Source organism: Myotis myotis, unplaced genomic scaffold, assembly GCF_014108235.1.
Source record: "Myotis myotis isolate mMyoMyo1 unplaced genomic scaffold, mMyoMyo1.p scaffold_m19_p_11, whole genome shotgun sequence".
NCBI lineage: Eukaryota > Metazoa > Chordata > Mammalia > Chiroptera > Vespertilionidae > Myotis > Myotis myotis.
In genome coordinates this window covers 36,450,928-36,523,016 of record NW_023416315.1, presented here as the reverse complement: position 1 = coordinate 36,523,016, position 72,089 = coordinate 36,450,928, and the positions used below count along the sequence as shown (strand labels likewise).

Below are 72,089 nucleotides of genomic sequence, written 5' to 3'. Positions count from 1 at the left end.
GATTTGCAGCTGGCCCCAAGAGCACTGCTGCAGGGTAACACAGGTCTCTGCATAAAACTCCACTCCGGTCCTCCTGGAAATTTCTATTTCCCTTTCCACATAGTGCATATAACTTAGGCATGCGAGAGTTAAGTCAAGATTTGCCAAAAACACTTCTCAAGTAGAGAAAATCAAACTGCCTCGTACAAGGAGGCCAATCTGATAAATCCTCTATTTCCTCTCTCGATGCTCCAGCTGTTTGGCACTAGAATAAAGGGTGGCTCACCAGTGAGTTTCCATGGAATTGGTTGCTCCTGAGGCCTTTTCTGACATGAAGGGTAGTGAGCTGATTTTCTCCACCAGGGCAGTAATGATACCAGTGAGAAGAAACTATGAAGAGGGGAGGGGATTTTAAGAGGGGAGGAAAGCCAACTTCTCAAAGAAGACAAAAGGGAATTTTGCACCTCTATCATTCAGAGGAGCCTGAACACTCATCTTCAAGGAGGTCCGTGGGGCTGCGCTGAATGAATAATGACGGCTAACATCTTCTAGCATTGACTCTGCTCCAGACGCCCTTGTAAGGGCTTTACACATGTCAACCTAGTTAATCCTCACAACAGGCCAATGAGGTAGGCATCATCATTATTATTATCTCTACTTTGAAGGTTAAGGACCCCAGGCACCGAGAGGGTAAGCAGTGAAGTCAGGAAAGCAGCTGCAGGCTGCAGGAGCTCCAGGTTCATCCAGGACAATAGCAGGTGGTGAAGAGTCCCCGGTGGGGCCTGGCTGCGTGTGCAGCTGCAGAGGCTGCGTCCTGCTCCTCCTCACAATAAACCCCCATTAAGGAGGGAAGCGCGATTGGCCGCCCTCGCTCTTGCACCCTGAAAGAGCCTATAGAATACAGATCCCATTGTGAATGCTTTGTCATTTGGAGATTCCTTTTTTTATATTTCTAAATGGAATAATCAGCCCCTTAATGTATCCGAGGGGAATTCAGGATAGGGACGAAGAAGCGGCTCCTGCGTTTGAGGCATTTGCAATCTTTGTCGGATGGACAGAGCCAACAGATGGAGAACAATAGTGAGGGACTCAAGGGCTGGTGTGCGCAAATGCCAAATGCCCCCTGTGGTCTCTGGCCATGAATGATCTGTGAAAGGAGAGAAGGGAAGGCTGTTTACTCACTGGCTAGCCAGTTAGGTGTGATGAGGGCTGGAAAGGAGAGACTGGGTGGCTTTGGGCATATTTTTTTTAATCTTTAGACTCCACTTTCTTCCACTGTAAAATAAAGTCACCAGTAATCTCAAAAACTCTGTCCAGATTTAATATTCAATAAATTCTGACCTTTTTTGGTAAGGCTGGATTTTCATGTATGCTATCTGCTAAAAGTTGAGGCACAGTGTGACTGATATGGCCCAGACTGAAGACCATAGGGTCAGGTTGATACAGTTTCCTGACCTCACATTAGCTTCCAAGAGCATTCATGTTGTGAACTTTAGCACTTTAGCTTTTCTTGGTTATTCAATTTATTGATTGCTCCAGCCATATACCAGGGTGGGCAAAAGTAGGTTTACAGTTGTTCATATGGAAAAATATATAATACAAGAATAAATAATAATCCAAGAATAAACTCTTCATGTACTCACTGTAAACCTGCTTTTGCCCCACCCTGTATCTGTCTTAGCCTTTGTATTTTTTTTTTGCTAAAATATAAAAATAGGATATAAGTAGACTATAGCACTTAATAGCTTCATGTTTTGATATTTTTAAAGAAATAAAATTTACCAAGTGACATATTCATGCAACTTGGTCATTATCGTTTAAAAATTTTTCCTTGTGTTTTTGTATATTTCTTTCAGCATTCTAAGTAATTTTAACCCCCAATAACTGATTATAATTGCTTAACAAACAGTTTCAAATCAACGAGTTCTATGGCAAAGATGAAACACATTTTAAAATTCAGTTTATATCATTATGCACAACATATTTTCAACAGTAAAATGGGTCTTATCCCAAACTGGCATGTGATTAAGATAACTAAATTATCTGATATTTTTTATCATTGAAATATAGAAACAATAATGAAGGAAGAGAGACTCAGGAGGTATTTCTGCAGTACAAGCCTTAGGATGAGGCGACTTTCTCTAACCTGGCAAATATTCTATAGAGCCCATAAAGCAGTTGTTCTTAAGTGTGGTTCCCAGAACACAGCATTGGCATTAAGCCAATTCTCAGGTTTCACCCAAACTTCAAGGGGCCCAGCAGTCTGTGCTCTAACAAGTATTCCTGAAGATTCCAAGTTTGAGAGCCACTATCGTAATCAAGGCTGCTCATGGAATAGAATAGACCATAAATTATGTTTAATGACTCTCTCCTTACACTAAAAGGTGTGAGTGCTTCCGTCTACAATGCCCCAGCCTCTCAACCTCCTGTGTTTTGTGTTTTTCTCACACTATATTCTATTCTGACTTGTGTAGTCAGTAATGTCTAATTTCTTGGATTAGACTATAAAATTCCTGAGATCGGGGCTGCATCCTACTCATCTTTCTTCCTGAGTATATCAGTGTCAGACACATAATAACAACTCAATAATTGTAGAATTGTGGGAGGGCTGCCAGCCAAGCCCAGAGAGTCATCAGATAGCTTTTGGACAAGGCTATTAGCTGTAAAAGTTAGGTATACATTGCATGCCTGTCCCAAAGTATTCCCTTGCCGATGACTGACATTCATTCTTTTGAGATTTATAGAAAGCTTACAACGCATATTTAAATACCAAATCCACCGAAGAGGGATCAAGAAATAGAAGAAAGAGCTGGAGGATGAGCCGAGCTCTTTTACCCCCTGGCGCTATCAAGAGGCAGCATATAGACACTGGAAAGGAACAGAGCTGGGAAACAGGGACAAATCTTTGATTTCACAGTCTTGCCGGGGGCCTTGACTGACAGTAGCTGCTGTTTTAACCTCCATCTGTGGCTTCACGCCTTTTTAGAAGAGACTCAGGAAATCTCACTCTGGTCTTATAGGGAGTATTTTCAGCCTTAGAGAAAAATTGTGAGCATGAGAAGCAAGCTCGTCTTGCTTTCCCACACCCAACGACAGAGACTCATCAAACAATAACAATCTGAAAAGAAGAATCTGAAGACACACGGTACAAAACATACTTAGTTTATTATTTTAGGTGCTCTTCTTCTTAACATCATTGTGTGAAAGCAAACAGGAAACAGACAATTCCCCCCCCCCCCCCCATATAATAATGATTATTTTTACGTAGGTGTTTGACACACTGGTGTCTTGAAATTCATTCTATATCATAAAACCATGGCAAATGCTGAACAGAGAAATCCATTGTAGGAAAATAGGATCAGAAAAGATACGGTGTATGTGGATAAAAAAAACCCCAATTTTTCACCCATATTTGTGATTTCATCTCAATCACGTCTTATCTGCATTGGCTCAGATTTGTTTTTCTGGGATACTGCAGCTGGTTTTACGGTTCATTTGCCGAGGAACACTGCCATCAAGTGGCCTGCGCGCTAAAGGCAGGTCATAAACGACGGCTGGCCACATGGCTTTCATTTTGATTCTCTCTCCAGAAAAACGCTTGTGGCTTTAAAATGTGCTTTGTTGTTTGCAGCTGCATTTGTTGATTTATTTTTAAAACAGCATCCTTCAAAGTATTTGCCAAAAGATGAACTCCGTGTCCGCTTTTGAATCCCCCGAGTATACAGTGACCACATCAAAAATATCACATATGTAAAGTAATCATCGATCCCTGTTTATTTTATAAATGTGTGAAGTTCACATGAATGCATCCACTTTAAAGAGGGTAGGATAGCTTTCTCATACACCCCAGTGCGGCTGCCTATCTTTTCCTCACACTGATAAGTCAGTTTAAGGAGAGGAGATAGAGAACCAGACCTGTGCGGAAGAAGGATCATGTGGTTCAAAAGCTAAAGTATGAAGCTTGGCACCAGGTTGGAGTCTTCCCTTTGCCACTCATCAACTATGTTGTCTTGAGCAAGTCTCATAAACTATCTGGCCTCAGCATTTTCTTTCTGGATTAAGTACACAAGTCAAAACTGTTTTCCAGTTTATAATTCTGTGATCCTACTTGACAAGTAAACACATTTTTGTAAAAGCAGGAATGTTTGAGTTTTTTTAGGTGGATTATTTCCCTATGGTTGTCCTGTAAATATGCTCCTTTTCCTCCCCCAGCCTTAACTGCAGCTTTGCCAGCATGACTCATCATGCAAAATTCTCTCTGCAGAAACCCAGCGAAGCTCCAGCACAAAGGGCTTTCATGCATTTTGTGGGCATTCAGTTTAGGTATCTCGATGTATAGAAAATCAAGCTGACCAATCTCTGCAATTGGTAAACAGCTTGCTGGTGTCTGAGAACTGTCGGTCTTAAAGAATGTTCCAGAATATTAGAAAAAGATCACTCAAAACAGCTTGATGTCTGTAACACCTGAAAGGGATGGGCAATTTTCTTCTCTAACGACACCTTCTCCTTTGTACATTTGTCTGACATGAAAAGAGGATGCAAATGCTGCCTGGAGTACAGTCGTGAGGTTAATGTTCTGCGGAGACAAAATTATGGTAAATTATTCCCTCGAGTTGATTTTGTGATGGGTGAGGGATGGCAATACAAGCTGGTGTTGATGCTTAACTGCGCTGGAAGGACATGTAAATGCAAGTCAGTTGCTAGGAGACCCAGAGCACAGAGCTAATGGCCACCCAGTGTGCGCAGGGATGTTTTTATCTCAAGCAACCTTGTCTTTCACAGTCAACGATGACATTAAATGAACAGTCTGTCAAAATTCAGGTGGACCAGTGCTTATTTATTGCTCGCGTCAATCCGACCATTCTGTCATCCGCCACCCATTAAGGGGATCATTGAAAGAGAACAATGTCACATGGTGCCAGTGACCAAGATGCTCCAAGAAAGCTCAGAGTGATTCACTGCAGATTCACTTTAAATACTCTCTCGTGAGAGACAGCTCGTTTGTTCGCTGATACTAGCTCCAAGAAGGATGCAGTAGTGGCTAATGAATCGCTCCATCGTGCCAAAGAGAGGATGTCAAGCCCCCAGGGGCGCTCTCCACGAAGATGTGCTTCATAGGACGTTGAAAAGCAAGCATTTCAGCCATTTGTGGCATTGGGGGGGAAAAACACACACCGGTTTTATGCTAAACACATGCTTTCTGTTTGTAATTATCATCAAGAATGTAGATATGCAGAACTTTAGATCGGGAAGGGCGTTGAGAGTTCTTCTGGCGCCCCCAGCTGGTGGGAGACGAGGCCGAGCCTGCAAGGGCGATGGGGAGCCTGTTCAGAAAATCCTGGCGAGGACATCTGTCTTGGTAAACGCTGTCAAGCTTTGCCAATTTCCAGGAGACACTATATGCAATGGGAGAGAAGAGAACAAAAGCAGACCGGAAGGCTGAGGAATGAGTACAGTAGGTCTCATTTTACTTAAAAGAAACGGAGCCGCTGAGAGGTGTTTGAATGATTAGAAACACACAGCTGATTATCTATCACCAGAGTGGGAGCACGATCCAGGGCCCCCGTCCAATGCCCTTGCGCAGGAGCACCATCTAATCATTCTCAGGAGAGTTATTTATGATGTGGTGCTAGCACACTACTATCAACGGCAGCAATAGTAATCCTGGAATGCTTCTGGAATGCGTTACAATGTACAAAACATGTTTGTGCACATTGGAGTCTTACAAACATGGGAAATACTCTTACCAAATAGCATACTTAGCACAGAGAATGGATCTGCACTGTTACAAAAGTATAGATCTAATTGCACTAGTTTTCTAGATCCCTATTATAACCCTATTGCCATGCCCCAATACCCAGGGTGATTAACACCCTAATATGGTTTGGAAAATTTTTGTGTTTGCTCCATTTCAATATTGTTGTTCAAGATGCTGTTCTAGGTTTAACTTTGGGGGAACTGGACTTGGGTTCAAGGAGTAGAAGAAATGGAATAAGTAAAACCTCTCAGTTCCATTCCCAAGCTTTATTGAGCTTCAAAATATTTGAAAAGAGGTGGAGGCGTTCTAAGGAGGATGGCCTCCTCAGGTTGCCTTTTCCTTGTCTCAGAACCGTCTCCCCCCCCACCCCCCCTCCGGCCACACAGTGGCATTACCTTGTCAGAAAGCTCCTCATTTTGTCCAAGAGCAGAGGACACTCTCCTGGCATGTTGTGAAACACTAATAAAAAACTCATTTTTAGCATGGGAAATTTTCATTTTTAAGAACTGGAAGATACAGGAATTTCTGTTGGGCCTGAATAGACGGTGTGAAATGTGTCCACTGTGTAATTTGGCCTTCTGAGATGGTGATTGGAAGACATGGTCTGAATAATGTAGGCAGGTCTCAAATCTGTTTCATTAACATTGGTCACTTTCCTTCCTATATGTTAGAATGACTTTGATGGGCAATTTAATTAAGCTCCTATGTGTTTTGTAAGCACAAATAATAATCTCTTAGTTTTATCCTCTGCTGCTCAGGTAAATTGGTCAGTAATTGATTTTTTTTTAGCACAATACAGATGACTTTCTTAATCTTATACATTTCTTCATGACAGTTGGCTTTGTTTTCTCTAATTATTCCACAAAGCTTAGATTTATTTATTTTTACAGCTCTGAGATGGAATTGAAATAGCTTCTCTGAGAAAAATTAAAGTTCTCTGTTTAGGTTAAAATGGTAGTGTTTCCAAAAGTTAAAGCAATGCTATTTTATTTCTTTTTAAAATTTTGCTCCTTGAAGCCTTCAGGGCCAAGTCTGAGGTTTGTTAACTAACCCAAGGACGGAAAGTATGGGAGCACCATAGGACAAACTGGCCATTGATCAGGTTGAAGTGTCAATGCTGAGTTAGAAACAAAATAGTTATGAAAATCAGACATTAAGAAATGGGGATTTTTCTAAATCATGTTATCTTCTTTATATCAGGGATCATGCCAGAAGGATTCAGATGATGGGGTTTCTTCCACAATGCAAAAGGGCAACTCTTCCACCTAGGCGGGGAGGTCAGTAAGGAAAGGACAAAGGGAAGAGTCCAGCACTGGACCCTTCTGGCCAGGAATACAGGAGGTCTTGAGACATTATGATAGGGGTATAGGTTGATCGAAGGGTTAGATGCTATGCTCTCATCTTTGTACACCCATTTCTTCCAGGATTGCACTTTAGTGGAGCAGTGAAGAGGAGAAGGGACTTAAAGGGAACCTGAGGAGGTCTGAAGACACTGAGATTAGTGGTCCAGCATCAGGGAGAATATGGACTCTTTGGAGAAGTCCAGCCTAATTAGGTGCATGCCCATTCTAGCCCTAAAAGGATGGCAAAAAGGCAGCTACAGAAAGCTGAGGATTCTTCATGGTCTTTGTATGAAGTGTGGGGGAGGACACAAAGTTTCTGAGTATACATTGGACTGACATAGTCAAGAGGCTACAGTGTTTACAGATATCAAAATAGGAGGCCAATGACCAGGATCACGTGCTCCAGTGGTGGAATCCAGAAATCTGAATATAGCCAGATAAAAGTATCACTCTGCCACAGAGATCAGCGAGGGCCCAGAGGACAATGAGTCCAACTGAGGACCCCTCTCCCTTCATGAGGTCATATAAGCTGTCCTTCTACCCTTGACTGATATTTACCTGGTATACACTAGTCTGGCCACACTGGTTATTTATGGCCAGTCTCTTCATTGACACTGGTTGTTAAATATTACTATTTTCAATATTGCTTCTATCCATATCCCATATTTCCAGAGACCATCGTAGAAGGAAAGTCATAACTTTAAAAGGTAAGGAATTCTATCCAAAGAGACTGAGCATTTACTTAAAGAGACTGTTAAATATTTGGATCAGACTCAACATATCAGGTTGGAATAAGATTAAGTTGCCCTTCCTTTGTTACTAAGGTGGAGAACCCATAAGGGGGATCAAATCCATTAATTGGATATAAACAAACTGTATTATTTCTGTATGCAATTCAATGAATTGCAACTTTGTGTCAAATTCTAGTGTACAGAATACTGGAACGATCTGAGAACTTCCATTAGCACTTAAATTCATTAGCATACAAAGGTCTACAAAAGCAGGGATTTCTGTCTATTTGGTTCGCCGCTGTATGTCCAGTACTCAGAATTAAGTGTCTGGCACATGGTCTGTGCTCAATAGGTATTTACTGAAGAGATTACAACTATTACATAAGGCAGACTTGCAAAGTGCCCTTAAGAATCCCAATACAATTTCAAAAAAACCCCACAGTGAATCCCTTGTGTCATCCATCTTAATCCATAGTTGTCAGCTCCCTCTAGGAATATTATATGCTCCATTTTAGGCACCAAGATTTAAGAGGAGCATTCATGAATAAACTAGAGAGGACCCATAAGGGATTGGGCAAGACAAAAAGAATTCTGAAAACCACCCCAAATAAGGAAAAGTTGACACTACTTCAGGAAAACATTATTATGAGAGATATGATGCTACTTCCAAATGTTAGGAAGGCTTTCATCCAGGATGAGTCTGAAATAAATGTATGATTGTATGTTCATAATTAGACCCAATGGGAAGAAGTGAATGGGCAAATTTTGGCCCAATGTAACAAAGAAACTTCTGAAACGAATTTTCAAATAATGGAATGGATGGCTTTGTGAACCAGGAAGTGATAGTTAATTATATATTGATTGTCTGTTGTCAAACTAATAAAAAAAAAGGATCATATTTACAAAAGTATTCACGAGAGCTTCATCAGTTTTGCCAGGGCCTCTCTTGATCCTTTGATATTTCAATGATTAGTTATTATATTAGTAATAACATAAAGCAATATCCTTTCTCTTTTGAATGACTCTTATTATGAAATTGGATCAGAAGAACTATCTTCCTCAGAAAATAGTAAACATTTCATTTCATGAGTCTATGAATTATACAATTGCTGTCAACTTCAATGTTATTAAATATGAAGTGAAAAAAATGTTCTCCATAATTTTGCTTTTATTTTTGAAGATGAATTTTAAAAGACCCCCCCATTTTGTGAAATTTGATCTTCATTTTAAGTAGAGTCAATTACAGTGGCCTTTGCACTAATTATCCTCACATAATGCAAACTTTTTGGATATTTCTGTCTCCTATACTGGAAATGCTTTTTTTCCTCTAGTTTTGTTAAAAATGGACAAAACATATTAATAAATGCTATATGTCTGCCTGAGTGACCCAGAGGACTTCAAAGGAAGAGTATCTTATTTGCCCCCAAGCATGTGCTCAGGACATTATAAATAATTAATGATTAATTCTTTATACATTCACTCTTTATTTATTCATTTGGGCAAGGTAGACACTGAGGACATGAGAATGATTCACTTCTCTCCCTCATGGAATCTGTAATTCTGTAGTTATTCTGAGTCAACATGTTATCCTTATTAATATGTTCAGCATGGAAATACCTTTTTATTACAAATGTAATATTTGCTCATTGTAGATGAATTCACAAAATAAGAAAGAGATAAAGAAGAAATCTAATATAATCTTACCACTGGGAAATAAAAGTCGATGATATTTGGTAATAGATGCTTACAGACTTTTCCTTCCTATGTGTCACATATAGTACATATATTTATGCATTTGGTACATTATATAAATATATATGATTTATATACATATATGCAGATATATATTCCTAAGTTATATAAGTATAGACATTTTTAAAAGATGTTTATTCTATACATATTATTTTATAAATTGCTTATCTCACAGATATTTTTAAATAAATATAGATCTATCTAGTTATAATGACTGAAGGGTATTCCATTATTTGTATATGTCATAATTTGTTTATCAAATTTTCTATGTTGATCTTTAGATCGCTTCTATTTTTTTTATAATTATTAACAATGTAATCATCCACACATACATTTTTATTTATTTATCCTTTTTTGCAGGCAAATATTTTATACTATGTTAAACTTGAAATTCTATCTTCTTGAAAACTTAAAAATTAATAATATTAACAAAATAGCCTAAACATGGAAAAAACAAGCAATGCTAATCTATATTGTTAGATGTTGGGATAATGGTTGTCTCTGGAGTCAGGTGTACATTTTGATTGGAAGGGGTTTTAAGTATATTTGAACTACAGTAGCCCTCCCTTATCTGAAGTTTCGCTTTCCGTGGTCTCAGTTACCCACTGTCAGCAGTGGTCTAAAAACATTAAACGTAAAATTCCAGAAATAAACCATTCATAAGTTTTAAGTTGCTTGCCATTCTGAGTGGCAAGCTGAAATCTCCCACCACCCAGCTCCATCCTGCCCAGTGCATGACTCATCCGTTTGTCCCGAGTATTCACACTGGAGATGATCCCCACCTATTAATCACTTAGCAGCCCTCTCAGTTATCAGATGTATTGGGGGCGAGAGCACATTCACATAACTTTTACTACAGTATATTGTTACAATTATTCTATTTTATTATTAGTTGTGTTTGTCTGACTGTACCTAATTTACAAATTAAAGTTCATCAAAGGTATGTATGTATAGGAAAAAACATCGTTTAGTTAGGTTTGGTTCTACCCCAGTTTCAGGCAACCACTAAGGGTCTTGGGATGTATCCCCTGAAGAGAAGGGGACAGAATTCCATGGGGGTTGATTACACAGTTGTCTTCTATGTAAAAATTTAACAAACTGTAGGCTTCACTTGCCCCTTCTACTTTCTTGTATTTATGTTACCCGTCAGTGAAAAAAGTTAAAAATTGTGTTACAATTTGCATCCATGTTTTAAGTCCTTTGGTAAATTCTAAGAATTAAATGCTATTATCATTTTAAGTTTTGACTCTCACCAACAATATATAAAATGTGATTTTTTTGCACTCAAATGAATGCTTATTATGATCATTTTCTAATTTTCCATGATTTACACATTTAAAAAATTGAGTATTTTCCTCTTTAACTTTTTATTTGAAAACATTTCAAACCTAGAGAAAAAGCTAAGAGAATAATATAGTGGACACCAACTTTACACTTTTTTGCTAAATTTGCTTTCTCTTTCTGCCTCTATTTACACACACACAAATATGCACATACACTTATATATGTATATGTGTGTGTATGTATATTTATTTTTATATTTCTGAACTTTTTGTAAAGAAGTTTTAGACATCACAACAATTTACCCCTAGAGTATCAGTTAAGAATAAGAATATTCTTTTAAATAGCCATATACGTTTGCCACACCTTTTAAAATGAACAATAATTTCATAGTATCAAGCAATATCTAGTCCATATTCATATTTCCACAATTATTACAATGTGCTCTTTTCTAACTGACTAAAAAAAAAATCCATGATTAAATAAATCCATTCACGCCCTGCATGTAGCTGTTTTGTCTCTTTAGTCTCTCTTTATCTGAAACAGTCCTCGCCACCAGCATTCCACCCCACTTTCTTTTATGACATTGAACGTTTTCAAGTCTAGGCCACTTGAAACCCCTCTGCTTGTTTTCGAATGTGTGTGACCATGCTTGATTTTGCAGGCTTATATTACAAAAATATTATAGCTTTTCAGAAGCACACATATCAGCAACTGGGACAAATTTATTTTTGGGGACTATTGGTTAGACAGAGCAAGACACTGGATCTCCAGTTGGGCACCAGATGTTTTTACTGAGGGAAAGAGAAGCAGTAAGAGCTTTTAAGTCTCACAGGATTACTTTGATCAGAGTGACATCTCATCCTCTGAAATGTATCATGAAGGTTTTCCTTCATATTGGCACGGTGTATGATTCAAGAATCAGTCAGTATAGAACCAGTTTTAAAGACTTGAAAATGCAGTGACAGCCAAGAAGGATATTTTGAAGTTTGAAATGATCCCTATATAAATAGAACGGATCAGCATAACTTTGGGATAAAATTAGCCGACACTTTGTGGTCTCTCCAGCATGTGCCTGTTTGCTTGGTGCCGCTCTCCTGATAAATCACAACCAAGCTTCCCGAGGAAGAGGAAGGATGGACAGCACTGCTCTCCCTGTCAGTACACCCGCAGCTGCCAAGCTAGTTAAGAGAAATTTCCTGGAGGCTCTAAAGTCAAATGACTTCGGAAAATTGAAGGCCATTTTAATCCAAAGGCAAATAGATGTGGACACAGTTTTTGAAGTTGAAGATCAGAATATGGTTTTGGCATCTTATAAACAAGGTAAAAATTATAGGTGTAATTGGTAATTGGTAAAAGTTTTAGGTGTAATTGGTGAAATCGATAGAAGATGGAGTTTTTAAATGCACAGCGTCAGTCGCCCACTCTCAATCAATGACTATTGTTTCTTTAAGTATATATTTTGAAAATATTCCTAATTTAATCTTTTCTTTCTCTTTAAACTAGATTGCGGCATGAATATATATATATATATATATATATACATATATATATATATATATATGTATATATATATATATTTCTTTAAAAAAATTGTGGTCTCTCTTTTTTCTTTCTCTATCCTTATATTTGGAATTTGAAATCCTAGGCAATCATATTGAGTAAAGCATTTTCCTTCTATTTCTAACTTTTATTTTGCCTATAATGACATAGAATAAAGAAAACATCTCTAGATTATGGCTAAAGAGACTGCTCAGTTGGTATGAGTGGCTTGGGGACAGGCAGATAAGTCTCTTTTAACACAGGCACTTAAAGATATGTCATCTCTATGTCCCTCTCTACCAATAAGAGGATTTTGCTCCCATTTGGAGAGTTAATGAATGCATAAGGTTGTGCCTTGATGCATCTTGATAGTTCTCATCATTTTAATGAGTTTTCAGTTTAGTCAGGAAAGCTGAACCAGAAAAAAAAAGTTAACTTTTTTCCTTGAATAATAGATCAAAATTGTAGATATACTTAATACAGATTATCTGTTCTGAAGAACTAAGGACAACAAAAAATCAGAACTGATTGTTTTTTAATCAAGGGACTTTCTGGAACTCATGGTTAATGAATCAGAAATAAATTAGAAGAGTACAGCTTCTGATTTCCCAAATCAGCTAGTTATGGGGGAACTTGAGTAGCGAGGCCATCTGGTGAGCGGACTGCAAACAAACACCATGTTCAACATCACTTCTGTTTAATAAAATAGATAAGGTCTTGTATGTGGCATTTAGAGAGAGACACCCATTCTTTGTTCATGTTTAAAATACGTTCCATGCATATATAAATCATTAGCACCACCAATTTTCAGCAACTAATGCTAAGGGTGTATAGTTCTACATTAATTTACTATACTCTGATTATGAGTTCTGAAGGGTAGAATAGCTGAGGCCAGTTTATAATTTATACTTGAAGGCTTTATAATCAATTAACATTGCTATTTGATTGTAAGATAAAAATGAGGTCTGTTTTTAAAAAAGTCGTTGATGGGGGGGTTCTGTTAAACAGAAAGAGAGGATACTATAAAATGAGGTTACTTTCCTCACATGGATTTGTTCCGTGAAAAGACGATCTGAATGCTCAATACATGTTTAAGAGTTTGTTTGTTTGTTTTTAAATTACAATAGGGCCCAATGTAAAATAACTTGGGTCTAAGTCAGTGGGCAATTTGTCTGGCCCTGAGTTGTGAAGACTGCCTTTTCTCATCTCCTGAGCATGCGGAGGTTCTGAGGTTGAGAAAGGAAGTTTTAGGGGCAGGCTCCAGGGAAGAAAGGTGCTGTTTCTCTTGCTTTCAAAGGTGTCATCCCCCCTAAATGAGAAGAATTTTAAATTCTTTCTGTCAGTGTGAGCCGACTCCTGTGGTCCTCACAGAGCAAACATTTTCATTCATGCTAATGGGTATTTTCATAGTGTTAGGACTATGTGATGTGGCTTTCAATTAGGGAGATAGCAAATTACACCCTCTGGGAAAGGAAAGGAACAGTTCTGTTCTTATGCATGCCAGATGGATGTATGCACAGAAATAATAGGATTTATGGTCATATCTTCAGGGTTGATGCAGGAAATTGTATGTGTCTGTGTGCGTATAGAAAGCAATATACTCACTCTCTGTTGGATATGAATGTGGGTATAAGAATATGCAATCTGAAACCTGAGTTAAAGCCTCCTTTTTTTCATAGTTTCCTCAAACTTTTTCACACCTCTTCCAGCCTAATTATCAAATCTTTTAATATTTTAGTCATGGTGAAGTGATAAATAGAATCCCAGTTGCTAGCCAAGCAAAATAGACCTAAGTGGCTGTATCAATTTCTTAAAGCCACAGAGGCATTCCTAGGGAACAGCTGAGCAGGCTACACGGGTCAGTTAGTTAGTTAGCTAGTTCCTTTCTGAATAATTCTAATGAGACCTTTTTCTGTGCTAGATTCAAGTTTGTGAGGCTTTATTAAATCACAGGAGACTTCTGGACGTGGAATTGTTTTTGACTTTTTTAAAGCACTTTGGAAAGCTCTATGCTGAAAGTATACAAATCAGAAGAGTGCAACCAATTTTCACAAAATAAACAATCCTATGTAACCAGCATCCAGGTGAAGAAGCTGAACATGACTTGTTTACTTTTAAAGTGTGAGAATCTTCCTTCAGGCTTGTTATTTCTGTCTTAGTAAGCAAGACAATGTGTAAAACCTATAACAGATATCATGCTACCTCTAAATTTGCTTGTGTCATGAATAATGTAATCTATCTTCACCATTCGATTGTCCTGTGGAAAATCAACAGTGGCACAATTAATCCCAAACCATGTTTATTTTTTTTAGGACATATCATAGCACTTTTCACAGGATTTCTAAGCGTGACCACGTTTCTCCCCTAAAGATAGTATGTCTAAAGCCAGAATGAAGATGAGGTTATAATTTTTGGAAAAGCAGCTCAGAATTCTATTGGCAAAGAAATCAACTTGGGATGTGAACATTGCTCCCCCAAATCTGCAATCTAATTGGTACACCAGCAATCAAAAGTTGACTTCCTGAGCAAATATAGAAAATTCACTTCTGCTTCCCCATCTCATTGAGGAGCTTCTATTTCCCCTGTGATAGAGAACAGACTTAGAAGCCAGCGTCCAGAGCTCAGGCTCACACTGTGGGACATGCCTAACCCCAGCACCTACTCATGATTCTTAAAGTTAGATCTCATTTTATTGGGTCAAGTTATTTTTAAACCTCATAATTCAATCTTCAGATGAAGTCATGTTTTATTAATTTAAAAAACTTCTCTCACACTTTGTAAAGCAAACATTGAAAAACATTTTGGTTGGCATTTGAGATAAGTCCTCGAGAAGGGCAGAGATATGGGTCTTGAAAGCAAACACCAGTAAGCAAAATGACATCTCCCAGACGATCGCTTTAAAATGGGAAGAAAAGTTAAACACGCGAACAACTTTTTTTAACTTCTAAATGCAATAAATAGCTGAATAGCCCAGGCATGTCAATGATATAAAGTTTATTATATGCCAAGAACACAGTATACAGTGTAAAAGCTGGTTCTCTAAGAAAACTCAAAGCTGTTCAGATTGCTTCTCAGAATAGTGGAAACATGAACATCCATAGCACTGTTCCCAAAGGTTTTCCCAACTCCACATCTCAGTTCTCCCTCAGATGTTTGAGTCCTGGCTTATATACGATCCAGACAGAATATCATCCGTATCTGTTTGGATGAAATTCCCTGGTTAGCAAGGTTAACCAGAGTCCTTTTATTAATCAGTATAATGCAGTCAAGTCCTCTGTTTATGGCCTTAGCCACAGGTTCTTTGGTTGGTAGTGATATTTTTAATTAAAATAACCAATGAATGATTTCACCGGAAAATTTTCTGGCGGGTACTCTGTCTACTTTACTAAGCAGCACCTGCCCTCCAAATATCTTCAACACTCTTATTTTCACTCTCTTCATGAATAATCTCTTTTCCACCTAATTTTCCTGTTTGCCAGAAATTCCCTCTCCAGCTCTCCTATGACCCTTGTGGGGTTCTTTTCCATTCCTTGGTGTTCAAATTCTTCTCTTTTCAATTTTACATGTCAAGCTTACTTTTTTCCCTTCTCTCTCTCCTGGGAAAACTCTGAAATTTATCCCGAAAATATTAGCTATTAACAAATAGCCAAGACTTGTGCTGCGGTCTCTAATCCTTCAGGACTGTGTAAATACATGGACACAGTTGGAGCAAATGTCTGCTAATCCAGCCACGAGCAAGGCATGTAATCTTTGGCTGTAACAGCGGTGGCTTCTCCGGTGTGGGCTCTTTGGACTCAGATAACATCAGAGCTGGTAACTGTTGCAGGGCTCAGGCTTAGCCGAAGGTTTAGCCGAGGTGTGTGCATCCCCCAACCCTGCAGCAGGATCAAGTCTTCTCCCCGAGGATGGCTCAACCCCTCTGCTCCTTGCCAGGTTTCCTGAGCCCGGGGCCTACTCAGCTACGCCCTCACCTCTCTTTGGTTTCTGATTTAAACTAAACACACACGGGATTAGTCTGCACATTTTTGTTGGGGTCAAACTTCTAACATTCCTTCAGAACTGTCACCTAAAGTGACGTTGGTTTTGAAGTGAACTGAATGTTGCCTTCAGATAAGCGAAGGCTAGTTAAAATTTGGGGAAACCAGAATGTGAGTTGGCCTCTGTTTGTTAGTTACTCAAACATGCGGACTTTATGCTACTTAATCCGTACAAGATATTATCCTAGCCCTGGCCTGTTTTGCTCAGTGGTTCGAGTGTTGGCCTGCGTACTGAAGGGTCTCGGGTTCGATTCCCGGTTAAGGACATGTACCTGGGTTGCAGGTTAGATCCCCAGCCCCAGTCGAGATGCTTGTGGGAGGCAACCAATCCCTGTGTCTCTCTCACATTGATGCTTCTCTCTCTCCCCTTCCTTCCCTCCCTTCCACTCTATCTAAAAAGGAAGAAAAAAAGAAAATCCTCAGATGAGGAATAATAAAAAGAGAAGGGAAAAAAAATATATTATCCTATTTGTAAAGTGGAGGCTCTGTCAAGACCCTCTCTAAATCCTGTGCTTGCTGATAATCTCTGAGATTAAGAAGGGGAATTTCAGACACGGATAACATGTCATGGTCTGGGGAAAGGTAAAAGGAACTAGACACTTTAAATTCACATGGCCGTGGCCTGGATTTGAAGTTCCCTGTGGGGTTTTTGCAGAGGAGAAGGAAACTGTGCCCTAGTATCCTCAGTTAAGCTCCTTACAAAAGCAGAGGTCTTCTGCCAGGAGCAGCCACTGATGGCAGACCTGGGGCCCGCGCGCATGTGTGGTTGACATTTGGGGGAGGCAGAAGCTTCTTCACTGCCCCCAGCAGCTTTGTTCCCAGGTTCTGTTCCACCCTGTCCTTCCTGCCGTCTGAGCACATAATCAAACGGCAGCCTGGCACCTGCAGAGGTGAGCAGAGGGGCCCTTTCCAAGACAAACACTAAAAATAAATCACATTCTAGGTTCTCAAGTCCTGGGACCATCCTGCTGTGGAAACAAGGGAGGGAGTGAAAAATGAATCTGCCTGGTTCACCATATTTCTCTCAGGCTGTGCCTGTGGGTGATTGTATTTTGGAGGACAAATTCAGATCTCTTGACATAGCAACATGGACACCAGTACGTTCATAGGCGCTGCATGACTGTGCGTTTTTGAAGATGGCTTTGCCCAGGTTTGATCCTCCGTGCGGGCAGGTGTGGTGGAAAGGACACGGTTGTAAACAGAGACCTGTGGCCTCAGCCTATTTTAAGGTGGTGATTGTATTTGGGTGGCCTCTTGGCTATGGGCTGCCTCTGTCTGCAGCAGGCTTTTCTGCTGTGCTCAGAGTTGAATTATCCAGAACACCCTCCCCTCACACCACCACCAAAGTTCTGCAACCCAGCTCCAAGATGCACTCCAGGAGACCTTGATCGTCTCCCCCAGTCTGTCCTCTTCCTATTTCTTCCACCAGGGGCACCACCCAGCTACACACATCCCCATCTAGGGGAGGTGCACAATTCCATGCAGGGAGTCAGCTGAATTCCAGGACCTAAGGCTGTCCCAGCCCAATGTACTGGTTAATTATTATAGGAGGCGAAGATGCCACTGACGGAGAGGCCACGGATGATGGATGCATGTAATAAACGGGCAGGATAGAGTCTCTAGGTGCTATTGGGAATTTAAGAGGGAGAAAGAAATCAACAAGCAAAGGCATTTCCAAACCAGAGATGTGACATGTTATAGATGAATCTGGGATCTTCTTTCCCTCCTCGTGATTTGTGAAGCAGGCTTGGCGCTGAACCTATTCTGCTTCCACAAAGACAAAGACAGATGGAAACCCTGCACTGCAGATATCCTGAGTCCATTAGCTTGGACTGAGGCAGGAGACTTATGGCTCCGGCAGTCTGCGAAAGTGGCAGTTTTCTCATCTGGAAAATGAAAGACTTGGACTGGATAATCTTCCCTCCAGCGCTAACATTCTGTGTGTCTTTGATTTTACATCAAAATGGTGTTTTCTTAATCAGCTCTCTGCTGCTTCCTTTCAGGGATCATTTTTCTTCCCATTGCAGAGGCAGGCATGAATTTCCAATCAGCCGCTGCATAGGGCTGTTTAATCTTTGCTGCTAATCGGCAGGCAAAACACACCCCAGGTCTCAGATCTGGAACCAGCTTCTCTCCAAGACAGTTAGAAAAGACTGCCTTTGCAAATTGCTTGTTGAGGAAGTTTGAGTATGAAAATGACTGATGGAGTATTAATGTCAAATGTGATTCATTAATTATCAAAAGTAGGTTGCATACCATATAGTTTAACAACTCTGTTTGGAACACAGATGCAATGTACACAGTTACATAAAGATGTATAAATGGATATATACACATAGATTATGTGTGCATATTTATTTACACACACACACGCACGCATGCATGCACACACACAGACACACACACATGCATGCGCATGCACACACGCACGCACACACACATTACAGGCACAGGACTGGCACTCCCCAGCTATCTGATACTATTTGTCTCTGCCAGGGAAAGTCCGTATCACCAAATACTTTCCCTTCTCAGCATCAATAATCTCAAATTAGTATCTTAGAACTTAATTCTATTTGTCGAATACAGATTTCTACCCAAATTCAGATAATCCTAAGAGGGTCACACTTCAAATCATCCTCAGTTCATTATACCTTAGTGTGAATTAACTTTGTATTTCTTTTTAAAGAGCGGATTAAAATAATGGAAGATTTGGGAAGAAGAGAAAGTAAAATGGCCCCAAAATTCTGATGGGATGAAAAAGGGATTAAAGTGTGTATGTGTGTGTGTGTGTTTGTGTGTGTGTGTGTGCATTAGAAGGTGGGCTGCAGAAAAATAAACTTTGGTTTGGGCTCCTTCATTACTTCAGAATTAATGAGCATTATGCAAATGGCCTCTTTAAACTAAATTATTTCCCCCCTTTGGATAGGGGGACAATAGTTTATTTATTTTTATAAGTAAGAATACATCCACAAGGCACTAAATTTAAAAGTTCGAAGAGGGCATTCAAGGACAAGGAAATCAATGGCCTAGTTCCCTGACCCCAGTTCTTAGAGACCACCACTGTAACCAGTCTCTTGTTCTAGGTGTTTATAAATATATACACATATGATAGCATATTATACACACTGTTCAGGTTCCTGCCTCTCTCTCTCTCTCAATACTATATCTTGAGATTCTTCCATATCAGTACACACAGAAGTGCCCCCTTCTTTGCAATGGCTCTGTAGTATTAGATTGTATGGATGTACCATAATTTACATACACTGAGGTTGTTTGTAATCCTTAGCCATCAATAACAATGCTGTAGTGTAGTGCATGTGATAGTGTATGTTTTTGTCCATAGGCCAGGCGGCCAGGATTCATAACTCCTGGAACTTCATACCCTTCAGAAAAAGTTTCACATTTCACACTTGAGTGATTATACTTGTAGGATAAATACCCAGAAGGAGCACATACGTAGTGTTTTTCACTGAAATGAGAGAATTTAATACTTGATCCCCTGGTCTTCATCCTCTGAGTGCCCCCAGATGCTCAGAAATATCACAATATTCTAGATTTATTCTGACCTCATTCTAATCAGGGAAGAATACAACTTTACTTCACTTGTTCTGGGCCCTGCACTTTCATTTATGAAACTTATGATTGTATTAACTTTTTTGGCAGCTCCATCCCCCTGTTGGCTCATTTTGAGATTACTGTCAACTCAAATCCACAGGCCTTTCCTCAAATAAATTACTATTAAATCATATTCTGCTTACCTAGTATGTATATAGTGGAATTTTTGTAACCTGAAAGCAAACTTCAGATTTATCCATGTTAAGCTGTATTTTGAGCCATGGCTGGGTAACTAGTAGGTTAGAGCATCATCCCAATATGCAGGTTCAATCCCTGGTCTAGGCACATACAAGAATCAACCAATGTATGCATAAATAAATGGAACAAATCAATGTTCTTCTCTCTCTCCCTGTTTCTCTCTCTCTCTCTCTCTCTCTCTCTCTCTCTCTCTCATCAATAAAAAAAAAAATTTAAAAATATATTTTGTTGCTTCAGCCCTAGACTCTCCTCTCTGCTGTTGAGCTGTCTCTGAATCCTCATCTCACCATCTATATTTCATCTTTCTGTACCTATTTTCAGTCCCCACTCATAGTGAGCTTAATGCCATGGCTCTAAGTATTGAAATTGAAAGAAGGTTCATGAAGTTATTGTTATAGCTTGTCAAATATGGCAATGTTGGAGCCTTAGATAAAAAGAACTAGCCCAGTGTTCAGAAGTCAGAGGTCAGAGGGGAAAAGGAGAGAGAAAAAGAGAGAGAGAGAGAGAGAGAGAGAGAGAGAGAGAGAGAGAGAGAGAGAGAAAACATCCCAACTAATGGGAAAAATTTATCTAAGATCTCACTTCTAGGAACAACTGTGCTCCTCCTGACCAGTTAATTTGTGTATAGTTTGTGGGCATAATTAACTGCATAGCATAGGTTTTCCTGTTTATTTCCTTCCAGGAAGTTCAAAGGCAAACTTGCAATGCAGTTCTAGTGTGTAGATATGGTGTGAATTTTGTGTACCTATCTTACCCTTGACCTCTTTTTATGTTCTTACCTTATTTTTTTGCACTTATTTTCTAGGTTATTAAAAATTTTAGTGTAAAATTTGTGAGTTGCCTTAAATTCTTCTTTGGAAAAAGGTATTGTGTAAACTGACAAACAGGAAAATAAAATCTCAGTGTGACAAATTTTGTAAAAACATCAAATACTTTCACACCTTAGATTGACAACAATAGCCACCACTATTTGGAAAAGAGCTGTGATGGAATAAAGCTTTTAAGCTTGTAATTAAATCTTTGACATCATTCAAATGATTGGGATCTTAAAAATTCTTAAATACTAGGGGCCCAGTGCATGAATTCATGCACCTTGCAAGGAACTGTGGGCCATGAGGCTGCAGTGGGCACAGGGGTGGGTCTCGGCCCATCCTTCTTGCCCTGCCACTGCCCGGGTCTCCTGTTTGCCAACAGACTGCTCCTGCTGCTGCCACTCCCATGCGCTGACAGTGCCAGCCCCACTCATACCCGCTAATGGCATAGAGTGATTGGGGCTGATGCTAGCAGTGGATGCGAGCGTGGCCGACGCCATCAGTGGGTGCAAGCTGTGGCTGGGCCCTGATCGCCCCTCAGGAGCAGGGGGAGGTGGAAAAGCCCTGAGGGGCGATCAGGGGCCAGCAGCCACTGTTCACACCCACTGATGGTGCCAAGCGATTGGGGCTGGCGCTAGGCGCCAGCAGCAGGTGCGAACGGTGGCTCCAGTGCCAGCAGCAGGTGTGAGAGGAGCCAGCGCTGGCAGCAGGTGCAAGCGCCCGGCGGCACCATGGTGCACAGGAGCAAAGAATTTTCAGTAACCACCAGAGGCTCGCCCCAATGACAGTGACCTGCGCCCCACCTTGGTCTGGCACTCCCACTCACCTGTTGACCATCCTGCCGCAGCCGATGCCCGCCATGTTCCACGCTCTGCAGCCTGCTGCCAACACCCACAATGTTCACATGTACCTCCTGTGGTCAGAGCACATCATAGCGACTGGTTGTTCAGTTGTTCCACCGTTCGGTCTATTTGCATATTAGGGCTTTTTATATTATATATAGATGAGTCTTGTGTAATTTACCATCCTATATAATAAAAGGCTAAATCCTATATGATAAAAGGCTAATATGCATATAGACTGAGCAGCAGAACAACCGAACAACCAAACAACTGGTCGCTATGATGTGCACTGACCACCAGGAGGCGTACACAGAACTTGACAGGTGTTGGCAGCAGGCAGCAGAGCGCGGAACATAGTGGGCATCGGCTGCAGCAGGATGTTAGAGCAGGTGAGTGGGGGCGCCAGACCAAGGCGGGGTGCTGGTCGCCATCATCGGAGCCAGCCTCTGGTGGTTACTGAAAATTCTTTGCTCCTGTGTGCCACAGTCCCACCCAGTGCTCGCACCTGCTGCAGGCACCAAGCCCACTCACACCTCACACCCGCTGCCAGCACCCGGCGCCGGCCCCGATCACTCAGCGCCATCAGTGGATGCGAGCCTCAGCTACCAGCCCTGATTACCCCTGAGGGCTTCTCCACCTCCCCATGCTCCTGAGGGGTGATTGGAGCTGGTAGCTGCTGCTCGCACCCGCTGCTGGTGCCTGTCCCAATTGCTCTGCACCATCAGCAGGTACAAGTGGGGCCAGCACTATCCGCGCATGGGAGCAGACGCAGTGGGAGCAGGGCTGCCAGCAGACAGGAGACTGGTAGCCGCAGTGGGAGAGGCGAGGCAGGGTCATGGAGGATGGGCTGAGACCCGCCCCTGTGCCCACTGCAGCCTCACAGCCCACAGGTCCTTTCAAGGTGCATGAATTCGTGCACTAGGCCCCTAGTATAAAATAAAATGCAATCACAAAAATGAAGGTCTCAAACTCAAATGCCTGGGAGCGCTAGGAAGGTAAAGTAAGTAAAAGAACAAAATAATAGAGGCTGGTAGAAATAGTAATAACTCAAGAGCACCTGTCCCCCTTTGTACATCCAAATATGACACTTAACTAAGCATTTGTAGACCCATTAGTTACTAGTTTACAACTTCTGAATCATCTCCCTGCCCCAATTTTATAAATGTGACCAAAGTAAAATACTCTAAAAATCCTCATAAAACATGGGGAAATCCTAGGCCAAGAAGCTAAACTTTCTTCCCCTTTCTTTTTCAGGTTATTGGTTGCCTAGTTATAAGTTAAAGTCTTCTTGGGCAACAGGCCTGCATCTCTCTGTCTTGTTTGGTCACGTGGAATGTCTTTTGGTACTACTGGACCACAATGCTACAATCAACTGTAGACCCAATGGGAAAACTCCTCTTCATGTGGCTTGTGAAATGGCCAACTTGGATTGTGTTAAGATCCTTTGTGACCATGGAGCCAAGCTCAATAGCTACTCCTTAAGTGGACACACAGCTTTACACTTTTGTACAACTCCAAGCTCCATTCTCTGTGCCAAGCAATTGGTTTGGAGAGGTAAGCCTTTCTGGGTGGCTGACATTGTCATCTATTTGCACATTCATGGATTTGAAACTTGGTGATCCTGTCTTATCTCAGACAATGTAGTAGGTATATCCATACATTAAGTGTAAGTTAGGGGCCCCTAAAAATACATAGACAGACAGACAGACAGACAGATGGATAATGTTATGTTGGTGCTGGACATTCAGTGATTATCTCATTGGAATCTTTTTTTTTTTTTAATTGTTGGAGGCTTGTTAACTTACACAAGTATTTATTTAGCTCCTATGATGTATCAGGTAATGTGCTAAGTAAATGAAAAATAAAAAATAGTTTCTACCTTTAAGGAGCTTATATTCTAGTAGGTGAGATAAATGTTATAAAAATAAATTCATAAATATAAAATTATCAATTGGGAAAAGAGCAAAATAGGCACTTTGAAAGAGAATGTCATGCAGGAACTATTACAAAATGTTTAAGACTTTTCTAAAGATATTATATGTAAGCTGAACCTTTATCATGAGAAATAGCTAGCCATTAAAAGGAAATGGATCCAAGAAGAAGAGTCTAGGTCTGGAAAATAGTACAAAGTGTATAGTGTAAAGTTTCTAGGAGAGCAAAAAACTTGGAATATTCAACAAATGTAAGAAGGCCAGTGAGACTAGAGTATCATGGTTATGGGGTTGGGGTGGGAGGACAAGAGGGTAGAAGGCAGTGTACAAGATGACACTGGATTTGTTAGACCACATATGACCTGCTGGAGGCCAAGGTATGGGGATTAGAAATGGAGCCATTGAAGAGTTTTAAGCAAGAAAATGACATGGTTTAATTTTCACTTAAATTCATCATTCTGTAGTTATGAAGAAAGTAAAGGCCTGGTGCATGAATTAGTGCACAGGTGGGGTCCCTTGGCGTGGCCTGCTGGGATTGGGCTGAAACCCGCAGTCCAATGCCACCTGTATCTCCTACCTGCCACTCTTGCTCATTTCGGACCCATTGTGCCTGCCACGGGCTCGCACCCAATCAGTCCCCTCCTGAGGGGAGTGGCCTGTGGGATCGGGCCGAAACCAGCTCTCCGACATCCCCCAAGGGGTCCAGGATTGCTAGAGGGCACAGGCCAGGACGAGAGACCCCACCAGTGCACATTTGGGTCTGGGGAGGGACCGCAGGAGGGCTCTAGGGCGTGTCTGGCCCCATTTCACCCAATTACGAATGGCCAGACCCCAGCAGCAAGCTAACCTACTGGTCGGAGCATCTGCCCCCTGGTGATCAGTGCACATCATACCGACTGGTCTACCAGTTGACTGTCTACCCCCTGGTAGTCAGTGCATGTCATAGTGAGCAGTTGAGTGGCCTTAGCGTATCATTAGCATATTACACTTTGGTTGATTGAATCGTCTACCAGTTAACTGGACGACTGGACACTTAGCATATTAGGCTTTTATTATATAGGATAGGGTTGGAGGAGGCCAAGAATGGACACCCGGAGACCATCAGGGAAGCTATTGCAATTAGAGTAGTTGAGAAGGGCAAACTTGGATAGGAAGGTTAGAAGATGGGTTTGCAATATGTTTTACAAGCAGAATTGATGTGATTTGGAGATGGATTAGAAATGAGTTGGGGGGGTGATCAGTGAAGGAAAAGGAAGTTGTGAAAATAACTGTACAATTCTAGCTTCAGAAATTGGGTGGATAGCGATGTCATTTCTTTAAAATGGGAAAACTTGAGGAATAAGCACGTATATGGGGAAAATCTTTATATCAGTTTTTTTTTTCAGTCAAGTTTCCATGAGCATAATTTCCATACAGTAAAATTCACTATTTTTGAGAAACATATAGTAGTGAAAACATCACCACAATCTCAAAAAATTCTCTGATGCCCTTTGTAATTAATCACCTCACTCTTACCCCATCTCCAGTGACCACTGACCTGTTTTCTGTTTCTATAGTTTTGTCTTTTTCAGAATGTCATATAAATTAAGGTAGACAATATGTAGCATTTTGTGTTTTGTTTCTCCCAGTTAGCATAATGCATCTGAGATTCATCGATGTGGTTGCACTGACCAGTAAATTAGACCTTTTATTGCTGAGTAGAATTTCTGGTGTAAATATAACAGTTTACTCACAAGAAGGACATTTGTATTGCTTCTAGTTTGGGGCAATTTTTATTTTATTTTAAAGTTTTTATTGATTTCAGAGAGAGGAAGGGAGAGGGAGAGAGAGATAGAAACATCAGTGAGAGAGAATCATTGATCAGCTGCCTCCTGCACACCCCCCACCCCACTGGGGGTGGAGTGTACAACCTGGGCATGTGTCCTGACCTGGAATCGAAACATGACCTCCTTGTTCATGGGTCGATGTTCAACTATTGAGCCACACTAGCTGGGCAGTTTTAAGCAATTTTGAAAAAATGCTGACATAAATATTTGCACACAGGTTCTTATGTGGACATGTTTGCATTTCTTTGGGTAAGTACCTAGAAGTGGGATGATGGATCATATGGTAAATTTATAAGAAAGTGCCAAACTGTTGTCTAAAGAGTTTTACTATTTTTCAATCCCACCAGCAATGTATGAGTTCCAGTTGCTCTTCATCCTTGCCAGAACGTGGTAATGTCAGATTTTTAAAAATTTTATTTTAGTCATCCTAATAGGTATATAATAGTATGTCATTATGATTTTAGTTTGAACTTCACTAATGACTAAAGCTATTGAATATGTTTTCATGTATTTATTTACCAGGTACATATTCACTTTGGTGAAATGTCTATTCATATCTGTAGCTCCTTTTTTTAAAAAAATGGTTATTTTCTTATTATTGATTTATGAGAGTTATTTACATATTTTGGATACTAGCCCTTCATTAGATATGTAGTTTGTATGTAAATATTTAAGCTCATTTTTTGACTTTTCATTTTCCTACCAGTATCTTTAAAAGAATAGAACTATTTAATTTTGATAAATTCAGTTGATCATTTTACCTCTTATGGTTTGTGCTTTTTGTGTTCTAGCTAAGAAATTTTTGACTAATCCAAATAAATATTTTTCTCCTGTTTTTTCTTCTTAAAGTTTTAAAATTTCAGATTTTACTTCTAGGTCTTTGATTCATTCATTTTCAGTTATTATTATTATTTTTTGTATATGGTATAAGGTAAAGGTTGAGGTTCTTTTTGTTTTTGGGTGTTTTTTGTTTTTTTAAATATAGATGTCCAATTGTTTTGACACATCATTTGTTGAAAAGTCAATTCTTTCACCATTGAATTAGCCTTTTATCTTTATGAAAAGTCAATTGGCCCTAACCGGGTAGCTCAGTTGGTTAGAGCCGTGGTCGGCAAACTGTGGCTCGCGAGCCACATACGGCTCTTTGGCCACAACCTCCCTATCCGCCCTGCTCTGTTCGTGACAGGGGAAGGTGCCCCAACCCCCTGATCAGCCTTGCTCTGTGCCTGATAGGGGGGAGCTCCCCCCCCCCACGGGCCCTGCTCTGTGTGTGATGGGGTAGAGCCATAACCTCCCCATCGGCCCTGCCCTGAGTGTGACAGTGGCGGCGCCCCAACACCCTGATCGGCCCTGCTCTGTGGGTGATAGAGGGCGGTGCCCCAACCCCCTGATGAGCCCTGCTCTGTGTGTGACAGGGTACAGAGCCCCAACCCCCCTGATGGGCCCTGCTCTGTGAGTGACAGGGGGCAGTGCCCCAACCCCCTGATTGGCCCTGCTCTGTGCGTGACCAAGGGTGGCGCCGCAACCTCCCCATTGACCCTGCCTTGAGTGTGACAGGGGACGGTGCCCCAACCCCCCAATCGGCCCTACCCTGAGCGTGACTGAGGGTGGCATCACAACCTCCCAATCTCCCTGCTCTGTGCATGACAGGGGGCGGCGCCCCAACTCCCCAATCGGCCCTGCTCTGAGCCCGACCAGGGGCTGCACCTAGGGATTGGGCCTGCCCTCTGCCACCCGGGAGCAGGCCTAAGCCAGCAGGTCGTTATCTCCCGAGGGGTCCCAGACTGCAAGAGGGCACAGGCTGGGCTGAGGGACCCCCCCCCCCCTCAAGTGCACACATTTTTGTGCACCAGGCCTCTAGTATATATATAATGTTTTCTGGATAATGCTCCCCTGACTTGATTGCTGTAGATTTATACTAATTATCAAAATCACTTCTAATCTAGGAGTGACTCCTCCTAGATTAGTTTTGAACATGAGAAGTTTCAGATCTCTTTGACATCAAAGTGACTAAAAAGTAAAAAATGCACTTGACATAAAAATATGGATTTCAAAAAAGAGCCCTGGACTAAGGCTGTCAGTGTAGAAATTGTTGGCCTATAGACTATATTTGAAGCTAAAGAAATCAATGAAATCACCTAGATAAAGACTGTAGAGAGTGAAAAGAGAACCTAGAACCAAACCCTGATAAATTCTTACATTTAAATGTTAATGGAATGGAGAGAAACCAAGAAATGAATATAAAAGGGATTGATAAATAAAACTGGAGAAAGCCCAAGAATATTTTGGCATCACAGAGACTACGAAAGAGGCAGTTCCAGAAGGAGAGAGTGGTCAGCCATACTGATAACTACTTAGAGGTTTAATTAGATGTTCATTAAATTAAGTGACAGAGTTATCACTGACAAAAATAGTTTTAATGAAATGGTGGGTATTAAAGCCAGATTAGCATGATATAAGGTGTAAATGGGAGGTTAGAAACTAGAGATAGCATATGTTAATAATTGTTACAAGAAGCTTGGCTGCAAAAGTGAGCATAAGAATAGAATGATTGCCCTTGCCAGTGTGTGGTTCAGTTGGTGGGAGTGTCATCCCACACACCAAAAAGTGGCAAGTTCAATTCCTGGTTAGGGCACATACCCAGGCTGTGGGTTCGATTCCCAGTTGGGGTGCATGTGGGAAACAACCAATCAAAGTATCTCTCTCACATTCATGTTTCTCCCTCCCCCCTCCTCCTCTCTTTTTCATTTTTAAAAAAGTCTTTATTGTTGAGATTATTATAGATGTCCCTCTTTCTCCCTCCATTGCCCCCCTCCACCCTATTCCTGCCTGCCCTAGGCCTTCACAACCCTATTGTCTGTGTCCATAGGTAATGCATATATGCATATAAGATTTTTGTTTAATCTCTTCCCAACCCCACCCCACACCCTTTCCCTCTGAGAATTGTCAGTCTCTTCCATTTCCATGCTTCTAATTCTATTTTATTGACCAGCTTATTCTTTTCTGTTCATTAGATTTCTTATTCATTTATTTTGATTTTTACATTCAATTGCTGATAGGTATGTATTTGTTGCCATTTTGTTGTTCCTATTTTTTGTCTTTATCTTTTTCTTCTTCTTAAAGAATACTTTTCAACATTTCATATAATATTGTTTTGGTGGTAATGAAATCCTTTAACTTTTTCTTGTCTGTGAAGCTCTTTATCTGACCTTCAATTCTACATGATAGCTTTGCTGGGTAGAGTAATCTTGGTTGTAGGTGCTTGTTATTCATCACTTTGAATATTTCTTGCCACTTCTTTCTGGCATGCATAGTTTCTGTTGAGAAATAAGCTGACAGTTGTATGAGTAGTCCCTTGTAGGTAACTGTTTTTCTCTTGCTGCTTTTAAGATTCTCTCTTTATCTTTTGCCCTTGGCATTTTAATTATGATGTGTCTTGGTGTGGTCCTCTTTGGATTTCTCTTGTTTGGGGTTCTTTGTGCTTCCTGGACTTGTAAGTCTATTTGTTTCACCAGGTAGGGGAAGTTTTCTGTCATTATTTCTTCAAATAGATTTTCAATATCCTGCTCTCTCTCTTCTTCTGGCACCCCCACAATGCGAATGTTGGTATGCTTGAAGTTGTCCCAGGGGCTCTTTCCACTATCTTCATATTTTTGGATTCTTTTTTCTTTTTGCTTTTCTAGTGTTTTTTGCTTCCTCATTTTTCAAATCATTGATTTGATTCTCAGGATCCTCTACTTTACTGTTGAATCCCTGTATATTATTCTTTATTTCAGTCAGTGTATGCTTAATTTCTGACTGGTCCTTTTCCATTTTTTTGGAGGTTTCTAGAAGATTATTGAGTAACCTTATAACCATGGTTTTGAACTCTATATCTAGTAGTTTGTCTTCTCCCATTTCTTTCATTTGTGACATGTTTCTTTGTCTCCACATTTTGCCTGCTTCCCTGTGTTTGTTTCTATGTATTGGGTAGACCTGTTATGTCTCCTTGAGTTGGTAGAATGGCCGTGTGTAGTAGGTATTCTATGGGCCCAGTGGCTTAGCCTCCCCAGTCACCTGAGCTGAGAGCTCTAGGTGCACCCCTTTATGGGCTGTGAGCACAGTCTTGTTGTAGTTTATACTTGATTGCTATTGGTGTCACTGGGAGGAATTGACCTCCAGACCAGCTGTGATTTTGTGGGAGAGCTGCTGTGCAGGAGACACCCTTATGAAGCAGGACTTGCTTCAGAGGGGCTTTGGTGCTCACTGAGTCTGCCCCTTGATTGTGTCATTTATGAATGTGAAGAGTTGTAATCTGATATGGTCTGACACTGACCACTGGTACACTGGCTCTTGGATCTCCAGGGAGGTGCAAAGTCAGCCACTGCCTGAGGCCACCCAGCAGGAGCTACAGAGAGATCTGAAGATTCCTCTTCTTTGTTTGGGATTTGGAGGTGCCCTGATGAGGCCCAGTTGTGAAGCAATGTAAGCTGCTGTGGGGCCTTGGGCCTTCTTTTGGATGTTCTGGGTCTCTCTGACCCAGCTGCAGTTTGTTAGGTAATTTTAGATTGCAAAGGGCCAGGCCATTCATATGCAAAAGCTTCTGAGCACAGCTTGGGTGGGACAGGGGCTCAGGGAATCAACAGGGCGGAGCAAACAGCTATGGCTGATCCTCAGCCCTGACCTAAGAGGCCCCGGGTCTCAGTGACCCGTGGTAATTGCTGCAAGCACCTCTGAGAGAAAGCTGCCCTCGAGCTCTGACTGATGCCAGACAGTCCAGTTTCTCCCCGTATGAGTCTGAGTCCCCAGAGACTCGCCTGGAACTGGAGTTCAGAGCAGTTGGGAGCTTGTGTCTCCCTCCCGATTGAAAAAGACAACCACGTCCTCAGTTGCCAAGCCTTTCCGCGTGCGCCTCCGTACCTCTGCACTTTACTTCCGCACCTCCTGTGAGTCTCAGTGTGCTTTTCTCTTTCCTTCTAGTTGTAGAATTTCCACTCAGCCAGCCTTCCTGTGGTTCTGGATGATGTCCGTTTTGTCTTTTAGTTGTATTTTTGAAGTGGTTGTATGAGGCAGCAATTTCAGGTGTTTACCTATGCCGCCATCTTGGTTTCTCCGATACACTTACTCTTTAGGGCCATGGCATTAAAGGCCAAAGCCATAATGAAAAGAAAGATAAATTAGATGAAGCAAAAATATTCAATGTCTGTGTGGCAAACAGATCTTAAAATTAAAAGGCCATTTTAAATTGGGGAAAAATATTTGGGACTACGAGAGAGAGAGAGAGAGAGAGAGAGAGAGAGAGAGAGAGAGAGAGAGAGAGAGAGAAACAGAGAGACAGAGAAAAATTGATGTAAGAGAGACACATGGATTGGTTGCCTCCTGCACACCCCCCGACTGGGGCTGGGGATTGAACCTGCGACCCAGTTACCTGCCCTTAACTGGGAATTGAACCCAAGACCCTTCAGTGTGTGGGCTGGTGCTCTAATCACTAACAATACCAGCCAGGGCAATATATAAAGAAAATTATTAAAACTTGAAGGAGGTTAACAACTAAGAGAAATTTTTAAAAGAAAGAAAGAGCAAAAGGACCAAGAACAGAAAAACATATTTCAGGGAGGGGAATGACAAATAATGATAACAATGATCACCTACATTGGTAATCAGTAAAATGTAAAATGTCAATTAAAATAACAATTAGATACTTTTATTGTTGTTTATTATGTTAACAAAGATACAAAAGATGATAACTTGTATGATGACTAACTTATAAGGGAGTGCTTTCATATACTCTTAATGGAGTGTAAATGCACAGGTCAGGGGGAGGGGGTGGCAATATCAAAAGCTTAAAACTTTCTTTCACTCAAAGTTCACTTCAGGGATGAGATACTAATTTGAGACCCTTTGTCTCAGAGCTTTCAATTGTGTAGAGCCTCAAATTCAGGCTGTGGATTATTATCAAACCAGGTTATACATTGAGTCAAAGAGGTAACTGATGAGAAAGCAAGACATTTATCACGTAACAGAATTGTGCTAGGTCACAGGATCTATATAATACACTAGAAGTGGAGACATTTTCCTAATTCTATAAAAGTCTTCAAAATAGTGTAGTTATAGTGTATTTTATATTTTTGCATTAGAAGGTTTGATTGGTTAAAGTATACATTTAAATATACCACAATTTAAAAATGGGTATATTGGCATTTATTATTTTAAAATATATTTTGTCTCAAAAAATTTTCTGATTTCTTTTGCCCTTGAAGTCATTTAAAAAAACTAAAATATATTTGAGTATCTAATACAGTGGTTCTCAACCTTCCTAATGTCGCGACCCTTTAATACAGTTCCTTATGCTGTGGTGACCCCCAATTTCATTGTTACAAATTGAACATAATTAAAGCATAGTGATTAATCACAAAAACAATATGTAATTATATAAGTGTTTTCTGGTGGTCTTGGCGACCCCTGTGAAAAGGTCGTTCGACCCCCAAAGGGGTAGCGACCCACAGGTTGAGAACTGCTAATCTAATAGAAGAATTTTGAGCTGTATTACCTCCACACCATACAGACATTAATAATGATGTTGTCCAGGAATGCTCACAGACATAGATAGATTTTTTAAAAAGAAGTTTATAGGAGAATATGAACTAAATAAACTTATTTTTTGAAAATTTATATATGATTATGCATATTGGAAAATAGTATCCAAATTATCACAAACTTGATACCTTAGCTAATGGTTAGCTGGAGCAAAGCAACATTAAAGAGGAAATGTTATTTCAGATCCTTATTCCTAGGATAATATATGTGTGTTTTTAGAGTGGTACCTGGCAAATATTGTTTTTTAAATGTGGAATAAGATAATCGGGGAAATTTTTACCCATTTTATGAATAGATAAATAGAGAAAAGGGGAAGGTAATTGCTTGGAGCTGAGTCTGCTGGTCTGAACACTCTAGATAACTGTGAGCATCTTGCATCCTTTCTTTTGCATTTTATGTCTTCAGCTCCTTGGATAGACCTCAGTATATTGGGAGTACTCAATAAACAGTCCCTCACTGATCTTGGAATGGCTCCAGGAGCCCTGAGTACATGGATGGGAATGAATGCCATCTAATAAACGGAAACTGTTATTTCATGGTTAATGAAATGCTGCTGTTGGTCAGTTTTACCTTCTCGGTCTCCAGGGGGAGAGCTGAAGGATGGAGTTTCTCTCACTTGGATTATGTGGTAGGCACTTTGAAAAGTCCCATACATCACTTCGTGGCCCGACAGAGAGAGTTGAGACAGCCTACAGACAAGAAAAATAAGTCAGGCTAACATTAAACTCAGGACCAGAGAAGTCCATTAGTGGAAAAACCAATGCCATGGCAACTGAAAACCAATGCAATTTCATTTGCTATTTAATGGCCTCTTTGTGGAAAAGTGCTCTTTGTGGAAAAGGCTAATTGAGGCCAAAAAATTGCATGCAATTTTCTCTTAATAAAGGACTTTTCTCTCTCTCTCTTTTTTTTCAATGTTGCAGAGCCTGCTTTGTCCCCATGCTGTATTTTTGTCTGCTAATTTTCTGTTGGCCTTTCTACTTAATGCTCCCCATCTCCTGGCCTTTGTTTCCTTTGGTATTAGTATAATAGTGTTCACCGGTTGAGAGGGCTTATTTACTGCAATGAAAATGTCCTCTCCCCGAATCCTGCATTTTCCTACCAATAAAGAGAGTCAGGTCAGGTTTAGCTGGCTGAAAAGCAGCATATTATTTCTACCAATTTCTTTTCGCCAGAGGAAAATAAAAGCTGCTTGCTTTACTCTGCAGGAAGCAAATCCTGACAGTGGGAGGAAAATCTGGTCCTGCAGGAGAGCCATAAAAATTCAAATGTTTCCTGGTGGAGCATGAGGGCAATGTAAAAGAGACCGTGCCTTTTCAAAGACTGTCCCTGCTTCTTGGTGTGACAGTGGCACAAGTTACCAGCATGTTAGGAAAGTCTCTAGTCAATGGTGACGACAGAGTAAGGCAAGATGTCACTGGACTTCACTGTTACAAAAAAAAAATGGATTTGCTGGCTTGACAGACACCTGTCTCACCACCCATTACCTTCCATCTTCACTTATGTTATCCCTCGTAATAGCACATATCTGACCAGACCACCCTAGTCATTAACACACAATGTGGAGGTTTTTGCCCCATCTGCTCTATTGTTAGTACCACCTGTACAATAGAAATTTAATATTGTATTCAAATTGATATTACTAAGTTTAATTTTAAAGAAAACTTTATATCATTATACAAATTAATTTATCACTGTAAAAATGATGGCAAAATCCTTTGCCATACATAGAAGGTAATAGTAACAGTAAAAATAAGTAAATTATTGACTTCCATTGGCCAGGACCCTTGTCTCTCGGATGGCAGAGAATGATCCTAAAAAGCCTTGTCTTCTGGCTGCTGATGCTCCTAGAAGCATCATCTCTAAACATTCTCCTGTGAATGAGTGAACTTGCAGTTCGTTTGAAGGCCACCACTTTTTATTTTTTTATTTTTTTACATATAACACTTTATATAATGCTAGAGACCTGGTGCACAAAATTTCATGCACTGTGTGTGTGTGTGTGGGGGGGGGGGTGGTCCCACAGCCCGGCCTGCCCCCTCTCGCAGTCTGGGCTCCCTTGCTCCTTACCGCCTGCCTACAGTGGAGACAGAATAGTCTCCTGACACCCAGCCATGAGCCCGGCTTCTGGCTGAGCAGCATTCCCCCTGTGGGAGCACACTGCCCACTAGGGAGCAGCTCCTGCATTGAGCATCTGTCCCCTGGTGGTCAGTGCGCATTATAGCAACCGGTCATTCTGCCATATGGTCGGTTTGCATATTAGGGTTTTATTATATAGGATACAGTCCATATTGAAATTTCCCCACTGGTCCCAATAATGTCATTTACATCTATTTTTTTCTCCATCCAGGATCCAGTCCTGGATCACACACAGTCGTGTCTCCTTAGCCAACTTTAATGCCACTCAGTTCCCCAGGTTTTTTCTTTCTTCCATGGCACTGATATTCTAGTAGTCCAGGCCAGTTGTTTTCCAAAATGTCCTTTAATTTGTATTTACCTGATTGTTTTCTCATTGCTAGATTCAAGTTAAATATTCTTTTTTAAAATTAAATCCTTATTGTTCAGATTATTACAGTTGTTCCTCTTTTCCCCCCCCATAGCTCCCCTCCACCTGGTTCCCACCCCACCCTCCGCCCTCACCCCCGGCCCCCCACTGTCCTCATCCATAGGTGCACGATTTTTGTCCAGTCTCTTCCCGCATCCCCCACACCCCTTTCCCCCCCAAGAATAGTCAGTCCACTCCCTTTCTATGTCCCTGATTCTATTATAATCACCAGTTCATTCTGTTCATCAGATTATTTATTCACTTGATTTTTAGATTCACTTGCTGATAGATGTCTATTTGTTGTTCATAATTTGTATCTTTACCTTTTTCTTCTTCTTCCTCTTCTTAAAGGATACCTTTCAGCATTTCATATAATACTGGTTTGGTGGTGATGAACTCCTTTAGCTTTTCCTTATCTGTGAAGCTCTTTATCTGACCTTCAATTCTGAATGATAGCTTTGCTGGATAAAGTAATCTTGGTTGTAAGTTCTTGGCATTCATCACTTTGAATATTTCTTGCCACTCCCTTCTGGCCTGCAAAGTTTCTGTTGAGAAATCAGCTGACAGTCGTATGGGTATTCCCTTGTAGGTAACTGAGTTTCTTTCTCTTGCTGCTTTTAAGATTCTCTCTTTGTCGTTTGCTCTTGGCATTTTAATTATGATGTGTCTTGGTGTGGTCCTCTTTGGATTCCTTTTGTTTGGGGTTCTCTATGCTTCCTGGACTTGTAAGTCTATTTGTTTCACCAGGTAGGGGAAGTTTTCTGTCATTATTTCTTCAAATAGGTTTTCAATATCTTGCTCTCTCTCATCTTCTGGCACCCCTATAATTCGGATGTTGGTACGCTTGAAGCTGTCCCAGAGGCTCCTTACACTATCTTCGTATTTTTGGATTCTTTTTTCATTTTGCTTTTCTGGTTGGGTGTTTTTTGCTTCTTCGTATTTCAAATCTTTGACTTGATTCTTGTGATCCTCTAGTCTGCTGTTGGAACTCTGCATAATATCCTTTATTTCAGTCAATGTATGCTTAATTTCTAGTTGGTCCTTTATCATAACCTCGAAGGTCTCACTAGATTTCTTGAGGGTCTCACTACATTTATCGGCAGTTTCTAGAAAGTTCTTGAAAAACCTTAAAAGTGTAGTTTTGAACTCTATATCCAGTCGTTTGCTTTCCTCCATTTCTGTCATTTGTGACCTGTTTCTAGGTCTCAGCATTTTTTATGCTTCCCTGTGTTAGTAGAGTGGCTTTGTGTGGTACGTGTCCTATAGGGCCCAGTGGCTCAGCCTCCCCAATTACCTGAGGTGGACACTCTTGGTGCACCCCTTCGTGGGCTTTGTGCACAGTCTTGTTCTAGTTAAGCCTTGATTGTTGTAGGTATCACAGGGAGGAATTGACCTCCAGGCCAATTGGCTGTGAGAGTCAGCTGTGTCTACGGTGGGAGAACTTCTGTGCTGAAGGCGCCCTTATGAGTCAAGACTTGCTTCTGTGGGGCTTTGGTGCTCACTGAGTCTGCCCCCTGACTATGTCCCTTATGGATCTGAGGAGTTGTAATTGGATGGTCCCACTCTGACCACTGGGTACACTGGCTCTTGGATCTAAGGAGGTGCTAATTTAGCCTCTTCCTGAGGCTACCCAGCAGAAGCTACAGAGAGATCTGCAGATTCCCCTTCCTTGTTTGGGGTTTGGAGGTGCCCAAATGAGGCCCAGCTGTGAAGCAATGCAAGTTTCTGTGGGGCATTAGGCCTTCTCTTGGAAGTTCTGGGTCTGTCTGGCCCAGCTGCAGTTTGTTAGGAAATTTTCAGATTGCAAAGGGCCAGAGCATTCATATGCAAAAGCCTCTGCTGCAGCTTGTGTGGGGCGGGGTCTCAGGGAATCAACAGGGCTGAGCAAACAGCTATGGCTGATCCTCAGCCCTGCCCTAAGGGGCCCTGCATCTCAGTGTCCCGGTAATTGCTGCAAGCACCCCGAGAGAAAGCTGCCCTCGAGTTCCGTGTTCTGCCCACTGCCAGACAGTCCAGTCTCTCCCTGTATGAGTCTGGGTCCCCAGAGACTCACCCGGAACTGGAGTTCAGAGCAGTCAGGGGCTTGTGACTCCCTCCCGATTCAAAAAGACAGCCGAGTCCTCAGTCGCCAGCCCCTGCCGTGTGCTCCTCCATACTTCCACACCTCCTCTAAGTCTCAGTGTGCTTTTCTCTTTCCTTCTAGTTGTAGAATTTCCACTCAGCCAGCCTTCCTGTGGTTCTGGATGATGTCCGTTTTGTCTTTTAGTTGTATTTTTGAATTTATTGTGGGAGGCAGCAATTTCAGGTGTTTACCTATGCCGCCATCTTGGTTTCCCTCAAGTTAAATATTCTTGGCAGGAATACCACGTAGGTGATATTCCTAAAGAATTCATTTTCTTGACATTTAGTAGCTTAATTTAAGATGTGTATTGACATTAAGCACTGTGTAATAGATTTTCTGGAATAAAGTACCTTTTAATTTCTAGATTCATTTTTTTTCTACAGTTCAGGGAAATTTTTTGTATTTTATCATTAAATTTATATTGTTTCATTAGTTGTCTCCATTAGATCACCTGTGTCTGTCTGTCATATCTATTAACTCTCTCTGATTGTGTTGTCATTGGTGTTATTCTTCTGCATACTCTGCAATACACCCAGTCAGGCAGCAGGTACTCCTGGTAAAGATTGTTCCACATAAAATCATAGCACACTTTGGGAACCACTGCCTTAAGCAATGCTTTGTGAAGTTGATGGTCTACTTAATGGTGAAATTTTAGAAGCATCTCCTTTAGAATCAGAAGTGAAACTAGTTTGCTGCTCTCATTATATTTCCTGGGCTCTGTCCTGGAGGTCCTAGCCAACCAAAGGAGAAAAGAAAGATAAATAAAATATATGAAGATGGGAAAGCAGGAAGTAACACTGCCATTATTTCACACACACTGTTTGTCTACATAAAAAACAGCAACCAAGAAACTCTAAGGTTAAATGGTTAGAATTTATAATTGAGTTTAGCAGAGGTACTGCATTTGAGATCAATATACAAAAATCAATTGCATTTCTACATACCAGAAACAAGCAGTGAGAAATTATAATGCAAGGTAAGATAGATTTATAATACCACACAAACTTAAGGGGCCCAGAAAATATATTCAACAGAAGGGTGGAAAAAATACAAAAATTGATTAGAAGACATTAAGAAGATACTATATTCAAGGTTTATTATGAAAAATGCAGTTCTTGATTACTCCCTCCTCAGGGGCAATCACTTTCACTTATTTTAGCTGATGAGTTCGATATTTATCTCCATATTGCTAAATAAATACCATTTCTCTATGCATAAAATTGAAAAGAATAAGTAGCTACAAAAGCAGTTTTCTGATGATCTATTGATTCATCATAATAGAAAGTGAGGATGTGGCTTCTCTTCCTCTCCCCCCCCTCCCCCCCAGCGCCACCTGCCCCATACAGATACCTTTCTTGCCCTCCATTCTCACAATAGACTTATAACTATGTGGTTTGTACTAAACTAGGATGCCTTTTCCTTCTTTGTACAACATTTTGTTTTTCGCTACAGTCAATTCTCTCTCTTTTTGCTTTAGTTTTCTATGTATAATCACTATTGCAATCCCCAACATTACTAGTAGTTTTAATCTTTTCTGAAAATATTTAATTCAACAGTTATTTTATCAGTTTATTTTCTTGCAAAAGTTCCTCTGCAGTCTTCAGATCTGCTCCAACCACTTTCATCCTGGAAACTCCATTCCTATCCAGCCCACCTGGAGATCCCCTTTGCTTCTCTGCCGTGTTGCGTTTCCTGTTTCCTGGATCCGGGGTCCTCTTGTATCTTGCTTTGTTGCCTATTTGGGTTGCGTGCATCCTCTTTCTGAGAAAATTTGCAAGAGAGTACACGTGCTCCAGAGGCATTGATTCTACCCTCATTCGGCATAGAATTCTGGATTGATAATCATTTTCCTTTAGAATGATGAAGGCATTACTCCATTGCCTGCCAGTTTTTAGTACTGTTGCAAAAAAAAAATCAGAAGCCATTTCACTTCTTCATCCTCTCGAAGTGACCTGTTATCTTACCCTGAGGCGAGGAATGGTTGTGTGCGTGTGTATGTGTGTGTGTGTAGAATTTGCATTTTGTCTTTGATGATCTGAAAATTCAGTGATGATGTGCCTTGATGCATTTATTTGCATCCATTGTGCTGGATCCCATTAACCCCCAAATTTGCATGTCAGCTCTGGTAAATGTTCCTGAATTACAGGGTGGGGCAAATGTAGGTTTACAGTTGTGAGCATTTGAAACACAGAGTTTGTTCTTGTATTATTATTTATTAATTATTTTCTTACGTGCCATACGAACAACTGTAAACCTGAGTTTGTTCTGCCCTGTATTTACTGCGTGAGTTCTGTTTTCTGTATGCTCTCTTCCTTGCATTGCTATTATTTAGATATTAAGCCACTGGACTGTTGCTCTAATGCCTTATATTGTCTCTTCTGTTTTTTATTTTATTTTTTTATTTTTATGCTTTACTTTCTGGGAGATTTACTCCAGATTGTTTTTCTTTGTTTTTCATTGTCTCTGTCTATCATCCAAATCTATCCTTAGATGTTTTATTAATTCTTGGTGGTCTGCTGATATTTAAGACTGAGTGACTAAAAGCTGATTTGGAAGTTAGGTGTAAGGGTGGGGTGGCTGACTGTTAGCTTCACTTTGGGGGATGTGGCTGTACCTTTTATCTGATAAATCCCTGACACAGTAACCTTAGATCTTTTTTCTTAGCTGGTAAGATTCTCCAGAGAAAACCCTACCAGGCTTCTCCCTGAAGGGCCAAGCTCTGATTCCAGTATTCTAGGTGCCAAGTTGGAGCAGGGAATGGGAATGCAAATGAAGGGTAAATGCTTTCTAGAATGCTCTACCCTCTCCTCTTGACTGAACTTTTACTCCTATTTAAGGCCTTAGTTCAGACATCAATTTCAAAGATCACTTTTCCCAAATTCCCTTAAAACATGCATTCCTATGTTATTCTGTAGTCTGCAGCATGTTGTACATTTCTTTTGTAGAATTAATACTTCATTTGTTTAACTCTTCAATTACTTTTCTCCCTCACTTAACTATCCATTTCATTAGAGCAGAGTTTGTTCCTCATAGTCCAGTGCATAGTACATATGGGTTGTTGATTTTTGAATTTTTATTGAATGTTCAATTAGGAATATCAGCATAGAACAGATTTTTGAACCTCAGAAGGAAGGCAGTGGAGGGTGGGTGGGTGAGAAGAGATCAAACAAAGAACTTGTATGCATATACGCATAACCCATGGACACAGATAATAGGGTCCTGAAGGCCTGGGGTAGGGGGTGGGGGCAAGTTAGAAGAGGTCAGTGGGGTGGGGGGGGGGAATGGGATATATGTAATACTTTCAACAATAAAGGTTTTTTTAAAAAAATAAATGCTAGAGCTAGAGAGGAGTGTGTGGTTGAAACAGAGCAATTTCATCACTATCACGGGAAAAATGACTCTGAGTTTATGGTTTACTGCTTCCATTGTTTTTTTTTTCTTCTATGAAGAAAGTATGTCAGGAAGCGGGGAGACATAGAAGTGTCGAATACTACAGAGAAACCCAGTAAGTTGAGAGTTAAAAAGTTTCCATTGGATTTAGTGACATAAAAGGACTTGAAGATTGTAGCAATCAGTTGTGTGATGGATACAGAAATCAGAAGGGGAGGGATGGCTAAGTAAAAAGGAGGTCTATGAGGGTGAACAAGTAGTGTTTGTGAAGAGGAAGCAATAGGGTAGACGAAGAAGGAAATGCAGTTTAGAAAATTTCTTTCTTTGAATGACAAAAACCTGAGCATAAAAAATAAAAAGATGGCAACATCCACTAATGGAACAGACATTGAAGACAGAAAGGAAGGCTGATTTACGGTGTGAGGATTCTGAGAAGTTTGGGAAATTAGAAGTAGAACCAAGTAGAGGAATTGGCTCTGGAGAGATGAACTTGTCCTGGTGTCGCTGGAGGCAAAAAAGGAGAGGGCGGGAGTTAATGTGTGTGGTGGTAAGGCTGTAAGGAAGTTTCCATAGGGAATGTATTGTTTATGTAAAGTAAGGTGTGAGGAGGTCTGAGAGTGAAGAAAGAGAAAAAAGGGTGAAAGGATTGAGGAGTGAAAACAGTTGAGAATTATTATTGAGAGGGAGGGGATAAGTTAAACAGAGATATAATGGGTTGCTGAGCAGTCTTGAAGACCCAGTTGAGTTTCTATGTGTGACTTTATGGTGGTACCAGCCTTGTACAGATGGCACATCACCTGAAGAGTAATTTTTGCCATACGTCTCTCAGCTGCATAGAACCAGGTAGGTGCTATAAAGAGTGGGAGGTAGTGGAAGGTCTGGGCAAAAGAGTTTTTGAAATGATGGAATATGGAATTTAGCTGGATAGATAGGGAAGGAAAGTCAGTACATCGAATGGACAATGAGAACACAGAAAGAAGGGTTCTAATGAAACCAAGAGGCGAAGAGGAGCAGTTATGGTCAGAGAATCGAATGTGGAAATTTGTAATTTCTGGAGACTGACCAGGTGAAGGCCGTGTTTCAGTCCTGGCATGACTGCGGGTGGGAGTCACCAGGTCAGAGAGGAGGGAAAGTCGCTGGAGAAAACAAGATCCGGACATTGAGAGGCCTGGGCATTGGTCGTTAAGGTCATCTAGAATTTGTGTGGGGAGGCATAATGTGCCAAAATCTTCAGAAACTGATGGGGAGATACATGCATTCAGGAAGGAGGGCAGGGGGTACAGATGAAAAAGCAGAGCCCCACAGAAGCAAGGATGTTCTTTTTCTTTTTCTTTTTTTTACCAACAGAATTAGGGAGTAATTGGAGGCAGCAACGGGGAGTCAAATATATGAAAAAGAACACCCAGCTATATACCTCAGGCCAGAGTTAAGCATCCTGCATCCGTTCTTTGAGCTTGGAACAGGGCAAAGCTAGTTTGGTTGCCATAGTGACGAACGCCCTGTCTCTGGGCTCATTAATCCTGTGTTCCAAACTAAGCACTTAGCGATAGCTTCTGAATAAATGCAACAAAGCTCTGCATACTGAAAAGGGCATATTCATGTTAAGCAGGGAAAAAGGTTTTCAATTTCATTCATTAAACTTGAGTAAATAATTTAATATCTTTGTGCGTCAGTCCTCTAGCTAATGAATAAGGATAAATGCTTAATGGAAAATTTAGCCTAATAAAGTTAACAGCATTGGCTTCCTCTACAAAGGAAATTGATGTTGCTGGTCTATATGCATATGAAGGGGAAAATAATGTATGTTAAGCATCTAGGATGTGGAATGTCAGGCACTTTAAAATAAAATGTCTCATTTAATCCTTGCAACAACCATGTGAGGTACATATTATTCTCTTAATTTTATAGATGAGGAATCAGAACTCAGAGGAAGTTCAGTAAGGCCCCCATTCACACAACTGGTGAGATGCAAGCAGGACCTATGCTGTATGGTTTGCATCCATGATGGTCCTACTGTGCCTTGCTGAATATTGTATACTGCTTATCCTTCTGGGGCATTCTGCTAATTAAAAAAAATAGGAGAAAAGTTTGTACTAAGTTGACAGTGCCCACAGAAAAGAGCAGTTTAAATGCTGTATTAGAATTCTATTAGCTTAAAAAATTCACTACCATAAGATGTTCTTAAAGGTTTTTCTTGAAAAAAATTATGAGTATTTTATGAGTAATTCTGGGTATATTAGGAGTTTAATTAAAAGATGTGAAGAACTATCAATACTTCTCCCAGAATGGGTCCTCCTCAAAGCAATCATTTATCCCCACTTTGCCATTTTTTGGTGCCTAGAAGGTTTGAAGTTGCAAAGCAGACCCTCAACACAGAAGCTGATCTTTTCCTTCTGCCTTTATTTGGGTTTTCTGGATTTGCTCCAACGAAGGTGTAGCTAAGTGATTGAACAAGATATATTAAAATTCCATTAATTTTTCTTAAAATTAAACTCTTTAATTAAAAGCAACACTTTGATTAATTTTCTAATTTCTACCTCTAACAATGTGATATAGCAAAGATTAAAATAAGTAGAAGCAAGAAGTGCAAGTTAAATATCCCTGACACTAAATTTAGGTGAACAACTTTTTCAAAATCCCAATGCTAATTGCTTTGGTCTCACCTATTTGACTATCCCAGGCCTACTGTGTTAAATTTGGTTTGCTTACTGCTGCCAGGAGGATTCCCAAGTGCTCTCTCAGAGGGAGTGTTAATTACAGCCTTTTCTCCCCCTTAGTATTATAGGCTTCCTGCTCCCACCGGCTCTCCCTACTGTCAATCAAAGGCCATATGTGATTTGTGCTGTGAGTTTTCAGTCTGGACATGTTATCTTTGCTTTATAACTAGAAGCCTCTGAAATGAGAAATTAAAGGATGAAATTTCCTTGGCCCTGCTCTCTCTTCCTCCTCCTCCTCTTCCTCCCCTCTGCTTCTCCTCCTTCTCTCTGCTTCTCCTTCTTCTTTTTCTTCCTCCTCCTCCTCCTCCTCCTCCTCCTCCTCCTCCTCCTCCTCCTCCTCCTCCTCCTCCTCCTCCTCCTCCTTATGCTTCTTCTATGGGCACCACTCTGATTTATTTTTCACTTAGAGGAGCCTGGATCTTATTATTCCCTGAAGATTTTTAAACACCATTTAGCCAAAGACATCAGGTTTAAAAACAGAAATGCAAGTGTTTTCTTTGTAATCTTCATGAGTAATAAACAATTTTAGAAGGAGACTCAGGGCCCAGATTAGGCAGCACCAACCAAAGAACTGAGTAGTCAAGGCAGGAAGGAAATCCACTCCTTAAAGCCAAGTTGAATTAACCTGGGTTTGGGCAGGAGAAAAAGATTGAATGAAAGTCCCAGAAAAGGTCTGCTTGGACTTAATAATCACGCATAACCCCTAGGGCCTCGATAGACACTAGTGTGGTGAAGGCCTGGGAAGTGGGCAGGAGCAGGGTAGAGGGGGCCAATGGAGGGGGAAAAGGGGTCATCATAATATTTTCAACAATCAAGATATATTAAAAATTAAAGTAACCTCAAATGGCATTTCTATTGCATGCCTGGCATTTTATCCATATTCTTTTAATCCTCTCAACCATCCTATGGGATTAATGCTATTATTCCCCATTTGCAGATTAAAACACTGAGTTGTAGACAAATTGTTTAATGGTAAAACCAGGTTTTGAATGCAAATTGACTTCGATGCAGAGCCAGGCCTTTGCCATTAGGTGGTGCTGCCTCTCCTTTGCTACTTAGAATCCCAACAGAACTATTCCCAGTTGCCTAGTCCTGTGCCTCTCCATTGTAGACTGAGTGTATCCGTCAATAAAACTGCCATTGGCTCACCTTCTAGAATTGCCTTGTTCAGTCTTTGATGAAGGTAAAGTGTAGGCTGTTATGTTCTGTAACACTGGGTCCTTCCCCACCGCACCGATTAGATCGGGGGCATATTCGACCCAAGGGACTCCAATATGGCTTGCTATGAAAGATTAATTTAAATGTAGTGTTTAAAAAGATAGGTACTTGAGTAAGCTTGCCTGGGTTTAAATCTTTGCTAGCCGCCCCCCACCCCCCCACCCCCATCCCCAATCACTATCTACATGAATAAGCACAAGATTTAACCTCTTCGAATATAACCCCTCACTTACTAAATGAGATAATAATCCAAACCTATTCTAGAGAACTCAAGCAAGAACTCATAGATCTTCACGCGTGGGTCTTTTCCCATGCCATGCCTTACTTTTGTATTGTCTAGAAATGCATTTCCCAACGTCTATTATATTAAATACTGGTTCGGCAACTGCTGACAGATATTACAAAAGACAGTTCCTTGGTCAAATAAGTTTGGGAAAACCCAAGTTAAATTAGACAGATTCCTTCCCATAGTATTTTCAGAATCTTTCATATGTTAATGTAAATTGTAAGTATACAAAAGTACACAGAATGCACAAATTTGGTTAAATTATTATTTTTTAAGTTCTCACCCAAGGATCTTTTTCCCGCCCATTGATCTTTAGAGAGAGCGTGGAAGAAAGAGAGAAAGGGGGGGAGAGAAACATCAATATGAGAGAGAAACATCTATTGGTTGCTTCCCACACCCACCCCAATTGGGGTTGGGGAGCAAACACACACCCCATGTACATGCTCTAGACTGGGAATTGAATCTGAGATCCTTCAGTCCTCGGGCCGGCACTCTAACCACTGAGCAAACAAGCTTCGGCTACAGAGCCTTTATTTTTTTATGCCTCTTACAGTACTAATATATCACAGAACAGAAATATTGGCTTAAAAGAATGAAATGGGAGCATGTAGTTAGGAATGGAATACATATTTGGTGCAGCAAGAACTGCGTTTAGCTCTGTGTACATTAATCATTCCTCCAGTTTCCCATCGGAGGGTAAGTTTTATCTCTCTGGAGTAGGCAGAATAATAAAACCCTCCAAAGATGTCCACTTAATAACCCCTGAGATCTGTAAATGAATATGTCACCTATGTGACAAAAGGGATTTGTCAGATGTCATTAAATTAAGGACCTTGAGATGGAGAGATGACCTTGGATTATCCAAGTGGGCCCATCTCCTTAAAACTGGAGAATCCTCTTTTGGCTGGGGTATCACTCCCATTCATACCTCATCACCTTCCTGTCTCATTCCAGACCTGCCTCTGTGTGGTGAGGGCCATTCAATCTTGGTCACCCATTGCTCTGGGTCCAGAACAGACAGAATTTTGTCCCTGGGTAGAAAAAGAAGTCATTATTCACTTTCTCCAAATTCAAGGCCTTAAAAAAAAGGATAATAACAAGAATCTTCCCAGGATTAACCTTTCCCCCTCCCCATTGAATGACAATAACAACATTCATTTTCTTTAGCACAAGCACTGTCCCATCATAAGATATGGTCTGACTTTATGAGCCCAATAAGATTAGCAGGAAGTAGCAAAATAGTACATTTTCCAAAATCTGAGTTTATTGGTCTTATCTATGGTTATTTTACTAAATTTTAATCAGTGTGTTCTTTTTTTAATGGAAGAGATTAAAAAAAAAGTATAAGGTGACTGAGCTCAGTGCCTACATGTGGATTGTTCACGTCTAGAAAGATAGCTTTTCCTTTAGGTTGAGTAAATTAAAAACAAACATAAGAATAAATACACGTGGGCTGTATGAGAAAGAGGCTGTGTCCCAGGGGACAAGAAGCAATATTCTGTGGAGTTGAGCGATAAGCTTTGATATGAAAAAGATTTGCTTCAGGAGACAGAAGGAAATAGTTTGTGATATTTGCTTCATGGTTTTAATATGTTTTAAAAAATACAAGCGGCTGTCAAGAAACTTGCTAGGAGAACAGAGTATGTGGAAAAAAAGGGCTTGATTTAATGGCATTTGGAGAGCAAGCTGTTTTCTACCCCTTCACTGGCTTTTCTTCAGTCCTGTTTCCTGGATTTGTTTCTCTTTTGTACATTTAAAAGTTGGTGGGTCCCAGGTGAAGATATGCTTTTCTCATCTAAACTCACCTTGGTGATGTTATTTGGTTCTATCAATTCAAATCTCACCAAATGGTGTTAACTCCCATATTATCCCAGCCTGACCCTGTCCTCTGAACTCCAGCTTTTCTACCCAACCACGTAAAAACCTATCTCCACTCACACTCACCATGTCCGGACTGAAACTGGGTTTCCCGTCCCTGCCTCCATGCTCTCCATCTTAATAAATGACAATTTTGTTTCTCCAGGTGCTCAAGCCCAAAACCTAGAAGGCATCTGTGTTTCATCACTTTCCCTCACACTGCAACTGCCCCCCTCCCCAACATGTTGATGCCACTAAAATATATCTCCAGTCAGACAATTTCAAACCACATACACTGAGAGTGCCCTTGCCCACATCACATATTTCTTTCTGGTCTACAATGATGGACTTCCAATAATTTTTCTGCTTTCACTCTTGCCTTTCGTACAGCCCACCCTCCACACAGCCAGCTCAAGTGGTCTTGATAAAAGGTGAATCAGATAGTTTCCCTTACCAATATTTCCCTCACATTAAAAATTTGGTCTAAAGTCTTTCTGTGACCTTCTGAGCCTGACATCGTCTGACCCCTGCCTGCCTCACCAATGCTATTTCCAACCACTCCCTCTGTCACTCACCTCTGATGATGCTTGCCTTCCTTGCATTTTCTGAATACATCCGTCTTGTTCCTGCCTACCTCAGAGTCTTTTCTCTTGCTATTGCCTTCAGGCCAGGAAAGCCGTTCCCCATTATCTTCAGATGGTTACCTCCCTGCTGCACCACAGTCTCATCCTCAGAAAGTCTTTACATTGTAAGTGTCATCTTCTTCCTTCACCATTCTCCATCACTTTACTCAGCTTTACTTTTTTTCACACGTGGTTTATATAACATCACTCACGACCTTTTTACAGATATAAACATATTATATAATAAATTTATATATTTGAGGCCCAGTGCACAAAATTCATGTATGGGAGGGGTCCCCTCATCCCAGCCTGCACCCTCTCCAATCCGGGACCCCTTGGGAAATGTCTGACTGCCAGTCCCTGGGATTGGGGCCTAATCCGACAGTTGGACCTGGCAATTGGACATCCCTCTCACAATCCTGGACCCCTGGCTCCTAATCGCTCACCTGCCTGCCTGCCTGGTCGCCCCCAAATGGCCCCCCTGCTGGCCTGGTCGCCCCACTCAGCCTGCTTTTTCAGTTTGGTTGTCCCTCACGAACCCCCCCTGTCGACCTGGTCATAGGCAGCCATCTTGTGAGGGCTGGGGGTTAATTTGCATATTACCTCTTTATTATATAGGGTATGTTATCTATTCTGTCTCTCTTCTTCACTAGCATGTAAATTCCACGAAGTTAGGGACATTGTCTGGCTTATTTACTATGGTATTCCAGAGCCTAGAACAATAGTGATCCACAGTAGCGTCTCAACAAACATTTGTTGAATGCATGAATGTACCAGGCACAAGGGACACAAAGACAAATAGAAATAGCATCTGTTTCGAAAGATCTTGAAATGAGAAAGAAGACACCCAAATCTGTTATTCCTTAGAGCAGCGGTTCTTAACCTGTGGGTCACGACAACTTTGGCAGTCAAATGACCCTTTCACAGGGGTCGCCTAAGACCATCCTGCATATCAGATATTTACATTATGATTCATAACAGTAGCAACATTACAGTTATGAAGTAGCAATGAAAATAATTTTATGATTGGGTCACAACATGAGGAACTGTATTTAAAGGGCCAGAAGGTTGAGAACAACTGCCTTAGAATGATAATAACATTTTTGCTTTGGAGAGACAGGTAGCACAGCCTGGGGGTGAAGGAAGGTTTTCTGGATGACATGGCACTGAATCTTGAAGGATGAGTAAAGGTAGTCAGTCAAAGAAAAAAAACTGAAGGTCTTTGCAGGTCCAGGAAACAACATAAGCAAGGGCATGTCGGTGTCTGCACAAAACCTGAGCAAAGGGTTCATTGTCCCGGAAGATCTAGTGATGAAACCCCTTAAAAATCTCTCTGGGAACCTGGATCGGGGAGACAGATTTGAGCCTTGCCTCCTGTCTCCTTGCCAGTCGACCTTGCAATAAAAGCTTTTTTATTTTCTCAAAAGCTGGTGTTATAGGATTATCTTCTATGCACATTAGGCAGTGAGTCCTTGTTTGGTAATAAGATCAAGATATTTGGTAACAGTAATACAATCTGTCCCAGATTTCAGAATTCTGAGCATGAATGTGTTGGATGGGTCATCTACGGAGGTATTACAGGATGATGTCAGGACACAGATGAAGGAGAGGCTGAGCCAGATACCTATGGGTTCAGAGAAAATGGGAGAATGACTAAGAGCTTACAAGATCGTAGATAAGAGGGGAGCAAGAGTAACCTCTTGGGGGACATCAACCGTCATGGATGAGGAGTGTACACAAGGGTGATAAAGTAATGGTTCCAAAGCACCATGGTTGATCTGGAAGTGGGTAGTTCTCAGCTCCAGACCCAGGAGAATGGGAGAATTAGAGAAATGGAGCCTTAGAGGGAATGGTGTTTCATTTAAGATTTCATTTAAGACAAGACTATGAAAGATACAGGACAATATATTTGCCAAAGATTGTAAATTGAAAAGGGCAAAATTGAAACTAGAACAAAGCAGCCAACTGAAAATATGCTTTGGTGACAGTTAATAACAAACCTGACACTGCACAGAATTGCATCCTTGACAAAGAAGCAGACTTGAGAAACAATCCCAGGAAATGAAAGGCCCTGAATAGGAAGAGGGGAAAAAAAAAATCTAATCTTCGAATAATAGATGTTTCTGAAGAATGCTCACCGTTAATAACAAGCGAGACAATATATGTAAAACTCCTCCCGAGGGCTTGAAAAATAGCAGATGTGATGAATATTTTCACAAAAGAACGCTGAACAAATGTGCTGTCTTTTACCTGCACAAAAGCCTATCCGAGTACGGTTTTGAATGGAGGCAGTTGAAGTTAAGCTGCTGAGAATGAAGACATCTCTGACAAAACAAGGAACTAATGAAGAGTCTAAACTTTTACCTCAAGTTAATAAGTTGAACCAAATGTCTTCTCAAATTCTTCTTATTACAACCTGTGATAATAACCCATGTCTCCTTATGTTTTCACACATATTGGGGGCCACCCAAACCAAGGAGACTGAATACTTTTCGTCCTGCCTTAGTGCTTTTTCTAGGAAAAGTGTATGTTTTTAAGGTGGCGTTAAAAAGAAAGCCATGAGCAGTAGACCATATTGTCACACATGCATTTGAGAATTAGGGCTTAAAAAATTGTAAGAGGAGATTTCTTTTCAATGACCATGACTCGATAATTGGTGGGTGATGACCATTAAGCGAAAAGAGGTTGCATAGTCTTCAATATATAAAACACTGTTTTCTTTTTGAATCTGACCAATATTTTAAAACAGGGTAGAAAACTATGTTTTAGTGTGTAGAAAAACACATCATGTGGAGATGAATTGAATAGGTTTGGTTCCTGGCAAAATAAGGTAAAAAAATATATAAACCTAGAAAAATCTTTGATAAAATATCAATTTTCAGCAATAGAAATAGTAAAAGTATACAAACAAGTGAGTAAATAAAAAGTAGATTGCTTGTAAAGGACCAAAATGTTGGTGGACTTCCATTTCTTTATAATTTTCAGTATTAGAAAAGAGTAGAACAAACTTATGGAAAATTATGGATAAAATCACCCAGGAATTCTACACTCTTTAAATATTATTTTTAATGCAGGATGACAATAGAAAAATAGGCTCAGCTATTTGTGTTTTTATAAACTTTGCCAAAAGATGTCCTCCCTTAAAAATTTACTAGACACGTGACTATTAACTGGATCATGCAAAGTACATGGAATGTATTCATTTAAAAAATGGAATTTTTGTTTTCCAGTATCTCTATAAATTGTCCAGAGGATCTAGTTTCTCCTCTACTGTGGGAGGAAAACTCAGGTGGGCGGATGGCTCCTCTGGTAATTCTTAGGTAAGGAAAAGTTATATAGTCACTTTAAGTTTCGCAGGTGAGTCTCCGTTCAAACGTTGGACTTCCAGGGCAAATAATTCAAGCTGGATTTACTAAATCGAGGATAACTCCCCTCTCCCCTTGCTCAAGTCTGCCGCAGACTGGAAGCCTGCAGCTGGGGAAGGTGTATACCCTTCTTCTCGCACTCAGCACTTCGATTCCTTTTTATCCATCTTACTCATGGCGGGTTCCAGCCCCTGCAGAGCTGGTGCGAGGGAAAGGAAGGGAGACCAGCCGAGAAGGTGAGGAATCTAGCTGGGCCACCTCCTGCAGCTGGTAGATGTTGAAAGCACTGCACCCCAATAAGTGCATAGAAATAATGAAAATAACTGTAGTTTAGTGATTACGAAATCAAATGCAGCAGTTAAAATTCTTTCAGAAGGGCAGGTCAAAGAAGTGGAGGATTCTGTTTTAGGGCTGGAAGAGGGAGTTCTAAGAGAAGTCCCGGAAAAAACTGCCTCAGAGGAAAGTTAGTAAGCTGAGAAGGTAACTCTGCAAACACAGTGACCACATAGGGAGGGCTGCCCATTCCCCTCTGGGCCAAACTCCTACATGTTTATTTTATTTATTCTTATTTTTCAACTGCAGTTGACATTCAATATTATATTAGTTTCAGGTGTACAGACAGCACAGTGCTTAGTCACTGATAGAACTTACGAAGTGGTCCCCAGGATAGGTCTATATTTTAGAAGTTTATTATTTAGCTTTTCATTCGCCTTTGATTTATCTGAAGTTTAACACCTAGGCACATACACACAAACACTCAATACACAAGCTCAAATTTGTGCTTGTACGAAACTGACAGTGTTTGGTCCCAATATTTTATTAAATAGCCCATGAACTCTCACACCAATTGGTACTGCCCCATCTGTCATTACAGATGCTGTTTGTAAGTAGGTTTGTTTCGAGGCTCTCCACTATATTTCATTGGTCTGGTTATCTCTCCTCTGCATCAGTACCACAGTGCTTTAATTATAGTTTGCTTGAATATCCGATAGGGTAAGTACCCCTTCTTCACCATCTCTTCTTTCCTTTTCATTTTTTTTCCACTTTTTTCTAAAGTTGACTTGCTCTTTATTCTATACAAATTCTGTGAAAATGACATTTTCATTGCATTAAATTTATAGATCAATTCAGGAAGAATTGCCATCTTTACAGTAGTGAATCTTTCTATCCATGAACATAGCAAAGCTTGCCATTTATTTAAATTTAAGTCCTTTGACTTCATTAAACTTTTTATTATTTTCTCAATAATGATCTTATGTATACCCTGAAACAAAAATCCCGATGAAATGTGGATAGAGGCTGTGAATAGACAATTTATACAAGTGGAAATCTTGTTGCCTGTAAACATATGCAAAGACGCTCAACTTTACTGGTAAGCAGGGGGATGCAAACTAAATCAAAACATCTTTTCATACCAACTAATTGACAAACATTAATCTGTTTGACAGTATCCAGGGTTGGAAGTATTTAAACTGTACTGATGTACATATAAATTGATATAAGCACTAATGAGTATACTTCCATATAGTTGAAAATGTTCATACACTACTTACTACCCAGTAGTTCTATTTCTCTCTCTCAAGAAACTCCTGCATAATTTGAAAGGTACTTGTTATTATAAAAAAGCTAAAACAACTTAACTTTTTTAGCAGAGGAATGCTTAAGCTGTAGCTTAATTATGCAATGTCGTTCTATTCAGCAGTTGAAATAAATAAAAAAATCAGTTCCCCATTCCAAACATAATGTGACTGAGCAAAACAGATTGCAAAAGTGAGATACCACTTACACAGTTTTTAAGAACACATTACGATAGTATATGTTGTTTGTGGATAAATATATGAGTAATAAAAGAACAAAAGTTTACAATGACAAAAAATCAACTTTAGTAGTTATGTCTGTGGAGACAGAAAGGGATGGAAGAAAGGAGAAATGGGCTGGGTTTTTAATGTAAAATTTTATCTTGGAAGAAAGGAAACTAAAGCAAGCATGGTGACAGTTTCCGTAGAGTTAGAGACCTCTTCTTGCTCATACTGTCATGTAGCTCTTGAGGTCATGAAATCTGGGTGGCTCTGAGGGCCAACTGGTTTCCTGCAGGAAGTAGCAAAGCCCAGCAGATGGAGCCCCAATGATGACACCCAGGATGCTCTAACCTAACTACAGGCACTGGGAGGCGGTTTAACTTTATTTGGAAAGAAATAAGGAATATGAGGTCTTATCACCAGGATTCATGAAGTTATTCTCCAATGGGGGATAGTGAAAGGAGACAATCACACAGACTGGGAGAACAGAAAAAAAAAAAATATGAATACTGACTGGTACTGTGACGCTCAGCAATCCTGGCTTCAGGATTATCTTTTCCCTGGGCCTGGCCTGGTCTAGTTGGCCAGGTACCATTTCTTGGTACTTTCTATTCACATTGTTATCCTATCTCTTCTCTTCATCCCATTCTTGGTGCACACAAATCCATGTTTCCTTTGCCTACCGGTGAAATCTAGAAAGTCCTTGTTTTTTATTAAGTAGTACAAATTAAAATTTTTATTGAATTCACTTGCAACCATTCCAGACTACTTCTGGAGCGCATCTTGCGTGAATTAAAAGGTTCATGAAAGGCCTTCTCTCACTTAAAGTTGCTTTGTCTCAGAAATAATTTACCCTGCTCCTATTGAATGAAAATTACTGCAAAAAAATTTGGCAGTGGGGCTGGGAGGGTAATATAGTTTACAGAATGTAAAGAAAATCTTTTAGAGAAACAGAATATGTTTTTGGCTGGAAAGACTTTATATTGTAAGACTGTCAATTCTTCCTAAATTGATGTTCACACCAAAATAAGTTCCAGATGAGTCCAATATTAAACATTTAAAAAAATCTATGATAAAACTAAATTTTAATTAATCTGGATAGTTTTGCAACCTCTGAGAGGAGTAGGACAATATACTATTAAAAAAAAAATACACACAAAAACTTGTTTGGCCCTGGCCAGTGTGGGTCAGTTGGTTGGATATTGTTCCATGCACCAAAGGGTTGCTGGTTTGATTCCTGATCAGGGCACATGATTGGATTCCAGGCTCGATCCCTGCAGGTGGCAGCTGATCTATGTTAAGCTCTCACATTGATGCTAAGCTCTCACATCGATGTTTCTCTCTCTCTCTCTCCTTCTTTAGCATCATTGTATTTAAGAAAGTCCAAGTAAACTGGTTTAAAATTTTATAACAATTATGAAAACCCAGGATTACATCTTAATTTAATGAAGGACGCATATATATGTAAACAAAACAGAAAAGCTTCAATGTATAAAAGGACAAAAATTTGGACATTTAACCAAAGAAGAAATACCACTTGTTAATAATTACAGAAAAATGTTTAAAATCTAATAGTTAAATGAATTCACATTTTTAAAAAACAGACCTTTTTTTTTTTTTTTACTTCTAAACTAACAAAACATTTTAAAAAATCTATAACCACACACTGGCGAGTGAAACAGCACTCTTCTACATCAATGAAAGAGATATGAGTATAACATTTGGCAATTATTCATTAAGCCCCTTACAATAGTTCATGGTCCATCTTTTTTAAAAATATATTTTATTGATTTTTTTACAGAGAGGAAGGAAGAGGGATAGAGAGTTAGAAACATCGATGAGAGAGAAACATTGATCAGCTGCCTCCTGCACGCCCCCTACTGGTGATGTGCCCGCAACCTGGGACCCTTGAGTCCGCAGGCCGACGCTCTATCCACTGAGCCAAAACGGTTAGGGCATCATGGTTCATCTTAATGACTCTATTTTTTGGGGGGGGATTTATGCCAAGGAAATAATCCTGAAATTTACTTATGAATTTATTAATTGTAGCATTAGTCATAAGATCAAAACTTTTTAGGAAAAAAAGTTTTATACCCAATAGTAAGGTAAAATATGGCTAACTGAATTGTTAACTAGGAAAACAAACAGTCATACACAATGAGATGTCACTACACACCCACCAGATTGATTAAAATTAAATAGACTGAAAATACCAAATGCTGACAAGAATATGGTACAATAAGAACCCTCACTCATGGCTTATGGAGTGGAAACTGGTACAACACCTTTTTTATACCCTCTAAGGACACTGGCAATATGCTGTCCAATGCCCCAGCAATTCCTCTCATAGGTTTAGAACTCAGAGAAACATTGCCAAAAGTCCCGGGGTTTGAGAATCTACAAGAATGCTCTGGCAGCAGTGTTTGGAATAACCTGAAATTGGAAATGCCCAGCACCAGTAGGATGGGTGAATTGTGGGTTACTCGTGCTATGAAGTAGAACACAATAAAATGAACAAATGAGATTACAATACAAATTATTTTCACAAATATAATGTTGAGTGAAAGAAGCAAGTCATAAAAGAATGTGCTTATTAATCCATTTAGATAAAGTTAAAAAATGAGTGAAATCAAACTATTTTATTTAGAAATATAAACAAAGGTGGTAAACTATAAAGAATTACAAAGAAATGATTATCATAAGAGTCAGGATAATAATTATCTCTGGCAAGATGGAGGAGTTGAATAGAGAAATATAGATAGGAAAGGGATTCTCTGGGCCTGAAAGTGTTTGATTTCTGCTCCTCCTCCTCCTCTTCTTCCTCCTCCTCCTCTCCCTTCTTCTTCCTCCTCCTCCTCCTCCTCCTCCTCCTCCTCCTCCTCCTCCTCCTCCTCCTCCTCCTCCTCCTCCTCCTCCTCCTCCTTCTTCTTCTTCTTCTTCTTCTTCTTCTTCTTCTTCTTCTTCTTCTTCTTCTTCTTCTTCTTCTGTTTGATTTCTTGACCTGGGATATGATTACACGGGAGATGGCTTTATTTACAATATTTTTAAACTGCACATATGTATTTTTATATATTATGTAATGCATGTTATATGTTATGGGTTGAATTGTGTACTCTCTCCCCCTCAAAAAGAAGGTATATTGAAGTCCTAATCCCTAATACTTCAGTATGTGAAGATAGGGTTGTTGCAGATGTAACTAGTTAAGATAAATGGGAGCAAGATGGGCCCCTATTGCCATATGACTTGTGTCCTTATAAGAAGACAGACCTGTGAAGACACAGAGACACAGAACACCATGTGAAGATGGAGGCAGACCTTGGAGCGACACCTACAAGCCAACGAACACCAAGGATTGCCTGCCGTCACCACAAGCTAGGAGAAGGCATGAGACAGATTCTCCCTTAAAGCCCCCAGAAGGAGCCAGAAAGGACCAGCCCTGCCCACAACTTAATTTCGAACTTCTAGTCTCCAGAACCATGAAATAAGCTACCTAGTGTGTGGTACTTTTTACAACAGTTCTAGGACACGAATACATTGTATTTCTGCATTAACAATATGTTTTTTAAATTTCCCAAAAATCTAGAATTAAAAAGTAGTCAAATCATCCCACTTTACATATTCCCTGGAAATATAAAGCACTCAAAGACACAATTCAAATACTATAAAAATAAGGATCCTCTATTCAGAAAGGGAAACTGCGCAGCCTGTCGAGTTGTACCAAGAGGTCAAGGATCAATTATAAATGTCCAAGTACATTTAAAAATAAAGAATGTGGTTTGTTCCGATTTGGCCCGTAAAATTTTCATCCTGACCCTTTGATTCCCTTCCTTACTGGAAACTCTCCAGTGACCCGGAATAAGGCTTCTGGGAAGACATTCTTATTCATTGCTTCGCACTCCAGAGAAAAGAAGGGCTGACCTAAAAGGAGGCCTGACCCAGGACTTCTCTGGGGCAGAATACTGATGAACACAGCTGGCTCCGTGCATGACAATCTTTGGTTATAATTCTGCTTTCTGCAAGTTGGGCTGCTGACAGTCTCAGAGTTTACGGAGCCATGTGCCCTCAGACACCTCACGGGGGGGTTGATTTTGTATAGAATACTGAACACACTTGTAGGAGTATTGCTTTTCTCAAATATGTTCTATATGAGCAGAGAATGCCATAGAAAAGGGCATAGAGGAGCAATATTTGGAGAACAGATTTTTTAAATTAACAAAATGCAACATGATTTCTGTACCACTTTCAAGTTTTCAATATCAAGAGTAAAGTACAGAAATATTTCTAGAAAAATAACGAAGTGGAAAGAACAGAACAGTGGTAAGAGATTTTGAAGTCAGGCTGTCCGTTTTCCAACCTCTTTACTTCTTAGCTTGGTGTGGTTATTAGCCTAACAAATTTCTTTAGCTGTAAAATTAGGGTAAAAATTGTACCTACTGCAAAGAAATATTAGGATTTGATGAGGCGATATATGAAAAGCTTTTAGCTCAGAATATTGTCCATGTTAAGTGCTTAATAAATATTTGTTGCTGGCATAATAATAATAACTATATCAAGATTTATACTTGAAGTAGCCATATAAATTTCCAGTAGAATCAGTAATATAGTAGGCCCCCAAGGGTCATTTGGTTCACCACCTTAAATTAGGCAGAGAAGGAAGACTTCAGCTTCTCAAGTTGACCATTCTAGTACTTAATATTTCCTATCAGAAAAATAAAACTCACATCAGTTTCCTGGCCTGTTACATACGGTTGGATTAAATAATTCCTAAGGAACTTTGCAAGTACTAAAAATTTATTTCTAACAGCCATTGTTTCCCATAAAGCAAATACGTCACAGTTGCTAAATCATTGTCTTTCTTTTTTAAAAAATATTTTATTGATTTTAAGAGAGAGGAAGGGAGTGGTATAGAAACATCCATAAGAAACATCAGTCAGCTGCTTCCTGCATGCCCCCAACAGGGGACCAAGCCAGAAACCCAGGCATGTGACCTGACTGGGAATCTACCGGTTCTTAGGTTGATGCTCAACCACCAAGCCTCACCACTGGGCTTGCCTTCCTTTCAGTGGGTATTTCCATTATACTACTGGCTTCCACCCCTTTCAATGTAAAACATGACCTTAAGGCTAGTTTGGAGGTCAAAGTATTTGTGGTTGTTGTTTTCCCCCCACTGTGTTCCAAGAGAGCCTCACAGCCTTGGGCGGCTCTAGTACTGTCTGTCAAACACGCCATTAAAGTTTGCCTTGCCCTAACCAGTTTGGCTCAGTGGATAGAGCCTCGGCCTGCAGACGGAAAGGTCCCAGGTTTGATTCTGGTCAAGGGCATGTACCTTGGTTGCGGGCACATCCCCAGTAGGAGATGTGCAGGAGGAAGCTGATCAATGTTTCTAACTCTCTATCCCTCTCCCTTCCTGTCTGTAAAAAATCAATAATATATTGATTAGATATATAAAGTTAGGCAGCCTTACCACACTTAAAAAAGTAAATAAGTAAATAAATAAAGTTTGCCTGGACCAAACTTTCAGGCTTTTCTGCTTTGAAAGAAGAAAAACATGATTTTGTGAAACATTCAAAGAAACTGATGATTTTTAAAACTACTTGTATGAGTTTCAAAGATTGCGGTGTAAACTTTCAATGATGTTTGCTATTTTACTGATAAAAAGCGATTAGTTATGGGGACTACTTTGTAAGAACTAACACTGAACAAACAGCCTGAAATCCTTTGTTCTCCACTCCCCTACTCCACCCCTACGCCCCACCCTAGTGCATTTGCAGCTTGTCCACCAGATGGCACTGTTGTGTCAGAGGAGTGGCTTCCATGGGGCCCAGAAAGAGAATGGGGGCACACGGCATAATGCATGGCAGTCAGAGGTTAAAAGGGAAGCAGCAGTAAAGTCCTGTTTAATGAACCGTGGGTATAATGTCAACATCAGTTTAAATAATCGGCTTCCTCAATCTCCCTTCCTAGGGGCGAACGTGAACATGAAGACCAACAACCAGGATGAAGAGACCCCCTTGCACACAGCAGCCCACTTCGGCCTCTCGGAGCTGGTGGCCTTCTACGTGGAGCATGGGGCCGTAGTGGACAGTGTGAACGCCCACATGGAGACGCCCCTGGCTGTCGCCACCTACTGGGCCCTCCGCTTTAAAGAGCAGGAGTACAGCGGGGAGCATCACCTCGTCTGCCGCATGCTGCTCGACTACCATGCCGAGGTCAACGCCAGGGATGATGACTTCAAATCTCCGCTCCACAAGGCAGCCTGGAACTGTGACCACGTGCTCATGCACATGATGCTGGAAGCGGGCGCTGAGGCCAACCTCATGGACATCAATGGCTGTGCGGCCATCCAGTACGTGCTGAAGGTCACCTCTGTGCGGCCTGCCGCCCAGCCTGAGATCTGCTACCAGCTACTACTGAACCATGGGGCTGCTCGAATATACCCTCCACAGTTCCATAAGGTGAGGCTGTGTCCCCTCCCCCAAGCGACTCAAGCTCGAGGCTGGCATCTTTGGGTTAACTGCTTCTGATCCTCTACCTGACCTTCTGTTTGCACATGTAATGAGAGCAGGCAATGAGCAGAAGAGGGGCAGATAATCTTCCATGTCTTGGTGAACACCAGTGAACTGGCAGTAGCTTCCTGAGGGACTGAATTGAGAAAGATCAGAAGCCACTTTAAGTCTGCAGGAGAGGTGAATGGGGCCAGACAGGCGTACACTCGCTCTCTTGCGCAGGATGTCTGATCTAAAGATGACTGAAACTGCTTTGGAATTAAGTGGCGTGAAAGGGCCACTCAATTTTGCATTTAGTGAACGCTAATGTTTACTGAGCACTAATAATTATATTTATTATATAGAGTGAATTCTATTTCTTAAGCACACTGTTATAAGCAGTTTGCATTTTTAAATTTAATTCTTATCACAACCGTATGAGAGAAACAATAATATTGTCCTTACTCTATAAAGGAGGAAACACAGAGGAGGCACAGAGCAGGGAAGCCATTTGCCTGATCTCACACAGTGGCAGTGCCAGGGTTCAACCTTACATCATTTGGTCTGGCGTCTGTTCTTGCAATATCACACTGCATAGCGTTTGTATTAAAAAATATCTATTGATAATCTCCAATGGGCTAGCAGGGGCCAGATGTTAACAATGCTGATATGACTAAGACATAGCACCTACTTTCAGGTAGCTTAGGATCCAGTGGGAGAGACAAACATATAAAGAGACAATTTTAATATGCCGTGGTAAATGATCGTAGAGGAATGAGGTTGCTGACAGTAATTAACTGGGAAACCAAAACGCACTTCACTTTAAAATCAATCAAATAACACCATACCTAGGATCTCACTCATTCTAAAAAAAAAAAAAAGTTAACAAGAGGCAGCGGAGTTTCAGGTATAAATCAACTAAATAATGTAGGACCACAGAAAGCCAGTTGACAGTTTTACTAAGTTCACAACCAAGTTCTACTTCCTCCATTGCTAAAGTATCAGAGACTGATCTGAAGTCCTGCACTGTGAGGCTTCATGGGAAGAAAAGTTCCACTAAAGAATTTAAGGGGAGTGTACCCAGGCAGGGCACATTCCAGATGGACAACCCAGGGAATGTTCAGCTGTAGATATGATGTCAGTAAATTTTGTGATCTCCTAAGGAATTTGTTTCTTGTCAGTATTTCAATGGACAATTAAGTCATTTTCCCTTTAGAATTATATGCAAGACAATGTTCTGGCACTTAATGAGTTTTTAGAGAAAATTTCAAATGATTATGATGAAAAAGAATAAAAAAGTAAAAATAATGTTATGGTAATGTCCTTTGTTGAGCATTACGTTCATTTAAAAGGTAATAGCATTGAGATATTTTCCTAAAGTCACAGAGAGTAAGTGGTCAAGTTTATTCATTTTATTTTAAGAAATATTCACTGAGTACTTACTATGTGCCAGGCATTGTTCTAGGAGCTGGAGATAAAGCAATAAACAACAGCAATAACAAAAAAAAAAAGGCCTTCATGGAATATCCTCTCTAATGGGAGATAGGAAAAAAAACAAAACAAAATAACAAACAAATAAATATACTCTGATCTGTTCGGTGCTACGGAGAAAAATAAAGCCAGGTAAAGAAAATAAAAGAATGACCTGACATCTCCACCTGTGTATCTACACAGATGCTGTTTTACAAAGGTGATTAGAGAAAATAAGGACATGGAGGAGCAAGTCATGTGGCTGCCTGAACTGGGGGAAGGCCATCTGAGGTATAAGGAAAAGCAGATGCAAAGATCCTGAGGTAGGAGAAAGCTAAGCGTGTGTGAGGACAAGCAGGAAGCCAGAGTGGCTGGAGTGGAGTGAGTAAGGAGGAAGAGAAGTCAGAGAGGTGTACATGAGGGTAGTTTACAGACCATTTTTATGGCCTTGTAGGCCATGGTTATGCCCTTGGTTTTTCACTCTGAAGGAGGGAGGAAATCACTGAAGAATTTTGAGCTGGGAAGCATAGTCTGACTTATATTCCATAAGGACCCATTTGACAGCCTGTTGGAGAATAACCGTAGTGGAGGGGGGGGGGGGTCAACGGTATTGCAATAATCTAGGTAAGCGATGTGGATGGCTTAGACCCACAGTGGAAATGGTGAATGTGCTAAGAAATGGCCAGATTCAGGGCATGTTTTGAAGAGGGAGTCAATGAGTTTTGCTGGTTGATTATTTGTGGGCCATCAGGAATAGAGAGGAGTCAAGGATAACTTCAAGGATTTTGCCCAAGGAATAGAAAGAATCAAGGGGCCATTTCCTGAGATAGAAGCAAGGCAGGTGGAGCTGAATTTGAAGAGAGGATCAGGGGTTCTATTTTGCTTGAGATACCTACTATTCGTCTAGGTGGAGATGTCAGGTAGGCAGTTTGATGTAGGAATCTGTTGTTCATGGAAAGGTCCTGGCCAGAGGTACAAACTTGGGAGTCTTCATCGTGACTATGGTATCGGAAGCCAGATGCAGTGAACAAATGACGGCTATAAGTATTGTTATTACTACATGTCCACTGAGTAGTGGAATCAGTGCTTCTGGGTTTGGTTTACTCACAGGGGCCTTTCCAACCAGGAGAGACAAAATATGAGACTGTCTAGAGACTAAAAGCTGAGCTTTATTCTGAAACTCACTGCTGGTTAATTGTGGATGAAACAGGTCTCCGAGAAACTGAAAGACCCTCTCCTCATTCTCCTTCAAGAGCCAGGTGAGGGAGAATGAGCCTTTCAGCAGAGTTTCTGTCCTCCAGAAAGAAGTCTTGTGAATGTGAGGAAGGCCCCAGACCCTCTTCACAAAAGCAGTCCTCTGAGAGGGACCAACGAGAAGGATTAGGGGCAGCAGCTTAGTCACCAGGGGCAGGAGTTTTGGCATGGCCATTTACTTGCTGTATGGTTTCTGAACAAGCGCCTCAATCTCTTAGATTCCAATGTTCTCATCTGAAAAATGAAGGTAAAAATATCAACTTTTCAGGATTGTCTAAGGAGTGTGTGAGTCAACAAAATCGTTTCCTTTCCTCCTCTTCCCAAAGTGAACACTTGGTCCAGTGAAAGAGTCTTTCCTTTAGTCTTGATGGCTCCACTAGCCTGTAAAACAGGCACACAATTATGTGTGCCAAGGAACACTTTATCCACCATGAGCATGTTCTTATTCAGTTCTGTTTTGCTCCTCTGAGTTCTTCTAGGTTGGCCATACACTAAAGTGATTTAGGATAGAGTTGACACTGGTGGATGACTGGTATTATAAACATTTTGTCCCTACCCAACAGTATAAGAGAACTGGCCCCCTTCCAAAGGAAAACTGAAGAAAAACTATTCAATTTGCTATGCAGATTCTTCAGTGATTTAGAACAACTACAACCCAGCCCAACTTTCCAAAGAGAAAGTCATCTTTACAACAAGTAAATGACTGACTCATTTATACAGAAGATAAAGTGATTTGTTCTCCTGTGGAGGGGGAATTCTGTTTCCTTATTTACAAGGAACAAGGTCAGAGCTGAAGATGCTGTCTTCCAAATACAAAGCACATTTGCAGAGGGTGTATTTCACCGAAAGCCTATGTATAAATTACATAAGGTGGGGGAAAGAATTATATGGTCTGCAATTGCTTTCCAGGGTACAAAAGGACATTTGATTTTTTTCTCTCAGCATAATTCAGAAAGCAGTGACACCCCAGGGAGCCAAGACTGGGTTTTCTGGTAGGGCAAGAAAGACATTTTTCTAGGGGAGGGAAAGGTATGTGAGGGTTTGGGGGAGGTGAGGGTGATTTCTGCTGTTGAACAGTGCTGTGTACGACGCCCAGGGTACAAGACGTCGCTTTGATTATTAAGTACCTTTCTGCACACAACTATATTAACATAAAAAGGTAGAAGTAGCTTTAGAATTTTTCTGCTGAAGTGGCTTAAGAGGTGCCCACTTGCCTTGGAAGGGAAACAAAGAGATTTATCTTGAATCTATTCTATAATCTATGCTTTTAGGTGTGGAATGATGAGGCAAAAAGTATCTAAAAGTTTCTCCAGTTGCCACCACTGAAGAAAGAGCTTTTTTGACCAATTGTTCTTCCAAGAAGGAGGACGAGAGACACACAGAAGGTGAAGTTCATGGGGGGACCTTCTGTTTCTCAGACAGGAAAAAGGCAGCAGAAGCTTCTCGCTTCTAGGGCCAGACCAGTCCTTGTGATGGTCAAGGTTCCCAGGAGCCAGCATCTAGTGATGATTTAGAGTTTGCTGTCCCTTAAGGGTGTTTTGTGCTGTTGTTATTGCTTTGTGAAATAATCACCGAGGCCTGAAGAAGGTGTGCCTAGCTGTCTTAGACCTGGAAGAAGCCCGACCTGCCAGTGAAGACAGCTGGAGGGTTGTCAGGCTAGAGGAGCCTTTCCCACTGTGGGCCCTGTCTTCTGTCAGCAGAAAACTTAGCCATCCGTGTCAGCAAAACCTAATGACAGCAGTGGGAGCTTTGGAGTCTGTGCATCTAAAGACTGAAGGTTAAGAACTATTTGATTTATTTTTTTCTACTTTAATGAAAAGTGAGAAGTTATCTCCCTGTGATATATGGGAGTAGGCCAGGTGCAAATTGAAGCACCAAATGTGTGAAGTGAGGCTCCTGACCTGTGAATGAAGTCCGTTCCTGTATCCATAACTTAGTCTGAACATTTTCTGAATAGGGGCTGGGAATAGGGTTGCCAGATAAAAAACAGGATGTTCAGTTAAATCTGAATTTCAGATAAAGTATAAGTAATTTTTAATATAAATGTGGACCATGCAACATTTGGGATATATGTATACTAAAAATTATTTGTTGTCTATCTGAAATTCAAATTTAATTGGACAACCTTTGCTATTTTTATGTGCTAAATCTGGAAACCCTAGTTGAGAAGTAGGTAATATGTTGTAAGGGGAAAGTAACTTTCATCCACATCTGTTCTGTGTCCCCAGTGTTGGCAAGAAGGGAGAGGTGAGGAATTCCTAGGGACAAAGTACCTGTGTTGGGTGTGTGGGCACTGTGTCTTTAAATACAGCCAGTGTGGCTTCCACAAAGAATGAGTGTGGCCTGGGAAATTGATGCAGAGCATAGAGGTCAGTTTTCTGAGTGGACAACTAAGCCATGTGCAGAGCCTCATTATAAACTTTCTGACTTCTTCATGCTTTTTTTGTTTTTATAATTTCAATATAAGTATATGCTTGATTCAGGCCTTGGATTAATTTCAGCTATCATCCCTGTACTGGTAACTCTTAAGTTTAAATCTTTCTTTTAGGTTACTCAAGTAATTACCAGCATACTTCTCACCATGGCTCATCCTTCCAGAAGGAATGCATCTGGAGGTCTTTAGAGAACAATGTGTACGGAGGTCTGGACGGATGTTATTTTTATATCACTAGCAACATCTTTGTAGTCACAAGGGTCCAACCTAAAATAATTATGGAAGAGAGTCTTTCTTGTTTTAAAATGTCTCTGCAATGGGATTTGTGTCCTTAAACCATTTATTTCACCAGTCATTACCTAAGGATTAAAATAAGATCATGAGAATGTACTTGAAAGAGCACTAAGCTCAGATGAAGAAAACACAAGACTATGCTTCTTTTTAATGTGGACCTCTCTGGGTTTCAATTTCTTTATCTCTAAATTAGGGGGATTGGATAATCTCGAGGGCTCCTTGCAACCTTAGCATTCTATGATACTATGATGGTAGTTTATAACTAATGTTTAAAGCAATTAGTCAGCCTAAGTTTTCTATATCTCTTTTGCATGGAGCTACATATATGCCATCCTCATCTCAGCTACAGAAAAAAAAAAAAAATCAGGCCTATTTGCCTCAGTTTTCCAAGATCAAGGTCCTGGACAATTACCTGACTACCCTGACAGCCATGTACCCAGATAGAAATCCTTTGAGTTATACTTTCTGTAGACTCAGAAATACTGTCTCTTCAGAAGTCCCATAGCAATGGATCTCTGGCTCAAGCCCATCTACATACCCCCTTATGGGTTGATGATAGCAGATTATTCTTTATTTGTTTAGACCTGGCTGAAAAAGCCATGCTCAGCAGCTTAGATTTGTGCTCTGTGCCCAGAATATGTATGTGAATGGAACCGCTCATTAAACTTGTTGTGCTTTGCTGCATCCATTTACGGCTAGGGTTTAGGATCTGGAGAAGGGGCTACACACAAATGAAAACACAAGACAAGAAATATGAATTTAGAACAGCGGTTCTCAACCTGTGGGTCGCGACCCCTTTGGGAGTCGAACGACCCTTTCACAGGGGTCGCCTAAGACCATTGGAAAACACATATATAATTACATATTGTTTTTGTGATTAATCACTATGCTTTAATTATGTTCAATTTGTAACAATGAAATTGGGGGTCACCACAACATGAGGAACTGTATTAAAGGGTCACGGCATTAGGAAGGTTGAGAACCACTGATTTAGAAGGAATGGGGGTGGGGGGGCAGGCTGGAAACCTCTCTCTAGTGGAGAAGCTCTCTGAAACCCTGAACCTGTCAGCTTTTATTCACTTGAATACACATTTGCCCTTTAGGAATGCATACAGGCATATCAAAGGTAAAGTTTGGTAAACATTAAAAGGATTGTCAGGTTAGGGAATTGCCTTCAGCCACTGAGTCCACAGCAGGGCAATATTATGCTGATCTTCAGCCCTGCTGAATATCAAAGTCCATTGGCCTTCCAATGGGTCTTTTTGCATTTATGCTAACTACTGTTGGTTTTAGCCTCTGGCAGTGCTTATTTGGACCCAGCCACTGGACAGGATAATTCTAATGCCTTCACTGGTTTGGAGCTTTAATATATACATTTAGTTTCAATGGCTTATGACTGTGCTTCTTAAAGACAGGCACAACCAAAAGCAGCTGTATCCTGGCATTGGCTCACAGTAGCTCATGAGAGCTGGTGGTTAAATTTTGTAAGCTTATTGTTAAACGCAGCCATTGTGCAAACTTAAATCATATAAGCCAACAAATAAAGTATACTAAAAACAAAGGTAATAAATATTCAAAACGCTTTAGCTCCTAATTATCTATACTGTTGATGTTATTTGCATCTATTGTGTCTGTATGGTGGAAACACTATATAATGATGTTACTGCACATTTCTTCCCAACCATGCACTCAGTGACCTCATGTTGCTAGCTTCAGATTCCTCATACCATGGTCCTTTATCTTTTCCATTTATACCCATGTATAGTATTATTGAGTGTTAGGTTAGGTGGCTCAGGAGGCGGCGAAGGAAATAAAGAGAGTTGATCAGAAAAGGAAGGAAGGAAAGTTTATTCTGCATCCCTGGGAGACCCACGTACCCCCAAGGATAGGGCACGTGGATTCACGCCAACAGGGAGGGGGGCGCTTTTTTTTATACTGCAGTTTGGTGAGGGCGGGGGGCCTGAGCTGAGGAATTTTCTGCCGCAGGGATCATCAGGGCATTCAACTAGAATTCTCTGCCGCAGGGGGTGGGCGGGGGTATTCAGAAAGAAGTCAGTATCTGTGTGGGGGTATGTGGATTAAGGGAGAAGAAGCCTGTATCTGTGTCTGGCACGTTGATCTGTGAGAAATTCCAGGGGAAGTCCATTGTCTCATCACATGTCTGCATGTATCCGATCCTGGGCTCTCTCCGACCTAACATTGAGCATCATAGGTTTAGCCAGCACATTCTCTGATGGTACAGAGTCTCCATCTTCACCTTGCCTATATAGGATCATCTACCATGTACATTTTTGATTGCCATGAAGACATTGCATATGAAATATTCTCCTGCTTCTCATCTGCCCATCTCCAAATTAGCCTGACCTTCCAATTTCCTCATTCCTTGATCTCAAATGTCAAAGTTGCATTCTTTATTCCCAATATCTGATTAGTCATTAAGCCCCGATTCTTTCTCAAAGTTTCACTTACCCTTCATTCTCATGATTAACAGTGAGACCAGCTGAGAAGCCATTTGGTGCTTTGCTCATCGTGCTCAAGGGACACTTGATGATCTTCATCATAGTCCCTTATTATTTACTGGCTTATATTGTCTCCAACTTCAAATACCTATATCTTTTCTCCTCAGGTAGGTTGCAAGCTCCTTAATGACAAAAAGCAGGTCATGAACTTTTCAGAATAGTGCCATAGAGCTAACATAGTGCTCAAGAAGGCTTCCCAATGCAATGAATTGGTTGAATATAAGCCTTTTTTTGTCAAGAATATGTAATAACCTCCTCCTATTGCCTGTTAAGTCAATCCCTAGCTCTTCAGACTGGCATTCCAGATGTACTGTCCATTGACTCCATCTTACTTGCTCTTATCTTTTGCTTTCTGACATGGACCCTCCATTCAGATTGACCTCCAACCAGGTGATCTGGACACACACACACACACACACACACACACACACACCGGTATTAAAATTACAATCTCTCTGTCTCAGTTTTGCCCAGGGACCCAGGACGTTAGGTATTTACTAGCACATTGAAAAATGCAATACCAGAGCACCTATGAAGGACTGGTAAAGGAGGTCAGGAAAACTAGTTTTGTGACTTCTTCCCCAAGGACAATAGGTTGAGATTGAGAAGGACTTGGAAATAAGGGAGACATTTCTTTGGAGAAAGTTCAGTGCAGAGCAGGGGTGGGCAAACTTTTTGACTCGAGGGCCACAATGGGTTCTTAAACTGGACCGGAGGGCCGGAACAAAAGCATGGATGGAGTGTTTGTGTGAACTGATATAAATTCAAAGTAAACATCATTACATAAAAGGGTACGGTCTTTTTTTTTTTTTTTAGTTTTATTCATTTCAAACGGGCCGAATCCGGCCCGCGGGCCGTAGTTTGCCCACGGCTGGTGCAGAGGCATGCCTTCCTTACAATGGTCGGGTTGGGGGCTTCCTCCTCATCTCACCTCCAGTGAGAGAGGCTTTCAGAGAACTCAGAAAAGAGCTTGATATGTTCAAGGGGAAAATGAAATTGATGTATAACTCATGATGAGAAAATGTAAAGGAGAAAGTCCGTGGCAGAAGCTGCTTGCCTGGTGGCAAAGGAAATGAAGGTGATAAAATTGGGAATCATGGGTGCTTATGCTGCTGCTGATAGGACAGAGACACAGGTTTCCTGTGGCCCAGTTGTGGGTCACATTGAAGAGCCAGCTGGGTCACTTTGAAATGAAAATAGCCCACACCCAAAGGATTTCCAGCGATAGGGCCGTCTTGGCAGAAAGGAGCGACAGGTCTTCTGATGGTCACAGAAGCTGTTGGGCGGTGTGAGGGCTGTAAGGGCAGGGCATGCATCTCAGCAGGCTCCCACCTTCTTGGTTAGAACTTCTTTTTTCACTTACTTCTGGATGGTGAAGGGAATGAGTCTGATTTTATTAATCCATCCGCCATGGAGGCTGGCAGTGTGTGGATACTTAAAGTCATGAGACTTCTCAAAAGCATTTCAGCATTCCAAGGAGCCCAATAGGTCAATACATTCATGAAGTCTCTGTGAGTGGAATGACTGAGTCATCTATGTGCATTAAATAAACGAAACTCTGCTTCATCTGCAGGTGATACAGGCTTGCCATTCCTGTCCCAAAGCAATCGAAGTTGTAGTCAATGCCTATGAACACATCAAGTGGAATGTAAAGTGGAAACGGGCTATCCCTGATGATGACTTGGAGGTAAAGAATCAATTCACTTCCTCTGGCTTTCACTGAAAAGTACTTCCAGACTGCAATGCAAGTACAGAAAAGTATTTGTCTTACTATCGGAGACCCTAGAAAGCTGCCATTAGGTAGAAAGTCGGGCCTAAAATCATCATTGTTGGTTTCTTTGGATGGCAACGGTGGGACTTTTCTGACTGTAACCTGCCTTCCCTTCCTTTTCAGAGATACTGGGATTTTTACCACTCTCTCTTCACTGTGTGCAGTAACTCTCCAAGGACTCTCATGCATTTATCGAGATGCGCCATCCGAAGAACGTTACACAACAGATGTCACAGAGTAATTCCTCTGCTTTCCCTCCCATTGTCATTGAAAAAGTACTTGCTTTTAGAGCCAGAGGGAATCATTTATTAAGCCTTATGAGACAGAGGTTCCCAATCCCAGATATTTAAGTGGACTCGCCGGGTAGACACCGTTTACATAAATAAAATGGTACTTGGGTTGATTATAACACTTCAGGGATTTCAAAACACTTTACAAACACTATGTCAGGTCATTGATCGTAGGGTTTCATGGTGAGGGGAGATAAAGAAGCAAAGCAAGAATGTATCCAGAAGGTACAGACAGAACAATAATAACTAACAGGATTACTATAGGTGCTCTTACTAGGTGCCTGATATATTTTTGTAAAATGTTCCTATATTATCTCATTTGAAATGGGACCCAGAGTTTCCTACAACCAATCCCCCTTATCAGTGATAAGTTTACATTACTCTTCATTTGGCAAAATAGCAGGCTTTGTGATCCGCCTCTGAATCTTGGTGCCTTTCCCCCATTCCCACTTGGCAGATTATTACTGTTGCTGGTTTTGCACACTCCTGTACCCACACCGAACTCCTCACCTTGTTCTTAGCGAAGAAAGCATGTGAATGTAGTCCAAACGGGGAGATCTTTTATTCAACTTAGAAATGAAAAACGAAGGCCAGTCCACTTAATAGTCAGAAATGGACATTTCAACACACTCTCACTGAGCCAGAGACTGGAGATGCAAAGATGAGCCCGAAGCAAGGACTCCTGCCCTCCAGGATCTCACCATTCAGCAGAGGATCTGGACATACAAGTAGGGAACTGCAGGGTCAAAGGTCAGGGGCAAGAGTACAGGTGCTGACTCATTCATAGTGCTTGCCTTCCAAAGCCGTGTTTCTGACACTAAGTGTGGTTTTCTTTTAAGCATGAAGATGAAGTGAAGGGATTGTGTGATGTGGGGAGGGGGAGTGTCTCCTGCTGCTGTGAGTGGAAATGTAATCACTTTAAGTTTCTCCACCCATCTAGGTATTGTTTTATTTCAGCATGATTTCCTGTTTAATGTGAAGGGAAAGACTTAAGTTTATTACATTGGTCTTTTTATGTAACAGACTGACATTTCAGAGTATTTTTGCTAGAAGGTCAGGAGTGCTTTGCTAGCAATGGCTGGCTATAGAAAGCAAAGAAAAAGACTTTATTTTTTAAATGATAGAAGTTTGAAAATGTTGGAAAGAGAAGTATGTTAGACAGGCTTGTTAGTTAGTGGTTTGCTGAAAGAGAAATATAGATGATGGACGTCTGGACCTCATGGTTTATGAGGCCAGCTTGCTTCTTTTTTTTTTTTTCCTCTTGCTGATTGCTTAGTAATGCTTTTTAGATGTTAGAGCAGAAGTCATAAAGCACACACAAATCAGTTTGCCACTTGTGAGCAGGTTTCTTTCATTTGTGTGGTTCTCCATCTTATTTAACTTTAGATGCTTGAGTTTTGAGTAGAGATGGTCCTATATAATAAAAGGCTAATATGCAAATCAACCAAACAGCAGAAAGACCGGTCACTATGATGCACACTGACCACTAGGGAGCACACGCTCAATCAATTCAGGAGCTGCCCCCTGGTGGTCAGTGTGCTCCTACAGGGGGACTGCCGCTCAGCCAGAAGCCCTGAGCAAGGACTGGAGATCCCGCTCTGGGGAGCGGGCCTAAGCTGTCAGTCAGACATCCCCTGAGGTCTCCCAGACTGCAAGAGGGCACAGGCCAGGGTGAGGGAATCCCCAAAATGCATGAATTTCATGCACTGGGCCTCTAGTATTAAATAATCCACTTAGAATGTGTTTCTAAACTGGGATTCTCATAGTCCAGGTGCCCTGTAGGAAAAATCATAGGTGGATACAATAATCTTTTCGAAGCATGTTTTACTCAAAATTTTGGGAGAAATATCTTGTACTAAGTCAAGACCTATATTGTGAAATGGAACGCTGAATTTGTATGAACTGTTCATATACAACACGATCCTTCAGAAGACTGTTTGCTGACATCAAGTTGTTAGGCCACATGGCAGAACACTGCGCGCAGGTCCATGCTGGCCTCCACTTTCAGGGCTATTCTGGCAGACACATTTGTGATGCACTGACTTGGGCAATAAAGCTGATGCTGCGGACAGGGAGAGATGATGTTCCTTCCATGGGGAAACGTGTTTCTCAGTCTGCTTGCTTGTACTTACATGTCGGGTCTAATACATGACTACCTATTTCAAATTGTTTATTCATGGGTTTAAAGTTCTTTTTTCTCATCTCCGAACTTTTATTCAGAGGACTTCAATAAAGCTCTTCTGTTTCCTTTCATCTTCCCGAGTCGTTTATTTACTGAGAAGATCTTTTCCTAACCGACTTTTCAGCAGTTGCCCTGAAGAACTCTACATGTTTCATGGCTTTCTTCGACATTTAGAATGAAAAAAGAATTAGGAGATGCTCCTGGAAATAATGTTTTCCAAAGAAAGAAAAGGGAAAACACAAAAATGCAAGCTATTGTGATAGGAACAAGAGTGTTTTGATAACAGTAAAGAAATTGTAGGGTCATTCTCTCCTGAGTATCACCATCTCATTCCTCCTGGGGTTTTCATTTCCCTTCATTCTAACCATTCACGCAATCTTGGACCATAGCAACAGAGGAAATTATATGCTCGTGATGCTTTTGTTAGTTTCTGTAAATAGTCATTTAATGGCCTTAAAAAAAGAAGTCTCTCTTTTCTAAGTTACACGTGAGAAAGCACCTTTGATATGAGATCACCTATCTCAGCGGTTCTCAACCTATGGGTCGCGACCCTTTGGGGGTTGAACGACCCTTTCACAGGGGTCACCTAAGACCATCAGAAAACACATATATAATGACATATTGTTTTTGTGATTAATCACTATGCTTTAATTATGTTCAATTTGTAACAATGAAAATACATCCTGCATATCAGATATTTACATTATGATTCATAACAGTAGCAAAATTACAGTTATGAAAAAAAAAAAAAACAACAACAAAATTACAGTTATGAAGTAGCAACGAAAATAATTTTATGGTTGGGGGTCAGCACAACATGAGGAACTGTATTAAAGGGTCGTGGCATTAGGAAGGTTGAGAACCACTGACCTATCTGTTTTTTTTCCCTTTCTCAGGATCTAGACACACTTGTGTTCAATTTTTTAACCACGTAGTGTTACATTGCTGCTTTGCCCTGCCCTCCTGAACCCAGTGGCTTCTAATAAAAAACACAGCAGTCAAAGCTGATTATAGAGATGAGGAAAGTGGCAACCCATTTGCAGTGGGCGAGCAATGTGGGGAAAAGCAGCTGAGCCTTAGGTTTTTGTTACTCGTCTGATTGTTTGTGAAAACTTCATGAAGTTTGAAACTGGCATGTTCAAAACTTTTTAAAAAGAATCCAATTACAGTGGAACCTTGGTTCTCAAACTTACTTCATTCCAGAAGGCTGTTCGAAAATGGAATCATTTTTTTCCCATTGGAAAT

The 72,089-nt window shown here is 40.7% G+C and overlaps 1 protein-coding gene across 1 annotated transcript; it reads left to right on the top strand.

Moving 5' to 3' along the window:
* Window positions 1-11,980: 11,980 nt before the first annotated feature.
* On the top strand, window positions 11,981-70,172 carry ASB4 (ankyrin repeat and SOCS box containing 4). Its single transcript, XM_036328113.1, has 5 exons — window positions 11,981-12,167; window positions 23,145-23,444; window positions 58,110-58,600; window positions 68,175-68,288; window positions 68,496-70,172. Exons 1-5 carry the CDS (start codon window positions 11,981-11,983, stop codon window positions 68,682-68,684), a joined length of 1,281 nt encoding a protein of 426 aa, XP_036184006.1. The 3' UTR covers window positions 68,685-70,172.
* The last annotated feature ends 1,917 nt before the right edge of the window (window positions 70,173-72,089 follow it).

Bases quoted from the DNA above. Each gene is read 5' to 3' on its own strand.
- ASB4 (XM_036328113.1), top strand. From the start codon at position 11,981: ATGGACAGCACTGCTCTCCCTGTCAGTACACCCGCAGCTGCCAAGCTA. The intron at 58,601-68,174 runs GTGAGGCTGTGT...CTTCATCTGCAG, and splicing joins ACCCTCCACAGTTCCATAAG to GTGATACAGGCTTGCCATTC. The intron at 68,289-68,495 runs GTAAAGAATCAA...CTTCCTTTTCAG, and splicing joins TCCCTGATGATGACTTGGAG to AGATACTGGGATTTTTACCA.